At 42.6% G+C, this 72,089-nt stretch overlaps 2 protein-coding genes, 1 long non-coding RNA gene and 1 other non-coding gene across 10 annotated transcripts; 2 read left to right on the top strand and 2 right to left on the bottom strand.

Moving 5' to 3' along the window:
• The first annotated feature begins 32,675 nt into the window (after positions 1-32,675).
• On the top strand, positions 32,676-33,459 carry LOC127334965 (uncharacterized). Its single transcript, XM_051361533.1, has one exon. It carries the CDS (start codon positions 32,743-32,745, stop codon positions 33,217-33,219), a length of 477 nt encoding a protein of 158 aa, XP_051217493.1. The 5' UTR covers positions 32,676-32,742; the 3' UTR covers positions 33,220-33,459.
• Positions 33,460-35,464: 2,005 nt separating this feature from the next.
• On the bottom strand, positions 35,465-35,537 carry TRNAK-UUU (transfer RNA lysine (anticodon UUU)). The gene has a single exon. It is a non-coding gene; the product is annotated as a tRNA-Lys (tRNA).
• Positions 35,538-35,743: 206 nt separating this feature from the next.
• On the bottom strand, positions 35,744-44,131 carry LOC127334963 (protein FAR1-RELATED SEQUENCE 11). Of its 5 annotated transcripts, none has more exons than XM_051361529.1 (5): positions 43,964-44,130; positions 43,621-43,865; positions 37,179-38,132; positions 36,660-37,106; positions 35,744-36,486 (listed from the first exon to the last, which is right to left on the bottom strand). In XM_051361529.1, the coding sequence occupies exons 1-5, from the start codon at positions 43,971-43,973 to the stop codon at positions 35,827-35,829; spliced, it is 2,316 nt and encodes a 771-aa protein (XP_051217489.1). In that variant the 5' UTR covers positions 43,974-44,130; the 3' UTR covers positions 35,744-35,826. The 5 variants fall into 5 exon arrangements, with proteins under 5 accessions (XP_051217489.1, XP_051217492.1, XP_051217488.1 ...); XM_051361532.2 differs by having other exon boundaries at positions 43,969-44,130; XM_051361528.2 differs by having other exon boundaries at positions 43,621-44,131.
• On the top strand, positions 39,866-43,047 carry LOC127334964 (uncharacterized). Of its 3 annotated transcripts, none has more exons than XR_007872550.2 (3): positions 39,866-40,327; positions 40,476-40,833; positions 41,194-43,047. It is a non-coding gene; the product is annotated as an uncharacterized lncRNA (long non-coding RNA). The 3 variants fall into 3 exon arrangements; XR_007872549.2 differs by having other exon boundaries at positions 40,476-41,436; positions 41,523-43,047; XR_007872548.2 differs by having other exon boundaries at positions 40,476-43,047.
• Positions 44,132-72,089: the final 27,958 nt, after the last annotated feature.

Below are 72,089 nucleotides of genomic sequence, written 5' to 3'. Positions count from 1 at the left end.
AACTCTTCTTTGTTGCGTGTAAATGATCCGTAACAAGAAGTATCCAGCAAGGTCTTGTCTTGAAAAGAAAGTCTTGCATAGAAATTATCAATAATAACATTACCAGGAAGCTCATGAATGGGGCATTTGAGCATTAAAGACTTCAATCTCCCCAAGCTTGGGCAATACTCTCTCCATCATGAGGCCAAAAATTATATATGCGATTCCGATCCTTATGAATTTCACTTGGAGGATAGAACTTAGAATAAAACCGGGCACAATATCATTCCATTCAAGAGAATCCCCATTATCCAAGAATTTATACCAATGCGCCGCTTTACCGGACAGCGATAAAGAGAATAGTTTCTTCCTCACTTCATCCATAGCAATACCTGCACATTTGAATAAACCGCATAATTCATGCAAAAACAGTAAATGATCACCGGGTGGACGGTTCCATCCCCTTCATAGCGGTTATCCATAACACGTTCAATAATTTTCATAGGTATTTTATATGGTATTACTTCCTCACTGGCGCTTCATCCACTACCGTTGCAGTAGTAGTAGATTTCCCAAATAAAAATTGAAGAGAAGATCTCTCCATAATGACTTATAGCAAGAAAGTGAAATAAAATCAGCACAAACAAGAAAGGTTTTCCTTACCAATTCCACTTACCAATAGCGCTTCATCCCCAGCAACGGCGCCAGGAAAATAGTCTTGATGACCCACAAGTATAGGGGTGTATCGTAGTATCTTCGATAAGTAAGAATGTCGATCCCAACGAGGAGCGAAGGTGTTGACAAGCGGTTTCGATGAAGGATTCTTGTAAATGCTCACGGACAAGTAGTCGGGGGGTTTGATGTACGTTGAATAATGTACGAGTATGTAAAGTGCGAGAGTAATAATTGCAGCGAGTGGCCCAATCCTTTTTAGCACAAAGGACAAGCCGGTTTGTTTACTTATAATGACCAAACGTTCTTGAGGACACACGGGATCTTAGTCTAGTGCTTTCGCTACATACGGCTAAATAATCTTCATTGTTGTGATAAGTGTTGTGTGGGTGAACCTATGCTAATGTACCGCCCTTCCTAGGACTAATACATACTTGTGATTATACCCCTTGCAAGCATCCGCAACTACAAGAAAGTAATTAAGAAATAAATCTAACCACAGCCTTAAACTCTGAGATCCTGCGATCCCTCCCCGCATCGATATACCAACGGGGGTTTAGGTTTCACACTCCGCAACCCCGCAATTGGCAAACGAATACAAGATGCATTCCCCTAGGCCCATAAATGGTGAAGTGTCATGTAGTCGACGTTCACATGACACCACTAGAAGAATAACACCACAACTTAAATATCACACCATTGAATATTACTCATCCATAGTTCACTACTAACATTTAGACTTCACCCATGTCCTCAAGAACTAAACGAACTACTCACGAGACATCATACGGAACATGATCAGAGGTGATATGATGATGAATAACAATCTGAACATAAACTTGGTTCAATGGTTTCACTCAATAGCATCAACAACAAGTAGAAATCGATACCGGGAGAGTTTCCCCTATCAAACAATCAAGATCAAACCCAAATTGCTACGGCGGTGACGGTGTCTAGCGGTGATGACGGCGGTGATGATGGTGTAGATGATGATGATGGTGATGGCGATGATGTCCAGCTCGATGACGGTGTCGATGGCGTCGATTTCCCCCTCCCGGAGGGAATTTCCCCGGCGGATTCCTGCCCGCCGGAGAGCTCTTTTCTCTCTGGTGTTCTCCGCCCCGCAGAGGCGGCTGTAACTCTTCGCGAGGTACCCTCTGTGGCTTAGGTCTTCGGGACGAAGGGTTTGGCGAAGAAAAGGAGGCGAAAGGGGTCGTGGGCCCTCCACACCACAGGCCGGCGCGGCCAGGGCCTGGGCCGCGCCGCCCTAGGGTGTGGGCCCACCCTGGCTGCTCCTGGCTCCTCCTTCTGGCTTCCTTCGTCATCTTGAAAAATAGGATTTTTGGTATAATTTCCTTCCAGAGTTGATCTTCCGAAATATTGCGTTCTGATGGTGCTTTTTCCAGCAGAATCCTGGCTCCGGTGTTTGATCCTCCAATAACGATGAAACATGCAAAATAGATGAAATAACATAAGTAATGTGTCCCAATATGAAATATATCAATGAATAACAGCAAATTATGATATAAAATAGTGATGCAAATTGGACGTATCACCAACGTGGAACCTGCACAACACAACCAAAGTACTTTGCCCCAACGAAACAGTGAGGTTGTCAATCTCACCGGCTTGCTGTAACAAAGGATTAACCGTATTGTGTGGAAGATGATTGTTTACGTAAGACAAGAAAACAAGTATTGCAAAGAGATTGTATTTCAGTAAAGAGAATTGGACCGGGGTCCACAGTTCACTAGAGGTGTCTCTCCCATAAGATAAACAGCATGTTGGGTGAACAAATTACAGTTGGGCAATTGACAAATAAAGAGAGCATGACCATGCACATACATATCATGATGAGTATAGTGAGATTTAATTGGGCATTACGACAAAGTACATAGACCGCCATCCAACTGCATCTATGCCTAAAAAGTCCACCTTCAGGTTATCATCCGAACCCTCCAAGATATTAAGTTGCAAAGCAACAGACAATTGCATTAAGTATGGTGCGTAATGTAATCAACAACTACATCCTTAGACATAGCATCAATGTTTTATCCCTAGTGGCAACAGCACAACACAACCTTAGAACTTTCTGTCACTGTCCCAGGTGTCAATGCAGGCATGAACCCACTATCGAGCATAAGTACTCCCTCTTGGAGTTACAAGCATCTACTTAGCCAGAGCATCTACTAGTAACGGAAAGCATGCAAGATCATAAACAACACGTAGATATAACTTTGATAATCAACATAACAAGTATTCTCTATTCATCGGATCCCAACAAATGCAACATATAGAATTACAGATAGATGATCTTGATCATGTTAGGCAATTCACAAGATCCGACAATGATAGCACAATGGGGAGAAGACAACCATCTAGCTACTGCTATGGACCCATAGTCCAGGGGTAGACTACTCACACATCACACCGGAGGCGACCATGGCGGCGTAGAGTCCTCCGGGAGATGATTCCCCTCTCCGGCAGGGTGCCGGAGGCGATCTCCTGGATCCCCCGAGATGGGATCGGCGTTGGCGGCGTCTCTGGAAGGTTTTCCGTATCGTGGCTCTCGGTACTGAGGGTTTCGCAACGGAGGCTTTAAGTAGGCGGAAGGGCAAGTCAGGAGGGGGCACATGGGCCCCACACCATAGGCCGGCGCGGCCAGGGGGTGGGCCGCACCGCCCTAGGGTTTGGGCGCCCTGTGGCCCCACTTCGTTTCGTCTTCGGACTTCTGGAAGCTTCGTGGAAAAATAGGCCCCTGGGCGTTGATTTCGTCCAATTCCGAGAATATTTCCTTACTAGGATTTCTGAAACCAAAAACAGCAGAAAATAGCAACTGGCACTTCGGCATCTTGTTAATAGGTTAGTTCCAGAAAATGCACGAATATGACATAAAGTGTGCATAAAACATGTAGATAACATCAATAATGTGGCATGGAACATAAGAAATTATCGATACGTCGGAGACGTATCAGCATCCCCAAGCTTAGTTCTGCTCGTCCCGAGCAGGTAAAACGATAACACAGATAATTTCTGGAGTGACATGCCATCATAATCTTGATCATACTATTTGTAAAGCATATGTAGTGAATGCAGCGATCAAAACAATGTATATGACATGAGTAAACAAGTGAATCATAAAGCAAAGACTTTTCATGAATAGCACTTCAAGACAAGCATCAATAAGTCTTGCATAAGAGTTAACTCATAAAGCAATAATTCAAAGTAAAGACATTGAAGCAACACAAAAGAAGATTAAGTTTCAGCGGTTGCTTTCAACTTGTAACATGTATATCTCATGGATATTGTCAACATAGAGTAATATAATAAGTGCAATAAGCAAGTATGTAGGAATCAATGCACAGTTCACACAAGTGTTTGCTTCTTGAGGTGGAGAGAAATAGGTGAACTGACTCAACATTGAAAGTAAAAGAATGGTCCTCCATAGAGGAAAAGCATCGATTGCTATATTTGTGCTAGAGCTTTGATTTTGAAAACATGAAACAATTTTGTCAACGGTAGTAATAAAGCATATGTATCATGTAAATTATATCTTATAAGTTGCAAGCCTCATGCATAGTGTACTAATAGTGCCCGCACCTTGTCCTAATTAGCTTGGACTACCGGATCATCACAATGCACATGTTTTTACCAAGTGTCACAAAGGGGTACCTCTATGCCGCCTGTACAAAGGTCTAAGGAGAAAGCTCGCATTTGGATTTCTCGCTATTGATTATTCTCAACTTAGACATCCATACCGGGACAACATAGACAACAGATAATGGACTCCTCTTTTACGCATAAGCATGTAACAACAATTAATAATTTTCTCATTTGAGATTGAGGATATATGTCCAAAACTGAAACTTCCACCATGGATCATGGCTTTAGTTAGCGGCCCAATGTTCTTCTCTAACAATATGCATGCTTAACCATAAGGTGGTAGATCTCTCTTACTTCAGACAAGACGGACATGCATAGAAACTCACATGAAATTCAACAAAGAGTAGTTGATGGCGTCCCCAGTGAACATGGTTATCGCACAACAAGCAACTTATTAAGAGATAAAGTGCATAATTACATATTCAATACCACAATAGTTTTTAAGCTATTTGTCCCATGAGCTATATATTGCAAAGGTGAATGATGGAATTTTAAAGGTAGCACTCAAGCAATTTACTTTGGAATGGCGGAAAATACCATGTAGTAGGTAGGTATGGTGGACACAAATGGCATAGTGGTTGGCTCAAGTATTTTGGATGCATGAGAAGTATTCCCTCTCGATACAAGGTTTAGGCTAGCAAGGCTTATTTGAAACAAACACAAGGATGAACCGGTGCAGCAAAACTCACATAAAAGACATATTGAAAACATTATAAGACTCTACACCGTCTTCCTTGTTGTTCAAACTCAATACTAGAAATTATCTAGACCTTAGAGAAACCAAATATGCAAACCAAATTTTAGCATGCTCTATGTATTTCTTCATTAATGGGTGCAAAGCATATGATGCAAGAGCTTAATCATGAGCACAACAATTGCCAAGTATCACATTACCCAAGACATTTATAGCAATTACTACATGTATCATTTTCCAATTCCAACCATATAACAATTTAACGAAGGAGAAAATTCGCCATGAATACTATGAGTAGAAACCAAGGACATACTTGTCCATATGCTACAGCGGAGCGTGTCTCTCTCCCATAAAGTGAATGCTAGGATCCATTTTATTCAAATAAAACAAAAAAACAAAAAACAAACCGACGCTCCAAGAAAAGCACATAAGATGTGATGGAATAAAAATATAGTTTCAGGGGAGGAACCTGATAATGTTGTTGATGAAGAAGGGGATGCCTTGGGCATCCCCAAGCTTAGACGCTTGAGTCTTCTTAGAATATGCAGGGGTGAACCACCGGGGCATCCCCAAGCTTAGAGCTTTCACTCTCCTTGATCATGTTGCATCATACTCCTCTCTTGATCCTTGAAAACTTCCTCCACACCAAACTCGAAACAACTCATTAGAGGGTTAGTGCACAATAAAAATTAACATATTCAGAGGTGACACAATCATTATTAACACTTCTGGACATTGCATAATGCTACTGGACATTAGTGGATCAAAGAAATTCATCCAACATAGCAAAAGAGGCAATGCGAAATAAAAGGCAGAATCTGTCAAAACAGAACAGCTCGTATTGACGAATTTTAAAATGGCACCAGACTTGCTCAAATGAAAATGCTCAAATTGAATGAAAGTTGCGTACATATCTGAGGATCATGCACGTAAATTGGCTTAATTTTCTGAGCTACCTACAGGGAGGTGGACCCAGATTCGTGACAGAAAAGAAATCTGGAACTGCGCAGTAATCCAAATCTAGTACTTACTTTTCTATCAACGGCTTTACTTGGCACAACAAAACACAAAACTAAGATAAGGAGAGGTTGCTACAGTAGTAAACAACTTCCAAGACACAAAATAAAAACAAAGTACTGTAGGTAAAAACAACATGGGTTGTCTCCCATGAAGTTCTTTCTTTATAGCCATTAAGATGGGCTCAGCAGTTTTAATGATGCACTCGCAAGAAATAGTATTTGAAGCAAAAGAGAGCATCAAGAGGCAAATTCAAAACAAATTTAAGCCTAACATGCTTCCTATGAAAAGGAATCTTGTACACAAATAAATTCATGAAAAGCAAAGTGACAAGATCAGGAAGATAAAACAAGTGTAGTTTCAAAAATTTCAGCACATAGAGAGGTGTTTTAGTAACATGAAAATTTCTACAACCATATTTTCCTCTCTCATAATAACTTTCAGTAGCATCATGAGCAAACTCAACAATATAACTATCACATAAAGCATTCTTATCATGAGTCTCATGCATAAAATTATTACTCTCCACATAGGCATAATCAATTTTATTAGTTGTAGTGGGAGCAAATTCAACAAAGTAGCTATCATTATTATTCTCATCATCAAATATAGGAGGCATATTGTAATCATAATCAAATTTATCCTCCATAACAGGTGGTACTAAAAGACCAATATCATTATCATAAATAGGAGGCAAAGTATCATCAAAGTAAATCTTCTCCTCAATGCTTGGGGGAATAAAAAGATCATGAAAACCAGCTTCCCCAAGCTTAGAACTTTCTATATTATTATCAACAATGGTGTTCAAAGCGTTCATACTAATATTACTACCAGCATGCAAATAAGATTCCATAGATTTTTTAATTTTCGCATCAAACAATCCATGTTTTAAATCAGGAAATAGAAATAGAAGCTCATTCTTGTCCATTATGCCAAACTAGTGTAATAAAAACATGCATGATATTAAGTAAAGTAAAACAAGTAACTAATTTTTTTGCGTTTTTGATATAGCAAACAAGATAACAAATAAAGTAAAACTAGCAACTAATTTTTTTGTATTTTGATTTAGTGCAGCAAACAAAGTAGTAAATAAAACTAAGCAAGACAAAAACAAAGTAAAGAGATTGAGAAGTGGAGACTCCCCTTGCAGCGTGTCTTGATCTCACTGCAAGCAACGGCGCCAGAAAAAGAGCTTGATGGCGTGTAACTCACACGTTCGTTGGGAACCCCAAGAGGAAGGTATGATGCGCACAGCAGCAAGTTTTCCCTCAGAAAGAAACCAAGGTTTATCGAACCAGGAGGAGCCAAGAAGCACGTTGAAGGTTGATGGCGGCGGGATGTAGTGCGGCGCAACACCAGGGATTCCGGCGCCAACGTGGAACCTGCACAACACAACCAAAGTACTTTGCCCCAACGAAACAGTGAGGTTGTCAATCTCACCGGCTTGCTGTAACAAAGGATTAACCGTATTGTGTGGAAGATGATTGTTTGCGTAAGACGAAGAAACAAGTATTGCAAAGTAGATTGTATTTCAGTAAAGAGAATTGGACCGGGGTCCACAGTTCACTAGAGGTGTCTCTCCCATAAGATAAACAGCATGTTGGGTGAACAAATTACAGCTGGGCAATTGACAAATAAAGAGAGCATGACCATGCACATACATATCATGATGAGTATAGTGAGATTTAATTGGGCATTACGACAAAGTACATAGACCGCCATCCAACTGCATCTATGCCTAAAAAGTCCACCTTCAGGTTATCATCCGAACCCCCTCCAGTATTAAGTTGCAAAGCAACAGACAATTGCATTAAGTATGGTGCGTAATGTAATCAACAACTACATCCTTAGACATAGCATCAATGTTTTATCCCTAGTGGCAACAAAGCACAACACAACCTTAGAACTTTCTCACACATGTCCTGTGTGTCAATGCAGGCATGAAACCACTATCGAGCATAAGTACTCCCTCTTGGAGTTACAAGCATCTACTTGGCCAGAGCATCTACTAGTAACGGAAAGCATGCAAGATCATAAACAACACGTAGATATAACTTTGATAATCAACATAACAAGTATTCTCTATTCATCGGATCCCAACAAACGCAACATATAGAATTACAGATAGATGATCTTGATCATGTTAGGCAGCTCACAAGATCCGACAATGATAGCACAATGGGGAGAAGACAACCATCTAGCTACTGCTATGGACCCATAGTCCAGGGGTAGACTACTCACACATCACACCGGAGGCGACCATGGCGGCGTAGAGTCCTCCGGGAGATGATTCCCCTCTCCGGCAGGGTGCCGGAGGTGATCTCCTGGATCCCCCGAGATGGGATCGGCGTTGGCGGCGTCTCTGGAAGGTTTTCCATATCGTGGCTCTCGGTACTGGGGGTTTCGCAACGGAGGCTTTAAGTAGGCGGAAGGGCAAGTCAGGAGGGGGCACAGGGGCCCCACACCATAGGCCGGCGCGGCCAGGGGGTGGGCCGCGCCGCCCTAGGGTTTGGGCGCCCTGTGGCCCCACTTCGTTTCGTCTTCGGACTTCTGGAAGCTTCGTGGAAAAATAGGCCCCTGGGCGTTGATTTCGTCCAATTCCGAGAATATTTCCTTACTAGGATTTCTGAAACCAAAAACAGCAGAAAACAGCAACTGGCACTTTGGCATCTTGTTAATAGGTTAGTTCCAGAAAATGCACGAATATGACATAAAGTGTGCATAAAACATGTAGATAACATCAATAATGTGGCATGGTGATGGGGTTCGTAGCATAGAAAACAAAAATTTTCCTACCGCAAGACGAATAAAACCAAGATCTAATCTATGGAACACCCAAGATCCAATCTACAAGATCGAAGCAACGAGATTGATGTGAGACTAACCCTCGAAGATTTCCAAAGCCTACGAGATTAGATCTCGTTGTTGGTGTAGACGATCATCCCTGGCCGCAATCCGCAGCACTTCCGTACTCGGTCGCGCGTACGGTGTCGATGAAGCCCCTTCCTCTCCCCGTTCCAGCGGGCAGCGGAGGTGTGGTAGATCTCCTCCAAGTTCCAGCAGCACGACGGCGTGGTGGTGGTGGTGGAGGAAGAAAAACTGCAGGGCTTCGCCTAAGCCGGAGCAGCATATGGTGGAAGAGAGAGGCGGCCAGAGGAGGGACAATGGGATGGGCTGGCCGGCCACCCCCTCCCCTCTTTATATAGGGGGCCAGTCGGCTGGGGTGGCCCCCTTTCCCATCTAGGGTTAGGGGGGGGCGGCGGCCAAAGGGGGAAGAGGGCTTTCCCCTCCCCCAAGTTGATCCCCCCTAGGGAAACCCTAGGGGGTTGGCCGGCCTGGGCCTTGGGGAACATGTGCCCCTGGCCCATTAGGCCAGGGAGCATCCCCTCGGCCCATGCTAGGCCTCCTAGGTCGTGGGCCCCATGGTGGACCCCTCCGGAACCTTCTAGAACCTTCCAGTCAACCACCGGAAAAATCCCGAACATTTCCGAAACCCAGAAATCAACTTCCCTTATATGAATCTTATTCTCCGGACTATTCCGGACCTCCTCGTGACATCCTGGATCACATCCGAGACTCCGAACAAACTTCGTCTCCATACCATATTCAAATCTACTTATGCGACATCGAACCTTAAGCGCGTCACCCTACGGTTCGCGAACTATGCAGACATGGTCGAGACTCCTCTCCGAGCAATAACCAATAGCGGGATCTGGAGATCCATAATGGCTCCCACATATTCAACGATGACTTAGTGATCGATTGAACCATTTACATACGATGCCAATTCCCTTTGTCACGCGATATTTTACTTGTCCGAGGTTCGATCATCGGTATCTCCATACCTTGTTCAACCTCGTTACTGACAAGTACTCTTTACTCGTACCGTGGTATGTCATCTCTTATGATCCAATCATATGCTTGCAAGCTAATCAGATGACATTCCACCGAGAGGGCCCAGAGTATATCTATCCGTCATCAGGATGGACAAATCCCACTATTGATCCATATGCCTCAACTCACACTTTCCAAATACTTAATCCCATCTTTATAACCACCCATTTACGCAATGGCGTTTGATGTAATCAAAGTACCCTTCCGGTGTAAGTGATTTACATGATCTCATGGTCGAAGGACTTAGGCAACTATGTATTGAAAGCTTATAGCAAATTGAACTTAATGACTTGATCTTATGCTATGCTTATTTGGGTGTGTGTCCATTATATCATTCACCTAATGACATAACCTTGTTATTAATAACATCCAATGTTCATGATCACGAAACCATGATCATCCATTAATCAACAAGCTAGTTATACAAGAGGCTTACTAGGGACTCCTTGTTGTTTACATAACACACATGTATCAATGTTTCGGTTAATACAATTATAGCATGGTATGTAAACATTATCATAAACACAAAGATATATTATAATAACCATTTTATTATTGCCTCTTGGGCATATCTCCAACAGTCTCCCACTTGCACTAGAGTCAATAATCTAGTTTACATTTGTAAAGATATAACACCTTGGCCTTCTGGTGCTTTATCATGTTTTGCTCACGGGAGAGGTTTTAGTCAATGGTTCTGACATACTCAGAAACGTATGTATTTTGCAATTCATTTGCGTCTCAACGCATCACTCATTTTCCAAATGAGTCGGCATTAATTGTATATGCTTAGTCCTCTGGTGGAACCTTAATTCCGCGGTCTGAAATAAGTCACTAATATTGTCATACACAATATAGCTTCAAAATTCTGACACTATCGGAACTACACCAAGTTCTCAAAGAACTCCTTGACTTAACATCCTTAGTCATTGTCAAAACAATGACATAATCTGCCTTCGTTTGTAGAATCCGTCACAATATTTAGAACTCTTCTTAATCTAGCAAAAACTTCTTCTAGCTCATTGCGCTACCTTTTAAACAACACTTATACTAATTGAGATTGAAAAATATTTTTATATGTGATCAAACTAATATCGGTGCAACACTTTACATCGATTTGTTTGTCATTACCCCATACAAAAACTATATATATATCCTTGGTTCTTCTAAAGCACACAGGGATATTCTTACTGTTTGTCCAATGATCATCACATGAATCACTCTGGTATATGCTCCTAACCTTTTAGAGCACAGGACATCTGATTTTGTACATATTATTCGTGATCTAAAATCACTCATGTGTTTTTACTCATCGAGTGTCAAATACACTCAAGTCTTGTTAAACCTTTACATGAAAAAAAACACCTTCTTAATATTGAACCACTTCAATATTCATTCTATGTACTTTGACTTAAACTTATTATGTGTTTCAATCTATCTTCATAGATCTTGACACTAAATATGTTTCAGTCCATATCTTTTCATTGAAGTTAATTGTCAATGAAATCTTTTTAATCAATTATATAATTACATTATTTATAATCAACGATATGTCATCTACATAAAGTATTATAAATATGTCTCAGCGCTCCCACTTAATTTCTTGCAAATGCAAGCATCTTCATTGTTTCTAATGAAATCAAAAACTCTTTTTGACTATTTCATCCGGTGAAGATTCCAACTCCGTGATACTCACTTCATCCAATTGAAGTTTGTATACCTATCTAGTATTCCACAGACCAGCAAAACTCTTGGTTGTATCTAGTATACATCCTTCATACACACTTCTGGTAAGGAATGTATTTCTGCCATCCTACTATCATATCTCATAAAAGAAATATGTAGCGATTACTAGAATAATCCACATAGACTATAAGCATTGCCACGGAAGATCTAATCTTATCGTAGTCAACTCTTTGAACTTTGTCGTAAACAACTTTTCGATAAGTCAAGCTTCTTTAAGGATATTCCATCCAAGTCCATCTATTTTATAGATCCATTTACTTTCAAAAAGTATTCATCTATCTTGGATTTCATGGCGCATAGCCATTTTAACGGAGTCAGGGCCCATCATAACTTCTTTGTATGTAGTTGGTTTATCATTGTTGAAAATCAATCCTTTGTCCACAAATCATTTATTTGATCACAAAGTAAACCATACCTACAAGGTTCAATAAGTACTTTGATTTTCATGACTATAACACTTTGTAGACATGGGAGCCATGATCTTCGTAGCCACTTCCGAAACCATTTCCGATGCTGCGCTACTCTGATCATCATGCTCAGGTTTATAAACCTTATCAAATTCCATTGTCCTCCCACTCAAATACTTCGCTAGAAAACAATTTCTTGGAAATAAGCAAGTAACATTAACAAACACTTTTGTCTTTTACTTCATAGTGGGAAGAATTCCCAATCAATTCTTTGGGATAACCAACAAAGACATTCATCCGATTTTGGTTGTAAACTTATTTACTTATGCTATGCATACCAAAAATAAGAAAGGACTATTAGGGTTCATACCCATGCCATAACTCATATGGTGTCATTTCAACGGATCATGATGACGCTCTATTCAGTGTAAAAGCGGTAGTCTCTAAAGCATAATCCACAAAAAATATAATGGCATCAATATTTTATCTCATCATTAACCCAACAGGTTTGGATACGTCTCTCGGATACTCCATCATCACTTATGATATTCCAGGAAACGTGAGGTTGTAGAACAATTTCATAACTCTCTTAGATGTTCGCTAAAAATCGTAATTCAAATATTTCCACCATGATCCAATCATAGATATTTGACTTTTCTATTACGATGATTTCCACTTCATGCTGAAACTTATTTGAATCCATTCAAATGTTTTCAAACTTCTTCCTTATCGAATATATCCACATATATATATATATACTCAATTCATTGTTGGAAGTTTTCATGAAGTAGAAGAATCTCCCGCACACAACTATGTCCAGTGAACCACATACATCATCATGTATGTTTCCACTAAGTTAGTTGCCCGTTCAACTCTTGGCCTATGAACGGTATTTAAGTCATTTCCTTTTAGAAGAGATTTGCAAGCGCCAAATGATTCTAAAATCATATGACTCCAAAATTCCATTCAAATGGAGTTCCTTCATGCGTTCCTTTCTAACATGACCTAAATGGCGGTTCCACAAATGAGTGGAATTCAAATCATTTGCCTTATGGCATTTTAGCGTCAGTGTTATTTATGTGTGTTTCACCATTAAGATTTATAATAACTTATCCATCGTACATGGAGTAATGTCGTAATTTGAACAACTCATTGTTTTCATTTGACCAGAGCAAAATAACAATTTATTAAGTTCTTTATTATAAATTCTAAGGGCTAGGTAGAATGCCAACGACAAACATAATAACACTTTATTATGTTCCAGACATGCATTATTACCATATTCCTTATCAGTCACTTAGGCCATCGTATTCTTGTATTGCGTTGTATTGTATGACATCTCATACCAACCAATCCGGTACAAATACCCAAGAATTTTATTATGTGACCAAGCAAGGAATACATCCATAACATGTATATCATCTATATACACCTGAGCTAGACTTTCTAGTCTTTTCCTTTCTTTCTGCCAAAATATCTTTGTGATTTCTCTTTTAGCTTTCCCCATTCTCAGAAAACACTTCACCTTCAATAACTTCTAGGTCCATTGGTCAAATACCAATAACTTTGAGGTTCTTACCTTGAAATTGATCATCATATGACAAGTGTTCCAGACTTCACTATTAGTAACTTTGTAATATGATGAACAATTTCACTCATCATTTTATCCATCATATCATGACGACTTTCCGAGACCATGTCTGTACGTGCTAGGCTCGTAAAGTTTAACCTCAGTATTCGCATGTGCAAATCTGGCTTGCACCCGTTGTATGCACACGTAGAATCTATCACAACCGATCATCACGTGATGCTTCGAAACGACGAGTCTTAGCAACGGTGCATACTGAGGACGATCACTTCATGGATATGCGAATATCGTTAGTGCCCAACTTAGTTGGAGGATTGGGACGCCTGGCATCTTCAACCTTCGTACATTCCCATAAAACTTATGAGTTTATGTAGTCTCACTAGATTATATTCTATCATCTTGCAATAAGGTCTTAGATATCACATATATCTCATACCTCGCTTATTTCTGAAAACAAAATTTTCAGCTCCTTACTTTTCAAACGGATTTCAAGTTTCACGGAGACAAGATGATTGGGTACTAATTGAAACCATTGCTCTTTGAATCATCAATGTGAGGTTTACTAAAAGTTTGCATTAGGACTTAATCATATCTTGATTCTTTAACAATACGACACCAGTCCGTAAAGTTACTTGTCAGACTTAACAGTATTTCTATCTCAATTACAAGACTAGCGCATGGTAGAAAACGGATGCCAATTCTACAAACTTTAATTCAAAATACTATTCAGACTATGTTCATGATAATTAGTTCATGTTTTAATCTAATTACTAATGAACTCCCACTTAATACAACATCCCTCATGGTTGTTAAGTGGCACACGATCCATATCCACTACACCAAAACCGATCATCACGTGAGATGATGTAGCTTCAATGGTGAACATCAACATGTTGATCATATCATCCATATGACTCGTGTTCAACCTTTCGGTTTCCTGTGTCCCGAGGCCATGTCTGTACATGCTAGGCTCGCCAAGCAAACCCAAGTATTCCGCGTGTGCAAACATGGCTTACACCCGTTGTATGTGAACGTAGAATCTATCACATCCGATCATCACGAGATGCTTCAAAGCAATGAACTGTAGCAACGGTGCATACGAGGGGAGAACACTTTATTATCTTGATATTAATGTGAGGGATCATCTTATAATGCTACCGTCGCGATCTAAGCAAGATAAGATGCATAAAGGATTAACATCACATGCAATTCATAATATGTGATATGATATGGCCTTTCTTCTTGTGCTTTTGATCTCCATCTCCAAAGCACACGAGCATGATCTCCATCATCACCAGCATTGCACCAGGTTCATGGCACCGCTTCATGGTTGTCCATCACTTATAGCTACTATAACAACTACTTGAAATAAAGCTATTACATGAAGAATAGACACGCAGGTCTTAACAAATTTAAAGACAACCATTAGGCTCCTGCCGGTTGCCATAATACAATAATGAACATCTCATACATCAAATATAATCATCATCACATCATGGCCATATCACATCACCAAACCCTGCAAAAACAAGTTAGACGCCTCTAATTTGGTTTGCATATTTTACGTGGTTTAGGGTTTTCGAGTAAGATCCAATCTACCTACGAACATGAACCACAACGGTGATACTAGTGTTGACAATAGAAAGTGCAAATTGGAATCTTCACTATGGTGGGAGAGACAGACACCCGCAAAGCCACTTATGCAATACAAGTTGCATGTCAAGCGTGGAGCAAGTCTCATGAGACGCGGTCATGTAAAGTTAGCCCGGGCCGCTTCATCCCACCATCCCGCAAGATGCAAAGTACACAAACTAAAGCAACAAAAGCATCAACGCCCACAAAACCATTGTGTTCTACTCGTGCAACAGATCTATGCATAGACATGGCTCTGATACCACTGATGGGGTTCGTAGCATAGAAAACAAAAATTTTCCTACCGCAAGACGAATAAAACCAAGATCTAATCTATGGAACACCCAAGATCCAATCTACAAGATCGAAGCAACGAGATTGATGTGAGACTAACCCTCGAAGATTTCCAAAGCCTACGAGATTAGATCTCGTTGTTGGTGTAGACGATCATCCCAGCCGCAATCCGGCAGCACTTCCGTACTCGGTCGCGCGTACGGTGTCGATGAAGCCCCTTCCTCTCCCCGTTCCAGCGGGAAGCGGAGGTGTGGTAGATCTCCTCCAAGTTCCAGCAGCACGACGGCGTGGTGGTGGTGGTGGAGGAAGAAAAACTGCAGGGCTTCGCCTAAGCCGGAGCAGCATATGGTGGAAGAGAGAGGCGGCCAGAGGAGGGACAATGGGATGGGCTGGCCGGCCACCCCCTCCCCTCTTTATATAGGGGGCCAGTCGGCTGGGGTGGCCCCCTTTCCCATCTAGGGTTAGGGGGGGCGGCGGCCAAAGGGGGAAGAGGGCTTTCCCCTCCCCCAAGTTGATCCCCCCTAGGGAAACCCTAGGGGGTTGGCCGGCCTGGGCCTTGGGGAACATGTGCCCCTGGCCCATTAGGCCAGGGAGCATCCCCTCGGCCCATGCTAGGCCTCCTAGGTCGTGGGCCCCATGGTGGACCCCTCCGGAACCTTCTAGAACCTTCCAGTCAACCACCGGAAAAATCTCGAACATTTCCGAAACCCAGAAATCAACTTCCCTTATATGAATCTTATTCTCGGACTATTCGGACCTCCTCGTGACATACTGGATCACATCCGAGACTCAGAAAAAAATAAGTCTCCATAACATAATCAAATCTACTTATGCGACATCGAACCTTAAGCGCGTCACCCTACGGTTCGCGAACTATGCGGAACATGGTCGAGACTCCTCTCCGAGCAATAACCAATAGCGGGATCTGGAGATCCATAATGGCTCCCACATATTCAACGATGACTTAGTGATCGATTGAACCATTTACATACGATGCCAATTCCCTTTGTCACGCGATATTTTACTTGTCCGAGGTTCGATCATCGGTATCTCCATACCTTGTTCAACCTCAATCGACAAGTACTCTTTACTCGTACCGTGGTATGTCATCTCTTATGATCCAATCATATGCTTGCAAGCTAATCAGATGACATTCCACCGAGAGGGCCCAGAGTATATCTATCCGTCATCAGGATGGACAAATCCCACTATTGATCCATATGCCTCAACTCACACTTTCCAAATACTTAATCCCATCTTTATAACCACCCATTTACGCAATGGCGTTTGATGTAATCAAAGTACCCTTCCGGTGTAAGTGATTTACATGATCTCATGGTCGAAGGACTTAGGCAACTATGTATTGAAAGCTTATAGCAAATTGAACTTAATGACTTGATCTTATGCTATGCTTATTTGGGTGTGTGTCCATTATATCATTCACCTAATGACATAACCTTGTTATTAATAACATCCAATGTTCATGATCACGAAACCATGATCATCCATTAATCAACAAGCTAGTTATACAAGAGGCTTACTAGGGACTCCTTGTTGTTTACATAACACACATGTATCAATGTTTCGGTTAATACAATTATAGCATGGTATTTAAACATTATCATAAACACAAAGATATATTATAATAACCATTTTATTATTGCCTCTTGGGCATATCTCCAACACATGGAACATAAGAAATTATCGATACGTCGGAGACGTATCACCTAGCAAGCTCCAGGATACTTAGCACCCCTCATAACTAGTGGCTAGTGCTCAATATTAAAAGTGACTACACTAGTTGGGAACTTGTGAATTGAAATGACTTTGAAAACCTTGGAATGATGAGTCATTCTATTGAGAGATTTTTGAAGGTGAATATGACTGGTGAATGATTTGGTGAATTTTACAAAAACTGATGGTTGGGTTCGGATGCGATACCATTCCAATTTTACAAGTACCCCCACAATACCTGAATCTGGGTAAGGCTTAGCTGGAAACTTATGTATTTTAGTATGGGTTCCCTCTGAACAAGCGTCATAGGGGTTATGCCGAGGCTGCCTCCGTACTGGTGAAGTGATGTGAAATGACGTGAAATGAGGTGAATGTCCGGCCCAAGCCCTGTGCAGTTCCCAGGATGACCGCGTGTCTTCACTGGGAGGCCAAGCTCATGGGGAGAGGTGCCTATACTAGAATATGTAAATGAAAGGTTAGGATTGGTAGTTCGCGTACTGCGTACGATAAATCAGGGCCGATTACACGACGAACTATTGCAATTGTTGTGGCACAAGTGTACAACCTCTGCAGAGTTAAACCTATTCGAATAGCCGCGTCCGCGGTTATGGACAGTTGGAAAGGCCATACTGTTCCGTCATCAGAACTTTTCTAAAAATATGAATGGTGACTTGTGATTTGAATTGAAAGGTGACTTTGACTTTGAATCACAACTGAGTTGTGGGAATGACACTAATGTTCCCACTTGAGTTAGTTGAGCAAATGAAGGTTTTCGATTATTAAAGTGCTTATGAAATAAAACTGGCTTTATGCAAATAAAACTAGAGCTTAGAACCCCCTTACTATAGTTGATAGTATTTACCTTAGTATTAGTTTGCGAGTACTTTAAAGTACTCATGGCTGTGTCCCTGGCTATTCAAATGGCCAGACTATGAAGACGAGTACCAGAACCCGGAAGAAGGACAGCAGGACGTCTACGACAACTAGGATCACTCCTGACGTCAACAGTTGCCTGTGGAATAGATGGACTACTACTACGCTATTTCGCTTCCGCTATGTGTTTTGTAATTGATCAATAGATCATCTACTATTGTAATGAGGCTGGATCATGTGATCCTTTGTTGTAAGACAATTACGATGTTGTAATGAATGATGTTCTGTGATATCAATCTATTATGTCTCGCAAAAACAATATTCCTGGGATTGCGATGAATGGCATAATAGGCATCTGGACTTAAAAATCCGGGTGTTGACAGTATGCTATGTTAGTACTCGGTTTAAATTGCAAAGATCTATTATGCTCTAAGGTTACTTAAATATGAATGCCGAATGTTGTGGCGCTTGTTAACTCCGGCTTGAGGGAGCTCTTGTAGCCCTACACAACGAATGGTGTTCATTATCAAACAAAAGTATATGTAGCACAAAGGAAAAGAACTTATTTATTTATGTGATCAATGTTGAGAGTGTCCACTAGTGAAAGTATGATCCCTAGGCCTTGTTTCCAAATACTGCAATCATCGCTTGTTTACTGTTTTACTGCATCTTTACTTCCTGCAATATTACTACCATCAACTGCACGCTAGCAAGCACTTTTCTCAAGGCGCATTACTACTGCTCATATTCATTCATACCACTTGTATTTCACTATCTCTTCGCCGAACTAGTGCACCTATACATCTGACAAGTGTATTAGGTGTGTTGGGGACACAAGAGACTTCTTGTATCGTGATTGCAGGGTTGCTTGAGAGGGATATCTTTGACCTCTTCCTCCCTGAGTTTGATAAACCTTGGGTGATCCACTTAAGGGAAACTTGCTGCTGTTCTACAAACCTCTGCTCTTGGAGGCCCAACACTGTCTACAAGAATAGAAGCACCCGTAGACATCGAGCACTTTTCTGGCGCCATTGCCGGGGAGGAAAGGTAAAAGGCACTCATACTCCGGTCCCAGGTAACTAAGTTATTTTCTGTTGCCGTTGTAAGTGCTCGAAGTTATTTCCTTTAGATCCTGCAATTGCATCTTTTTGTTTCTTGTTAAACACTAGTAAGGCATAATGGAAAACATCTGTGAGCTTTTTAAACTATTTCCTGAGTCAAGACATGAATGGTTTAATGCGAAAATTAAAAAACCTATGGAACCTTATTTGCATGCTAGTAGTAATATTAGTATGAACGCTTTGAACACCATTGTTGATAATGATATAGAAAGTTCTAAGCTTGGGGAGGTCGGTTTTGATGAAAATGATCTCTTTAGCCCTCCGGGTATTGAGGAGAAAGTTTATGTTGATTATGATATGCCTCCCATATATGATGATTATAATGATAGTGGTCTTCTGGTGCCGCCTACTATGGAGGATAAAGTTTATTATGATGATATTATACCTCCTATATTTGATGATGAGAATAATAATGATAGCTACTTTGTTGAATTTGCTCCCACTACAACTAATAAAATTGATTATGCTTATGTGGAGAGTGATGATACTTTTATGCATGTGAATAAGAATGCTTTATGTGATACTTATATTGTTGAGTTTGTTCATGATGCTACTGAAAGTTATTATGAGAGAGGGAAACATGGTTGTATGCATCTTAATAATGTTAAGTTTCCCCTCTTTATGTTGAGAATTGTGAAGTTACTCTTGTTTTATCTTGCTATGCTTGTCACTTTGTTCTTCATGAATTTGTTTATTTACAAGATTCCTTTTCATAGGAAGTGGGTTAGGCTTAAATGTGTTTTGAATTTGCTTTTTGATGCTCTCTTTTTGCTTCAACTCTCATCCTTATTTGAGCATCATTAAAATTGCTGAGCCCATCTTAATGGCTATAAAGAAAGAACTTCTTGGGAGATAACCCTTGTGTTTATTTTACTACAGTACTTTTGTTTTATATTTGAGTCTTGGAAGTTGTTACTACTGTAGCAACCTCTCCTTATCTTATTTTATTGCATTGTTGTGCCAAGTAAAGTCTTTGATAGCAAGGTTGATACTAGATTTGGATTACTGCGCAGAAACAGATTTCTGTCTATCACGAATTTGGGCAGGGTTCTCTGTAGGTAACTCAGAAAAATATGCCAATTTACGTGCGTGATCCTCAGATATGTACGCAACTTTCATTCAATTTGAGCTTTTTCATCTGAGCAAGTCCAGTGCCTCTAAAAAATTCGTCTTTACGGACTGTTCTGTTTTGACAGATTCTGCCTTTTATTTCGCATTGCCTCTTTTGCTGTGTTGGATGGATTTCTTTGTTCCATTGACTTCCAGTAGCTTTGGGCAATGTCCAGAAGTGTTAAGAATGATTGTGTCACCTCTGAACATGTGAATTTTAAATTATGCACTAACCCTCTAATGAGTTTGTTTCGAGTTTGGTGTGGAGGAAGTTTTCAAGGGTCAAGAGAGGAGGATGATATACTATGATCAAGAAGAGTGAAAAGTCTAAGCTTGGGGATGCCCCGGTGGTTCATCCCTGCATATTTCAAGAAGACCCAAGCGTCTAAGCTTGGGGATGCCTTGGGCATCCCCTTCTTCATCGACAACTTATCAGGTTTCTTCTCTTGAAACTATATTTTTATTCGGTCACATCTTATGTACTTTACTTGGAGCGTCTGTTTGTTTTTGTTTTGTTTGAATAAATTCATGCTTGTGTGGGAGAGAGACACACTCCGCTGTTGCGTATGAACACATGTGTTCTTAGCTTTACTCTTAATGTTCATGGCGGATTTGAAAACCGTTTCGTTAATTGCTATTTGGTTGGAAACAGAAAATGCTGCATGTGGTAAATGGTATAATGTCTTGAATAATTTGATACTTGGCAATTGTTGTGCTCATATAGATCATGTTTAAGCTCTTGCATCATGTACTTTGTACCCATTAATGAAGAACTACATAGAGCTTGTTAAAATTTGGTTTGCATGATTGGTCTCTAGAGTCTAGATATTTTCTGGTTAAGGTGTTTGAACAACAAGGAAGACGATGTAAAGTCTTATAATGCTTACAATATGTTCATATGTGAGTCTTGCTGCACCGTTTTATACTTGAGTTTGCTTCAAACAACCTTGCTAGCCTAGCCTTGTATTGAGAGGAATTCTTCTCGTGCATCCAAATCCTTGAGCCAAATACTATGCCATTTGTGTCCACCATACCTACCTACCACATGATATTTCTCTGCCATTCCAAAGTACATTACTTGAGTGCTACCTTTAACCTTCTATTCTTTGCCTTTACAATATATAGCTCATGGGAAAATAGCCTTAAAAACTATTGTGGTGAAGAATATGTACTTATGTGTCTTATTTCTTAATAAGTTGCTTGTTGAGCGGTAACTATGTTTCTGGGGACGCCATCAACTTTTACCCTTTGTTGAATATCATGTGAGTTGCTATGCATGTTCGTCTTGTCTGAAGTAAGGGAGATTTTCATGATCAAATGGTTTGAGTATGCATAATGTTAGAGAAGAACATTGGGCCGCTAACTAAAGCCATGATCCATGGTGGAAGTTTCAGTTTGGACAATTAATCCTCAATCTCTTATGAGAATTTTATCTGTTGTTGAATGCTTAAGCATTAAAGAGGAGTCCATTATCTGTTATCTATGTTGTCCCGGTATGGATGTCTAAGTTGAGAATAATCAAAAGCGAGAAATCCAATGCGAACTTTCTCCTTAGACCTTTGTACAGGCGGCATAGAGGTACCCCTTTGTGACACTTGGTTGAAACATATGATATGCAATGATAATCCGTGTTAATCCAAGCTAATTAGGACAAGGTGCGAGCACTATTAGTATACTATGCATGAGGCTTGCAACTTATAAGATGTCTTATACATAACACATATGCTTTATTACTACCGTTGACAAAATTGTTTCTTGTTTTCAAAATGAAAAGCTCTAGCACAAAAATAGTAATCCATGCTTCCCTCTGCGAAGGGCCATTCTTCTACTTTATGATTGAGTCAGTTTACCCACTTCTTTCTATCTTAGAAGCAAACACTTGTGTCAACTGTGCATTGATTCTTACATGTTTACCTATTGCACTTGTTATATTGCTTTATGTTGACAACTATCCATGAGATATACATGTTACAAGTTGAAATCAATTGCTGAAACTTAATCATCCTTTCTGTTGCTTCAATACCTTCTACTTTGAATCTATTGCTTTATGAGTAACTCTTATGCAAGTCCTATTGATGCTTGTCTTGAAAGTATTATTCATGAAAAGTCTTTGCTATATGATTCATTTGTTTACTCATTGTCTTCATCATTACTTCGAATCGCTGCATTCATCTCATATGCTTTACAATAGTATTGATCAAGATTATGTTGGTAGCATGTCACTTAAGAAATTATCATTGTTATTGTTTACCTACTCGAGGGCGAGCAGGAACTAAGCTTGGGGATGCTTGATACGTCCCAAACGTATCTATAATTTCTTATGTTTCATGCTACTTTTATGATGATACTCACATGTTTTATACACATTATATGTCATATTTATGCGTTTTCCGGAACTAACCTATTGACAAGATGCCGAAGTGCCAGTTGCTGTTTTCTGCTGTTTTTGGTTTCAGAAATCCTAGTAAGGAAATATTCTCGGAATCGGACGAAATCAACGCCCAGCATCTTAGAATTCCACGAAGCTTCCAGAACACCCGAGAGCCACCAGGGGAGAGCCACAGGGCCACCAGACAACAGGGAGCCGCGGCCCAGGGGGGGCCCCCTACGGTGTGGGTCCCCCGTAACCCTTCCGACTCCGCCTCTTCGCCTATTTAAAGCTCCCTGACCTAAATCTTCGATACGAAAAAAGCCACGGTACGAGAAACCTTCCAGAGCCGCCGCCACCGTGAAGCCAAGATCTGGGGGACAGGAGTCTCTGTTCCGGCACGCCGCCGGGACGGGGAAGTGCCCCCGGAAGGCTTCTCCATCGACACCACCGCCATCTTCATCAACGCTGCTGTCTCCCATGAGGAGGGAGTAGTTCTCCATCGAGGCTAAGGGCTGTACCGGTAGCTATGTGGTTAATCTCTCTCCTATGTACTTCAATACAATGATCTCATGAGCTGCCTTACATGATTGAGATTCATATGAGCTTTGTATCACTATTAGTCTATGTGCTACTCTTGTGATGTTATTAAAGTAGTCTATTCCTCCTTCACGGTGTAATGGTGACAGTGTGTGCATCGTGTAGTACTTGGCGTAGGTTATGATCATAATCTCTTGTAGGTTATGGAGTTAATTATTACTATGATATTATTGATGTGATTTATTCCCCCTTCATAGTGTAAAGGTGACAGTGTGTATGCTATGTTAGTACTCGGTTTAAATTGCAAAGATCTATTATGCTCTAAGGTTACTTAAATATGAATGCCGAATGTTGTGGCGCTTGTTAACTCCGGCTTGAGGGAGCTCTTGTAGCCCTACACAATGAATGGTGTTCATTATCAAACAAGAGTATATGTAGCACAAAGGAAAAGAACTTATTTATTTATGTGATCAATGTTGAGAGTGTCCACTAGTGAAAGTATGATCCCTAGGCCTTGTTTCCAAATACTGCAATCATCGCTTGTTTACTGTTTTACTGCCTCTTTACTTCCTGCAATATTACTACCATCAACTGCACGCTAGCAAGCACTTTTCTGGCGCCGTTACTACTGCTCATATTCATTCATACCACTTGTATTTCACTATCTCTTCGCCGAACTAGTGCACCTATACATCTGACAAGTGTATTAGGTGTGTTGGGGACACAAGAGACTTCTTGTATCGTGATTGCAGGGTTGCTTGAGAGGGATATCTTTGACCTCTTCCTCCCTGAGTTCGATAAACCTTGGGTGATCCACTTAAGGGAAACTTGCTGCTGTTCTACAAACCTCTGCTCTTGGAGGCCCAACACTGTCTACAAGAATAGAAGCACCCGTAGACATCACATGCTCTCCGTTGCTAGTAGAGGCTCTGGCCAAGTTGATACTTGTAACTCCAAGAGGGAGTATTTATGCTCGATAATGGGTTGATACGTCCCAAACGTATCTATAATTTCTTATGTTCCATGCTACTTTTATGATGATACTCACATGTTTTATACACATTATATGTCATTATTATGCATTTTCCGGCACTAACCTATTGACGAGATGCCGAAGAGCCGATTCTTTGTTTCTGCTGTTTTTGGTTTCAGAAATCCTAGTAAGGGAATATTCTTGGAATTGGACGAAATCAACGCCCAGGGTCCTATTTTTCCACGAAGCTTCCAGAAGTCCGAAGAGGAAACGAAGTGGGGCCACGAGGCGATGCCACACTAGGGCGGCGCGGCCCAAGCCCTGGCCGCGCCGGCCTGTTGTGTGGGGCCCTCGTGTGGCCCCCTGACCTGCCCTTCCGCCTACTTAAAGTCTTCGTCACGAAACCCCCAGTACCGAGAGCGACGATACGGAAAACCTTCCAGAGACGTAGCCGCCACCAATCCCATCTCGGGGGATTCAGGAGATCGCCTCCGGCACCCTGCCGGAGAGGGGAATCATCTCCCGGAGGTCTCTTCATCGCCACGATCGCCTCCGGATCGATGTGTGAGTAGTTCACCCCTGGACCATGGGTCCATAGCAGTAGCTAGATGGTCGTCTTCTCCTCATTGTGCTATCATGTTCGATCTTGTGAGCTGCCTATCATGATCAAGATCGTTTATTTGTAATCCTACATGTTGTGTTTGTTGGGATCCGATGGATATTGAATACTATGTCAAGTTGATTATCAATCTATCATATATGAGTTGTTTATGTTCTTGCATGCTCTCCGTTGCTAGTAGAGGCTCTGGCCAAGTTGATACTTGTGACTCCAAGAGGGAGTATTTATGCTCGATAGTGGGTTCATGCCTCCATTAAATCTGGGACAGTGACAGAAAGTTCTAAGGTTGTGGATGTGCTGTTGCCACTAGGGATAAAACATCGATGCTTTGTCTAAGGATATTTGTGTTGATTACATTACGCACCATAATTAATGCAATTGTCTGTTGCTTGCAACTTAATACCGGAAGGGGTTCGGATGATAACCTGAAAGTGGACTTTTTAGGCATAGATGCATGCTGGATGGCGGTCTATGTATTTTGTCGTAATGCCCTGATTAAATCTCATAGTACTCATCATGATATATGTATGTGCATTGTTATGCCTTCTTTATTTGTCAATTGCCCAACTGTAATTTGTTCACCCAACATCTGTTTATCTTATGGGAGAGACACCACTAGTGAACTGTGGACCCCGGTCCTATTCTTTACATCTGAAATACAATCTACTGCAATACTTGTTCTTTACTGTTCTTCGCAAACAATCATCTTTCACACAATACGGTTAATCCTTTGTTCACAGCAAGCCGGTGAGATTGACAACCTCACTGTTACGTTGGGCAAAGTACTTTGGTTGTGTTGTGCAGGTTCCACGTTGGCGCCGGAATCCCTGGTGTTGCGCCGCACTACACTTCGCCACCAACAACCTTCAACATGCTTCTTGGCTCCTACTGGTTCGATAAACCTTGGTTTCTTTCTGAGGGAAAACTTACTGCTGTGCACATCACACCTTCCTCTTGGGGTTCCCAACGGACGTGTGTCTCACGCGCATCAAGACTATTTTCTGGCGCCGTTGCCGGGGAGATCAAGACACGCTGCAAGGGGAGTCTCCACTTCCAATCTCTTTACTTTGTTTTTGTCTTGCTTTATTTTATTTACTACTTTGTTTGCTGCACTAAAACAAAACACAAAAAATTAGTTGCTAGTTTTACTTTATTTACTGTCTTGTTCTCCATATCAAAAACACAAAAACAATTAGTTACTTGCATTTACTTTATTTACCTTTTGTTTATTTCATCATGTTTCCTCCTAAGTACACTCTAAAAGACATACCGGTAGGCCGAGGGTCTATAATTGGAAGAGATAATATAGAAGATTTCTTCACTCATGTTAGTATAGCTGAAGATTTTGAAGATAGACACTTGGTAGAACTTGCTCCTACTTATGAAATTGCTGCTGCCTCTTTAGTACACATGTTGGAAACTAAATTTGTTAATCTTAATCCTATAGTTAAGCATATGTTTCTTACACTCTCTGATATGGAGGAAGGATAAAAGAAAGATTTTGTCTTAGAAACCCTTCTTAAAGAATTTGGTGGTGTAGCAAGAGAGGCTAGAAAAGTCTTTATTAAATATAAGATGCTTGGCTCTTACACCAACTTTGCTAGTACCCTTGAAAAGATGGACATTGATAGAATAAAGTACACCAATAATGTTAATGATGGAGGGGAAGTTAAAGTACCGATACCTAGCAAGCTCCTAGGAATGCATGAAGCTCTAGAAAATAACTATGGTTGGCTTGTTCCTGAAAATTTGTTTGATGAGAATAGCAAGCCTAAGAATAATGAAAAAGGAGCCTCTGGAACTTACATAGATAAGATAACATGTATAGTTGAGAAAACTCCCAACACCCCTGGTAATAATGTCGATGCTTCATCTCTTGATAATACTTGATTCACACTTTCTGCGCCTAGCTGAAAGGCGTTAAAGAAAAGCGCTTATGGGAGACAACCCATGTTTTTACTACAGTATTTTGTTTTGTATTTGAGTCTTGGAAGTTGTTACTACTGTAGCAACCTCTCCTTATATTTATTTTATTGCATTGTTGTGCCAAGTAAAGTCTTTGATAGTAAAGTCAATACTAGATTTGGATTACTGCGCAGAAACAGATTTCTTGCTGTCACGAATCTGGGCAGAATTCTCTGTAGGTAACTCAAAAAAATCTGCAAATTTACGTGCGTGATCCTCAGATATGTACGCAACTTTCATTCAATTTGAGCATTTTCATCTGAGCAAGTTAAGTGCCCCTGTAAAATTCGTCTTTACGGACTGTTCTGTTTTGACAGATTCTGCCTTTTATTTCGCATTGTCTGTTTTGCTATGTTTGATGGATTTATTTCTTCCATTAACTTTCAGTAGCTTTGTGCAATGTCCAGAAGTGTTAAGAATGATTATGTCACCTCTGAATGTATGAATTTTCAATTATGCACTAACCCTCTAATGAGTTTGTTTCGAGTTTGGTGTGGAGGAAGTTTTCAAGGGTCAAGAGAGGAGGATGATGTACTATGATCAAGAAGAGTGAAAAGTCTAAGCTTGGGGATGCCCCCGTGGTTCATCCCTGCATATTTCAAGAAGACTCAAGCATCTAAGCTTGGGGATGCCCAAGGCATCCCCTTCTTCATCGACAACATTATGAGGTTCCTCTAGTGAAACTATATTTTTATTCAGTCACATCTTATGTGCTTTGCTTGGAGCGTCTGTTTGCTTTAGTTTTTGTTTTTGTTTGAATAAAATCGGATCCTAGCATTCTTTATATTGGAGATATTACGCTCCGCTGTTTCGTATGAACACGTGTGTTCTTAGCTTTATCTTTAATGTTCATTGCGAAGGTTGAACTACCTCGTTCATTGATATATGGTTGGAAACGGAAAATGCCGCATGTGATAAATGGTATAATGTCTTGAATAATTTGATACTTGGCAATTGTTGTGCTCATATAGATCATGTTTAAGCTCTTGCATCATGTACCTTGTACCTATTAATGAATAACTACATAGAGCTTGTTAAAATTTGGTTTGCATGATTGGTCTCTCTAAGTCTAGATATTTTCTGGTTGAGGTGTTTGAACAACAAGGAGACGATGTAAAGTCTTATAATGCTTACAATATGTTTATATGTGAGTCTTGCTGCACCATTTCATACTTGAGTTTGCTTCAAACAACCTTGCTAGCCTAGCCTTGTATTGAGAGGGATTCTTCTCGTGCATCCAAATCCTTGAGCCAAATACTATGCCATTTGTGTCCACCATACCTACCTACCACATGGTATTTCCCCGCCATTCCAAAGTACATTACTTGAGTGCTACCTTTAAACTTCCATTCTTTGCCTTTACAATATATAGCTCATGGGACAAATAGCCTTAAAAACTATTGTGGTGAAGAATATGTACTTATGTGTCTTATTTCTTAATAAGTTGCTTGTTGTGCGGTAACCATGTTTCTGGGGACGCCATCAACTTTTACCTTTGTTGAATATCATGTGAGTTGCTATGCATGTTCGTCTTGTCCGAAGTAAGGGAGATTTTCATGATCAAATGGTTTGAGTATGCATATTGTTAGAGAAGAACATTGGGCCGCTAACTAAAGCCATGAATCATGGTGGAAGTTTCAGTTTGGACACAAATCCTCAATCTCTTATGAGAATATTAACTGTTGTTGAATGCTTATGCATTAAAGAGGAGTCCATTATCTGTTGTCTATGTTGTCCCGGTATGGATGTCTAAGTTGAGAATAATCAAAAGCGAGAAATCCAATGCGAACTTTCTCCTTAGACCTTTGTACAGGCGGCATAGAGGTACCCCTTTGTGACACTTGGTTGAAACATATGATATGCAATGATAATCCGTGTTAATCCAAGCTAATTAGGACAAGGTGCGGGCACTATTGGTATACTATGCATGAGGCTTGCAACTTATAAGATATCTTATACATAACACATATGATTTATTACTACCGTTGACAAAATTGTTTCTTGTTTTCAAAATGAAAAGCTCTAGCACAAAAATAGTAATCCATGCTTCCCTCTGCGAAGGGCCATTCTTCTACTTTATTGTTGAGTCAGTTTACCTATTCTTTCTATCTTAGAAGCAAACACTTGTGTAAACTGTGTGCATTGATTCTTACATGTTTACCTATTGCACTTGCTATATTACTTTGTGTTGACAATTATCCATGAGATATACATTTTGAAGTTGAAAGCAACCGCTGAAACTTATATCTTCCTTTGTGTTGTTTCAAAGCTTTCTACTAAGAATTTATTGCTTATGAGTTAACTGTTATGCAAGTCTTATTGATGCTTGTCTTGAAAGTATTATTCATGAAAAGTCTTTGCTATATGATTCATTTGTTTACTCATTATCTTCATCATTGCTTCGAATCGCTGCATTCATCTCATGTGCTTTACAATAGTATTGATCAAGATTATGATAGCATGTCACTTCAGAAATTATCTTTGTTATCGTTTACCTACTCGAGGGCGAGTAGGAACTAAGCTTGGGGATGCTTGATACGTCCCAAACGTATCTATAATTTCTTATGTTCCATGCTACTTTTATGATGATACTCACATGTTTTATACACATTATATGTCATTATTATGCATTTTCCGGCACTAACCTATTGACGAGATGCCGAAGAGCCGATTCTTTGTTTCTGCTGTTTTTGGTTTCAGAAATCCTAGTAAGGAAATATTCTCGGAATTGGACGAAATCAACGCCCAGGGTCCTATTTTTCCACGAAGCTTCCAGAAGTCCGAAGAGGAAACGAAGTGGGGCCACGAGGCGACGCCACACTAGGGCGGCGCGGCCCAAGCCCTGGCCGCGCCGGCCTGTTGTGTGGGGCCCTCGTGTGGCCCCCTGACCTGCCCTTCCGCCTACTTAAAGTCTTCATCGCGAAACCCCCAGTACCGAGAGCCATGATACGGAAAACCTTCCAGAGACGCAGCCGCCGCCAATCCCATCTCGGGGGATTCAGGAGATCGCCTCCGGTACCCTGCCGGAGAGGGGAATCATCTCCCGGAGGTCTCTTCATCGCCATGATCGCCTCCGGATCGATGTGTGAGTAGTTCACCCCTGTACCATGGGTCCATAGCAGTAGCTAGATGGTCGTCTTCTCCTCATTGTGCTATCATGTTCGATCTTGTGAGCTGCCTATCATGATCAAGATCGTTTATTTGTAATCCTACATGTTGTGTTTGTTGGGATCCGATGGATATTGAATACTATGTCAAGTTGATTATCAATCTATCATATATGAGTTGTTTATGTTCTTGCATGCTCTCCGTTGCTAGTAGAGGCTCTGGCCAAGTTGATACTTGTGACTCCAAGAGGGAGTATTTATGCTCGATAGTGGGTTCATGCCTCCATTAAATGCAGGACGATGACAGAAAGTTCTAAGGTTGTGGATGTGCTGTTGCCACTAGGGATAAAACATCGATGCTTTGTCTAAGGATATTTGTGTTGATTACATTACGCACCATACTTAATGCAATTGTCTGTTGCTTGCAACTTAATACCGGAAGGGGTTCGGATGATAACCTGAAAGTGGACTTTTTAGGCATAGATGCATGCTGGATGGCGGTCTATGTACTTTGTCGTAATGCCCTGATTAAATCTCATAGTACTCATCATGATATATGTATGTGCATTGTTATGCCTTCTTTATTTGTCAATTGCCCAATTGTAATTTGTTCACCCAACATCTGTTTATCTTATGGGAGAGACACCACTAGTGAACTGTGGACCCCGGTCCTATTCTTTACATCTGAAATACAATCTACTGCAATACTTGTTCTTTACTGTTCTTCGCAAACAATCATCTTCCACACAATACGGTTAATCCTTTGTTCACAGCAAGCCGGTGAGATTGACAACCTCACTGTTACGTTGGGGCAAAGTACTTTGGTTATGTTGTGCAGGTTCCACGTTGGCGCCGGAATCCCTGGTGTTGCGCCGCACTACACTTCGCCACCAACAACCTTCAACGTGCTTCTTGGCTCCTACTGGTTCGATAAACCTTGGTTTCTTTCTGAGGGAAAACTTACTGCTGTGCACATCACACCTTCCTCTTGGGGTTCTCAACGGACGTGTGTCTCACGCGCATCATGGGTTCATGCCTCCATTGAATCTGGGACAGTGACAGAAAGTTCTAAGGTTGTGGATGTGCTATTGCCACTAGGGATAAAACATCGATGCTTTATCTAAGGATATTTGTGTTGTTTACATTACGCACCATACTTAATGCAATTGTCTGTTGTTTGCAACTTAATACCGGAAGGGGTTCGGATGATAACCTGAAAGTGGACTTTTTAGGCATAGATGCATGCTGGATAGCGGTCTATGTACTTTGTCGTAATGCCCTGATTAAATCTCATAGTACTCATCATGATATATGTATGTGCATTGTTATGCATTCTTTATTTGTCAATTGCCCAACTGTAATTTGTTCACCCAACATGCTATTTATCTTATGGGAGAGACACCACTAGTGAACTGTGGACCCTGGTCCATTCTTTACATCTGAAATACAATCTACTGCAATTGTTCTTTACTGTTCTTTGCAAACAAACATCATCTTCCACACTATACGGTTAATCCTTTGCTTACAGCAAGCCGGTGAGATTGACAACCTCACTGTTACGTTGGGGCAAAGTACTTTGATTGTGTTGTGCAGGTTCCACGTTGGCGCCGGAATCCCTGGTGTTGCGCCGCACTACACTCCGTCACCAACGACCTTCACGTGATCCTTGACTCCTACTGGTTCGATAAACCTTGGTTTCTTACTGAGGGAAACTTGCTGCTACACGCATCACACCTTCCACTTGGGGTTCCCAACGGGCGTGTGCTTTACGCGTATCAAAGACCATGGGGAACCTGGAGCTCGACATCGCCGGAGCAGGCACACCACCGCCGGGGAGAGGCCCCGCGCACCTGTGCCGCCGGAGCGCCGCCTTTGCCGCGAGATCTCGCAGCACCGCGCCGCCGGATCCGCGAGGCACCACACCGCCACCAGGGGGCAGGGACATCGCCCGTGGGGAGAGACCCCGCCGCCGCCGTCATCGCCCGGGCTTTGCCCGGCGTGACCTCTGGCGGGGCGGGGCGGGGGGAGGACGGGAGGAGGAGGCGCTAGGTCGAGCCGGGCGGCGACGAGAGGGGCTAGACGAGTCAGGCGGCGTAGATCTGCTAGCGGAGGAGCTCGGTAGACCGGGAGGTGGGAGCCGATGGCTGCGGCGGTGGGGGAGAGAGGCGGCGACGGCGGGAGGTGAAACCCTAGGCGGCGGGGCCTGGAGTGTGATTCCCCTCCGGTAAAAAGTTTGTTTTAACCCCTTCAATAGCTACATACGCCCAACTTTCTAGCTAGAAATAGAAAAAAAAAGGTTTGATTTCTCTTAATTAGCTACGGGATCATCTCTTGGTAAGATGAGATAAGACATTTTCGGTATTGTACAATATGCTTTCTCTTGCTCACACTTTTTTTTTGTGAATTACTCTCACAAGCTTCTTCACCTTTGTTTCTGCGTCACGAAATAAATAAAAAGCTTATCAACCAATGTACCTGCCCTTAACCGTAAAGCAAAATCCAAAACTGCTGGTCGGAATTGGCTAACTTGACACCTGAGCACCTCCAGTATATTTTACTGTTCCAGAAGAATTGAACTTTTTCCAAGACTATGGTAATCTTGCATTTCCACCCTTCGCTTAAGCTAAAAGAATAACCCAAGATTCGTCGTTTATTCCATCTTCCCCAAACCCAACTAGAGTAGAAAAGAGTTCCAGTGGCACTTTCCCATCCAAACGCCAAAACCAAGAACAAGAAGAAACCACGCCCAATGGTCAACATGGCGGCTGCATCCCACAGTCTCCTCCTCCTCCCCTTCCTCTGTCTCAGCTTCCTGCTCACCAGCTCCACCTCGACGGCGCCCTACAACCCTCCCACCGTGCCGGAGCTCATGGACCTGTTCGGCCTCCCGCGCGCGCTCCTCCCGACCACCGCCCGGCGGTACCTCCTCCACAACGACGGCTCCTTCGAGCTCTTCCTCGACGACGTCTGCGAGGTCGAGGCCGGGGGCTACCGCGTCCTCTACGACATCCGGCTCGCCGGATCCCTGGCGGCCGGGTCGGTCACGGGGCTCGAGGGCGTCCGCGTGCGCGTGCTGTTCGTCTGGGTCCCCGTCACCGGCGTCGAGGTGGGCGGCGGGGTCGTGACCCTCAGTGTCGGGCCCCTCAAGAAGTCGTTCCCGGCCGTCGGGTTCAAGACCAGTCCCCGGTGCGCCGTCGCCGGCTCGGCCGCCGCCGATGTCGCTTAGTATCCAGAGCAGTTTTTTTTTCGGGTACCAAAGCAGTTAGTTAGGTGCGGTTCTTAGCTAGGCCACTTGTACTCGTATTGCATTGGACGATGAAATACGTGTCTATACATATTATTTGCGGTGAAATACGAGTTTATACGCATACATTATTGTATTTGCACCATTCGATAATGGACCTATGCGGCCCCGTCTCGTATTTGCAGAAACTAGATGAGCTTTATTTGCAGGCAGGCATGTGTTTGTTGTTCATTTGTTCTTAATGCTGGCATTGCTTGCAAACTCTATAAGAGCATGTCTAGCATACCCCTTACTTTTCTGTCCCGTATTTCGCGACTTTTTCGTCTCGTATAAAAAAATGCTCGTAGATACACCGTTCCGTCTAGCAGATCCCGTATTTGACCCTGTAAATTCGTAAATTTAAAACCCTAGGAAACTTGTTCATTCATAGTTCGTCGATCATACATACGAATCAACATATCTACATACAAAATGCGCGATCATGGATCGCGACTTCTAGTCGGAGAGGTCGATGATGTACCCGTCGGCCTCCGCCGCCGCCTCCCGCGCCTCCGCCTCCTTCACGGCGGCGATGGCCGCAGCCCTATCTTCCTCCTCTGCCCTCTTCCTCTCGTCAGCGTCTTTGAGGGACTCTTGAATCGCCTTCAAGAAGGCGGGGTCCTGGTCCTCGTCGTCCTCCTCCTCCTCGCCGGCGAGCGGAGCACCTCCGCTGCTGGTGCTCCCGATGCTCGCGTTCCATGCCTCCTTCACCCGGCGTTGGTGCTCCCACTCGGCGCGCCACTCGTCGAACTTGGGGCCGCTCATCGGCTTGAGCGGCGGGTCCTCGTTGTATCAGCGGCCGCCCCGCGCGAAGTCATGGAGCTTCGGCGGGACGAACACGGCGCCGCCGTACTTGCAGGCCACACGGCGGCTCCCAGCGGCGGATCTCTTGCATTGGAGCCGCCACGCATCCTCCACGTTGTCCGGCGAGCGGGATCGCTTCGATCCGCTCGCCGGCGAGGCGGTACTGCGGCGGCGGGCGTCCATGCTGGAGCTGGGGTGGAATGCGGCGCGGGGGAGTGAGGAATTGCTCGCCGGAGCAGGATGGAGGAGGCGGCGGCGCACAGCGGAGCTAGGGGGCGGGGCGGATTTTCTGGGCCCCGTATTCCGCCGAAACGGACCAGCCCGAATATGGGGCCTGCTAGACGGCCCAAACCGTGCCTGCCCCGTATCTCGCCGGAATTTTACGGGACGGGCGGGTTATAAGGGGCATGTTAGACATGCTCTAAGACACCACTCATCGGTCGGTACGTCGAAAGAGATGTTTGGTCAAACGTATAAAATCCATCGATCTCGAAATACTAAATCATTTGAATCGATGAACCGAAAGTGCAAAAGGTACAAAACTACAACGAACTAGCCTCACTCAAAATAGACGTGTGTTTTGAAATAGCTTTGCTTAATAGCTAACCCTTGTCGCTGCAAACACAATAGATGATCCTTTTTGAAGGGCGTTGAATGAAGCCCTTCTTCCCTGTCCTTGCGCGTACCGGGGGAAACCCTAGAACTACTCCGGGCAGTAGTGACGTTGTCGTCGTACCTCTTCTTGAACGTGTTGCTTGGTACGCGGAGCTTCAGAGTGCTAGAGGAGCGTGGTGGGAATTATTCGGCGGGCGCAGCGGTTGCGAGACAACTCTATTTTCGTTGATCCGACCCTTTCAACATTAGTTTCTCTTTTCTTTCTTTTGTATTTTTTTGGGCTTGTTGTGATGTTTGCCCCAGCAATGAATCATATATTGTATCGATGGTGTGCTCTATTAATATAGCGGGACGAAAGCCTATTTCGAAGAGGAAATAGCTTTGCTTAATGGCTAACCCTTGTCGCTGCAAACACAATAGATGTCACTGTTAAGATCCCCCAAAGGCCCAAACATAGACGCCCACGTTTGCTAACTTTTATTTGATAGTTTTAAGAAAGTTACGGCAATACGCTTGCATCATCATAGTTTACCAGAAAATGTCTTCAAAAATATATCCTCTTCATTTTAAAATAAGCATCGCAGCTTATCTACTAAAATACGAAAAGATATGTGCGAGAATTATTTTGGAACGAATGTAGGGACGATGCAAGATTCTAATACTATGGTTAATCACATACTCATCTCGCGAGAGTAACAAATAAAAAGAGAACCAGAAAGCGGGACCAACGAAATCAGTCCGCCTTCGTCCCTCTCAAAACGAGGATTTACGCCGTCTGTGGGAATCGAACCCACGACCACGTGGTTAAAAGCCACGCGCTCTACCAGCTGAGCTAAGACGGCTTGGACGAATGATAGTCAGTCATTATCTAATTTAAACAGACTTCACAAGCTGTGAATAAATTTTCCACTTGTGCGATCGTTACGGAAGCAGTCCGGACAAGAGATTGCAGCTGCAATACTGTGCAAGTTTCCCGGATAGAAGTTATCTATGGTTTCGAAACCAGCACCGTGTGATTTCCCAAGGAAAGAATAGACAGGACATTACATTTCAGAACGGTTGCCCTTGGAATGCCAAGGATATACTCCGGAAATAAAGCCGCTTAAACTCGTATTGTATGCTTGTAGCTTTCTACTTGCTAATGTTTACATTCTCTGAAGAAATGAAATGCTTAGCCACTGCTGCCAGTGAAGAGTGAGCACTGTCACCTGATACATTCACCGAAACAGGTTGCTGCCTAATCCGGGACAAGAGGACTGAAACCTCGTGTGTCGCAAGATCCATCCGTTCGTCCGATTTAGCTGCTTCGCTAACCAGAGCTGAGACAGTACATTGAAGTGCTTTCACCCTCTCTGATGCTCCGCCATGATTAGGAGCGCCATTCAAGGACTTGGAAGGTGGCGGCAAGTTTCTGTGCCATCGGACAGGAAGGTAATGGTCTGGGATCTGTAAGTAGTTTAGCGTTGTGAGGACGCGCAGGGTATGCCTGCAGAGGATCCCTGATGACTCAAACATTTGGCAGCTGCAAGAAATTAGCTCCTCCATTTGGTTCCATGTGACTATGCACCCGCCTTCTGTCTTGGTATGGTGCCGGACAAGAAAAACATCCCCTTCCAAGTTGAAGGATGCGTAATGGGCAGACGCAACAAGCTCATCCTGTAGATTAGAGAATGCATATGGTGTGAGAATAGCCGCGGCATGGCCTTCCATTGGAGTTGCTGTCTTGAAGCTTATGTTCTGCAAATTTTGTTGCTCCCCAGCTTGGTCTTTGTAGTCAACTACTAGCGCAACCTATGTAAAACATGAAGAAAGATATAATGCCCCTTTTACATTGCACAAAGTTAGCATGCATCAAAGTACAGTGAACTCATCTGAAGCAGCATTGACTAATGAAAAGGGTTTCTTAGAGAGAGATATAATCAGCATAAGAAAAAACTTGGCATTGGCCAAAGATAAGATCTCACCTGCTCAATAAAACGGGATGGGTATCTTTGAGCACTCAAGAGCCGCTGAATGAAATCATTTATTGACTTTGATACTCCTGGAGAATCAGTCAGCCCTGCCGAAAAATGCCCTCTCAAATATGGCGATGCCCAGCTACTCCGTGATGCAAACAGACTAGAAATATCCCTATTTCCATGTAGTCCATAGCAGTCCACCATGCCACTCCACCCAAGATCAAAGTCTATTGTGCTTTCCATGTTGTACAGCCTATAGAACTCCTTTTCCCAGTCATTGTAGTGTTCCCCAAGAACCCCACTGAACCAAGATGGAAACCGGGCTGCAATAAGCCAGATGGAGAACGCATGCTTTGTGTTTGGCAGCTCCTTTTCAACTGCTTCTTTGAGATATACATTTTGATCAGTCAATATTGTCCGAGGGGCTTTTCTGTTCATGAAGTTGAGAAACACCTGTCAATAACAAAGACTTCCTAAGAGAACAGTTGCAAAGAGGACCATGAGTTTTCACCCTCAGTAGTTTACCTGTAATGCCCAAGTGAAGGATTGCAGATTCTCCTCCCTTAGAAGGGCGCCGCCGAAGAAGCACGGCATGCCATGGTTGTTCATTCCAATCCAAATACCTAGTGCCATGTCCACCGCAGTTAACCGATGAGAGGTGTCATACACAAGAGCATCACCAAATAACTCGTAAGACTGAATCGACGATGCATACGACCAGGCGATATTCTCAAGGCGGTTGTGCGCGTCTCTGGTGAAGTCATACTTGAAATTGGGATCCTTCTCCTTGAAAATTCTGCACATTTTAAGCAGGTCCGCATTCTCTTCCTCCTGGTCGAACCTCCTGAAGGAATGAATGAGGTTCCTCACATCCTTCTCGGCGAACGGGAGGCTCCCCGGCTCAACGCACTTCTCCAGCTCCAGTATCCTCACCATCTGCTGCACAGAGATCCCAGACTTCGCAAGCATTAAGATCCGGTCTCTGTCCGAGCCCGCGATGACGCGGCACGCCGGCGGGAGAGCCCGCGCCTGGTCCTGCCGGAGGAGCTCGTGGTTGTGGTGGTCGGAGAACCCCGTGACCCGCCACTCCAGACCCGCCGCGCCGGCGTCCCTGCCGATGCGTAGGAGCGCTCGGCACCCGCAGCGGGAGGACCTCCTGTTCCGCTGCGGCGTGGCGCCGTCGCCGAAGGGCTTCGCCGGCGCGTTCCCGGCGCGGTGGCACACGAAGTACCGCCGGGTGAGCCCCTTTCCCACGCCGTCCTTGCCCTCCGTCCGGTGGCGCCGGATCGAGAACCCGCGCCGCTTCGCGAACCCGCCGTAGAACTCGTACGCCGCGTCGTGGGTCGGAAACCGCTGCCCAATGTACGGGGCGGAGTCGTCCTCCGCCTCCGCCTCATCCTCCCCGCTGCTGGTTCCTTCCATGGAGGACGCGTCGTGCGGCTCTAGAAGGTCGCCGCGAGATGCGGATTCAGCGGGCATCTGGCCGGCGGAGGCGAATCAGGACGGGAGGGGAAGAGGAAGGCGTAGTTTGAAGGGTAGGTGGATTTCTGAGACGAAGACGGTGGCCCGGCTTACCGGCGGTGTCCCTGGGTTAGGGTCTTCGATGGAGAATCCGGCGACGGTGGCCGGAGGAATAGCCGGAGGAAATCTATCACGTTCACCGACGAACTATCGCGAAATGTAATGATGAATGGGCCTTCGTCAAAAGGATAAGAGGGCCTTGGGCTGTAGTCTAGTAGCTTGCGGGCTGATTAAGAGCTCAAACTTTCTCCTTCTAAAAAAAAAGGAGCTTAACTTTCTATAGAAAATCTTACTCCATCCGAGTCAAATGAATTGTCGCAGATTTAGAAATTTTTTTTGTCAGAAATCTATCTAAGTTCATTGAACATGCGATAACTAATTTGGATCAGAGCTACTACGACTTTCTTTCTAACACCAATAATCCGGCAAGTGAACGCACGTCATGATCCAACTTTTAGGTGTCCAATGCAAAAAAAAAAAAAATGTTGGAGATGTTTTCTACTTATTTCGGTGGACACATGTTTGCCTTCAATTATTCTGGTAGATTCTATATGTGTTTGTTGTAGTTTGACTCAGTGGCGGGTCTAGGGGCGAGCACCAAAACTTGATTGACGAAGCAAGCCAACCGATAACGAAATTTGATTTCGCTAGGGGGTGGGCGGTATCAACGAACATTAGCTGTGGAAATTGATTATGCAGTATCTGATTACGGCCCATCCGAAACAGACACGATTAAGGTGCCGAGATGGTATGGGATAACAGGCTGAAAACTCCGAAAACTTCGAACCGAACACTCCCTAAGTAGTACACACCCAATTTTTTTAAAAGAACTAATGATGATGTATTGTTTGTGCCAAATCGTGATGTATTTTTCTATCATTCCTATGTATGTTGGTATATGAGACACGTGCGCTACGTGCTTACCACCACCACACCTGAGAAACTTTAGCTTATCCGATACAAGTTTTAGCTTATCAGATCAAAGCCCCGCGTTAAGAGCATTAAAAAAATCATGTAATACGTCAGTCTTTGGTGATTGTTTTGCTTTGCATGGGATTGAAGATTTCAAAAGATTCATCTGGAAATTAAATTTAACTAGACTAAGGATTCAACATAATCTTATTCGTCGTTTTACCCACCGGTGTTATATTAAATATTCACGATGTAAAATAAGTAGTGGATGGACGTTTTGTTTGTGCAATGAACTCCATTCATAACTGGACGAAGGAGTATTTTTCTACTCCATACCTAGCATCCTATCTTGGTATATGAGCCACGTGTGCTACGTGCTTAGCAGGACCACACCGAGAAACTTTTAGATTATCCGGTGAAAAAATTAGCTTATTATTATAACCTATATAAAAGCTAAACCCATTTGCTGGAAGGAGAAAGATTTGGGCACTGTTCCCTCCACTAATTCCTCCAATCATGCTTAGCCACGTAATTCCTTTTTACTGTACACTGCCGTTTGGTGCGGTAGATGCATGCTGGTTGGTTTTGGCCCTCCCTTTATTTTCGTCTGTACAATCTTTGGTTACCGGCTCTATTCCGGTCAACAATCCAATCTTTAATATTTGCTTCCGGTTTCTATGGGATAGTTGCCTTTTATAGTTTCGGTGACTCCCGGTTTTCCGGTTCCATCTGATCTGGCCAAAGCGGCGGACAAAGCGGTGCCTCAACTCCCAAACGAAAGAAACTATCCATTTTCCCCACGTCTCTCTTTTCTCATCTTCACCTCTTCCTTTTTTTTTCGGACCGACCTACAGCCGCCACCGGCGAAGACCATATGCCAGGCCGCCGTTTGCTTCACCGGCCGCCTGCACCTCTCCGCTCGGCCGAGCCGCAGCCGATGAAGGCTCTACGGCATGCCGTTCTTGGCTCCACCGGGCGTTGCCGATCTTCGCTCCACCGGGCGTTGCCGATCTTCGCTCCACCAGGGGCTGCCGCTTCTCCAACTCCATCTCCGCGTCCGACCAGTACGGCCATACGGCAGGCCATCCTTCTATCCATACGCAGGCAGTGCGTCTCCGCCTTCCTGCAACTATGGTCAAGCGGCGGTACGGCGCACGTGTAAAGGCCGACCCCTTCTGCGTCGCCTTCTCCCCTTCCATGTAGTCGTCCGTGCCCGCCCAGGGGCGCGCGTTCAAGGCAGGGTAAGTGCATTGGTTCCGCTTGCTCTTTCTGTTCTGGGCAAGCTGCTGCAGTTGATTTTGCGATGTGGTTCGAGGTTGATCAATAGTTACTGTTGGCTGTTCTTGCTACTTTTTACCCTTCTTTGATAATTTCGTGGGTATTTCTTAGGTTGTTCTGTGTGGTTTGTGCTTTGTCTGATGTCAAAGCTTGGAGACCATGAATCTAGCAAGGCAAGCAGCCGGAATCGGCAAGACGTCCTTCCGTGGGATCCCCTCCTTCCGTAGTTCCAAGAATGTCTGAATCGGTAAGGTGAATTCTTGCTGACTCTAATTGTGTATCCTTTTCAACCTCTATATCTTTTTCCCTTTATCTTTTTATTTCTGATCTCCTCACCGTATTATGCAACGGCCACTCTCTATTTGCATTACTACATGTTCTTAAAACCAATGATTGCAGGCAGATTGGAATAGTAAGGAAGCACACGGTAGCACTTATACAAGCTTGATTTTATTGATGTCGACGCGAGGTACACCCTCGAAAATTCAAACAATTTGTTTGCTCTCGCCCCCTGTTATAAACCACTTGAATTGTTGGAACCAATATGTAGCCTCCTTTTTTCAAACAAATATATTATTATCTGAGTATCTCCATTGGTGTAATTAAACTTCACAGATGTCAGACTTCTTTTCACTACTATAATGCTACACTTCTATACTTATCCTAATCTCATTCATCTATGAATAGATCAACATTTACTTGCTCCATCTTTCTAAGATACGGGAAATTAGACATGGTAATAATCTGGTAAAGGATTAATGATAAATGGTTGGTCGATCTGATTTGTGGATTGTATCTGTCCTGATTTGTTTTTCTTTTCATATTTCAGTTAGCAGACTACAGTCCCAATGGTTGCATTTAGTGCTTCAAGATTGTTTCGGATAAAGTGCTGCTGAGTGTAGGTTGGCAGAGAACCCCGAATCAAGACAAAATGTTTTATACACTATTTTCAAATATTGTTTCGATAGAATGGGCTTCAGCACTTGATTTTGGAAGCACTGAGGACAATATCTGCCAGTGATGTTTCCTTGAAATGTCAAATGAACTTGATCAATCGAGACCTATGTTACAGGTTGGTCTGCATAATTTTGTTCAGCTTTGTATATATAGATTGGGTGTTTCTTTTCAACTAATGTGCAATATATTTGGTGCTTTCAGCTGTGGAAAGTAGGAAAGGTTGTATCGCTCCTTCCACTCAGGTGGTTGGGTCTGGGTAGGCTGCTGTCAACGTTTGGTTCATACTAATGAACGATAGCGATGAGTCAGGTTTTGGGTGCTCTGTGCTGTTGAGTACTCCGAGATGACCATCCTGGCATTGATAACAAGAGAATGTGCTTGCAAATATTTCTGTTTGCTGTTACCGCAAGAGAAGGTTAATACTACATAATCGATTTAGATTTGTTACTTTGCCCTGCAGTCTCGAATGCTCCTGCCAATATTTTTCTCATAGCCAGTTGAAGGAGTTTCCTTGATAACTGTGTTTTTATCTAACGATATGGTGGCCTAATCGGATCAATGACAGCAAGAGTTGCACAGGTAACACAACATCCACACACACACTGAAATGGATATTAGTTAGTCGGCGTTGTCATGTACAAATCAATACTTCCCACTTTACTGGCATATAGAATTATATGTATTTGTTAGAGTGGTGTCTTCCTTAAACAAAAAATACATGTGAAATGGGGTATTATAATTCTATGTTGTGATATATCGATCTAGAAATGTAGGTTTATTTTTCCCTTTCTAATTTAGTATAGAGCTATAGATGAAGGTTCTCCTATCAAGTCAATATTTCTGTAGCCTACCCGCATGCTACCCTCAGGACAATCCCAATAGGAAATTTCCATAATAGGTACCTTTTCATCGTCAGTTCAGTATCGTTGCCACTAGGCGTATGACGTAGAAGAAGGTTCAGGTCGGTGACATTCAACGCATTAGCAAAACCTTATAAGAAACAACTTACTGTTTTGAGGATTATCTGTTCTGGTGTTTCTGCACAGGTTTGGTTGGTCTGATGGTCAGCTTATACTAAAAACATAATTAGAAGTGCTTTAGTCGTCATTGAAAATAATATTTTTTCTTCTAAATCTAAAAGCTATAAAATTTTGTCTCACGTTGAATGTAAGTTTTGCCACAGTATCTACTGCTATTAGATGTTTTCAATGCATAGGACTCCAGACTTTTTGCTGGACATTATCTTGTGTGGCCCAAGGCGAAAACGAGGAAGTTTATCTGTGGCTCTTCTGCTTCATTTTTCTTCCTACTGATCTATTATCCTTGGGTGCAGACGTGCAGTGTCGCGGATTTAATTTATAGAAATCGCAGGCCAATTGCTTTTGTTTTGCTGATCATATTCTTCTACTGAAAGTGCAGTACCTCATATTAGTCGCAATCGAATTGAGTATGTTCTGGTTGCAGGTCACATTCTTTTATTGAAAGTGGAGCAGCTAATATAAGTCGCAACATGTTGGGACTTAGGAGTAATCAGTGATCAAGTTTCTTATGATCTTATTCTAATGTAGATGACAATTTATGTTCTGCCTGCTGCTACAAGGGGATTTTACACATACGAAGTTTTTGGCCTGCGCATATGATGTAGCAGTCCTCCAGTTTTGAATTTTTGCAGCTATATGTGTATGCTTATGGACTGATTTTATTCTCAGTTAATGTTGATGATCCATGCCTTTTGTTTACTCGGTTGATGCAGAATGGAAGGGTAGGGTTGAGATCACAATCCAGCCAGTTAGTGAATCAAACATAAATCAAAGTCTAACAAGAATTTGCATCAATCGGTGAACAGTTAGATAACCATTGGATAGCACATTCAGTGTTTTCTTTTATGTTGTCTGTGTTGTTCAGTGCGGAAGACTATTTCTATTACCTAAGTTTGTTCTATTGGTTTACCCACCATCAATCTACAGCTCCATGCGATGGTATCTTTTCTTACTGCTGGCCAGTCTCCAATATTCTGCCAAATCCTTGGCACAGCAACATCTTCAAATTGTCTATATTTGCTTCTATCGATTTACTTAGTATCAGTATACAGTTTCTCTCAGTTATTGGTCTACCAATGACTCATTGGAGGTGGGCATCAAGGTGGAGATAACTGAATAGGAAACTAACTCAATATCAAAGCAACGGCAGAACAGCATAAAAAAACTTTATTTTCTCTTTTTCCAAAATTTGTTTCCCCTAAAGAGAGGAATGGACAGTATGTTGGCTTAGAGAAAATATTCAGCAAGAAGAAGCTTACCAGGCCCTCGGTCTGATTCCATCCTTGGAGCTCCGCTTTGACTGAGCATTGCTCGAGCAGAGTACGGAAGACACTCACACCCAGTCGACGCCTTCCTTTCCACAGGTAAGGCACCATTTTGCTAGGGCAGCCGGGCAGGAGATGGTGTGGCCGTGGCAAGGCCCAGCATGGCCAGCACCGCATCTCCAGTAGAACGCTCCCGATCTCCACCCTCCTTGCAGCCCCGATTATTTCTCCTCCGCCATCTTCGATGACAACGAACAAGTTATCGCCAAGCGCCCCCGCCATAGATCCAGTGCCCAGCGAAGGAAGAAAAAAAGGAATAGGTGATGGCGCTAGGTACCAAACCGCATGCCCTTGCAGCTTCTGTGCCCGGAGTTTCTCTTGCTCCGCTCCGGCCACAGCTTCTCTCTTCAGCTCCGGCGCGGCCGCAGCTACTCTGTTGCCCTGGGTCGCTTGCCTCACTCTGCTTTGTCCTATTGCTTCTTTTTGTTGCTTCTGCCTCTAGAAGGTTCAGAAGGAAAAGAAATGGTAGACGGTATTGTCAGAAAAAGGTGTGGACCAAATTCACTAACGTAGCCTATCTGTGCAAGTGCAACCCACCAGTACTGCTAGCAAACCGGTCTATACTACTACTATTAGCTTACTGATAAAAATATAAATGGGACAAAGTTACGAGAGCATCCCGTTTAAAAATACTCTTTCACATCGGGTTTAATCGCTTGATTGGATTTTATCTGTCCTGCTTGGCTTCCCCACGCCTTCCACATGAGCCAAGAACAAGAACGTGGTCAGGACAATGCTCGCCCTCACCACGCGGAAGAAGGAGGCGATTATCAGCTGCTTCAGGATGCCATCAACTATGTATCTTAGCAGTAATCTAGATTATAACAAGTAATCACTCTATTCAACCGCACTCGCCACGGTACCCGGTAGGAATATTTACCATCGCCGGTAGCCAGAACCAATGTAAAATAGGACGAACACTTTAGCTTCATCTACTAACTCTGTATGCCAACTAATGCGAGCATGGCTTTACCTTCATCCACTATGTAACTTTTATGCCAACTAATGCGAGCATAGCTGACTAATGTATATCGCCACTTCTATATAAGTTCTTTCCTCTCTACTCCAACACTAACATAGATTTCTTCTCTCTCTACGGAAAAAATATAGTAGTCTATAAAAATGCCAAACCATCGACGTTCCAGTCCATATCAAAGCTACTATATCGACCATAGCTAATCAAGTAACATCCTTACAATGCACCATTTTCTAAATAATTAAATATCCACTCATAGTCAACTAAAACTGAATATATGTACGCGACTTGACCTAAAACTATATTCAGAATGAGTTCAATCCTGCCACGTAGATATGGCAATCGTCAATATTACCTCACGGGCGCGGCGTGCCGCCGCGCTAAAACTTCCTAGTACTATATATAAAAGCTAACCCACTTTGCTTGCACCACAGCTACTGGAGCACTGTTCATGGTGCACATAAACAGTGCCCACTTTTTATTTTTCCCTTCATTTTAAAAAGTTGACAGTAGTTTTTTGAGATTTTCGAACATAGTTTTTCTTAATTTTTCAAGTGTGATTCTAATTTTCTGCGTTAACTAGTTATCTATAGTTTTGCCAAAAATAATTTTTACCTAGAAATCTTAAATATCAAATATACATTATACAACTATACATTAAACATGAACGGGTTTGTCGGCTTCACATTGCGCTTGCTCACTGCCTATGTACATGAATATCACCACTGCTGTAGTAACCAAATTAGCATTAATTTTGAAATTTTATATACTATATATAAAAGCCAACCCACTTTGCTTGCACCACAGCCACTGGAGCACTGTTCATGGTGCACATAAACAGTGCCGACTTTTTATTTTTCCCTTCATTTTAAAAAAGTTGACAGTAGTTTTTTGAGATTTTCGAACATAGTTTTTCTTAATTCTTCAAGTGTGATTCTAATTTTCTGCGTTAACTAGATATCTATAGTTTTGCCAAAAATAATTTCTACCTAGAAATCTTAAATATCAAATATACATTATACAACTATACATTAAACATGAACGGGTTTGTCGGCTTCACATTGCGCTTGCTCACTGCCTATGTACATGAATAGCACCACTGCTGTAGTAACCAAATTAGCATTAATTTTGAAATTTGCAAATAAGCATTACCAGCTGCAAAATAAATAATACCATGTAAGGAATTTTGGGAAAAATTCCAAATCCATAGTTCATCAACAATATGTTTTGCGATAACTTCGGAGAAAATGCCTCTTTCATTTGGGAACAAACTACTGTCTTATTTTGCGTTAACTTCCTAAAAACATTTCCATTATTTGTCACATCTTTTATTCGTGAAAATATTACTACCTTCTTATGTTGGTTGTCTCACGATCCTGTTACTACTTCTTATGTTGATCTTCTCATGACCTCCTTATGTCTACCATGGCGTTCCTTTCGCAGCAATTTCGGAAAGGAAATTGTTGCATTGTTGGTCGCCTATTTTATTTGGAAAAGGTACTACTGCCTTCTTTTACGGTGACTTTAGAAAAAAGATCTTCAATTTTTCCGCCTCTTTTATATGAGAAAATATTGCTCGATTTTCTTATTGATCGCCTAACGATAACCGTAAGTCACGGTGTGTCGCTGCACTATAACTATCTTCTTTTCTTAGTCGCATCACGATCGCCCCCCATGCCTACATAGCTTCTAGAAACAAACACTCCATTATTCCTCACCTCTCTTATTCGCTAAAATATTATCATCTTCTTTTCTTGATTGCCTCACTATCAGGGCAACGCTGTTTTGATTCAGTGCTTCGGGACTACACTGCTTTGATGCGGTGTGGCTTCAATACTTCGATCGAGAAAAAAAATGTTGAACAGTCACCAACAGTGCCTTTTTCATTACTTCGGAAAAGAAGTTGTTGGATGGTTCATCTCATGTTTTACTTGATAAAAATTCTACTACCTACTTCTAAGAAATAGTTCCTCATTGATCGTCTCTCGCACTCAGAAAAATATTGCTACATTATTACATTGATCGGCTAACATATCCCTACGGGCGCGGCGTGTCGCCGCGGCACAACTTCCTAGTCAGATCAAAGCCCCACGATAAGACCATAAACAACATGATCTGGCGCTATCTTGTTCATATACTGTAGCTTTTATTAGGAATGTGATACTTTTTGTACTCACAACATTCAGGCACCAAAATCAATACATTTTTTTGCGAAAAGGACCACAATCGATTAATCATCATCAACAATAGTATTGTACAAAGAATACCAAAGGTAATAATAACTATAAATAGATATTTAGACCACCTACCAAAGACTACGAGCACTACCAAAGGCTACGAGCACTGGAGCTAGCCGAAGGCGCGCCGTCGTCCTCGCTCCTCCATCACCGGAGTCAAACAAAGCTTGTTGAAATAGAGCTTGTTATAGTAGACGGACTGGAAATCGTCGATCCCAAAAGATCAACCGCAAGAGAGTAGTAACCATCACCAATGATGAGAGACGTGGATCGGAAGACCAAACCTGTAACCACACCAAAGAACACGAAGATGGACCGCATCTCAGAAAATCCTTGGATGAAAAACCCGCCAGCACAAGGCGCACCACCGGAGAAATGATATGATGTAAAGGACCTTATTCTGCCATCAGGATTTAGCTCCCATCTCATCACCTCCAAGAAGACAAAAACAATCTGAAAAAGAACGGGAATCAAGAACCAAAAAGAAGAAGAAGAATGGGTAGTGTTGATGATCCTAACATGTCCTATTAGAACTAGCTACTATGCATTTTAGTTTTTTCGTTTCCAGAGTTGTATTTCGAATTTAGATTTAAATCTTTGTGCCATGCTTAGTGAACTATAATGTATGTTTGCCTGACGAGTGACCAGGTAACACGTGCACGCAACCAGACACTATTTTTCTTCACCTCCGGAAGTCTCGTTGGGGCAACTACACATGGAGTTGATCGATCATCGGGAGCTTGTAGAAGGGTACCATGTCACATGGACGCGCAACCATGTCCATGTGGCATGTTCTGAGGAACTCATACGTACACCGGTGATATGGTATAGTAGCCCCTCGGGACGAGCAGGAACTAAGCTTGGGGATGCTGATACGTCTCCGACGTATCGATAATTTCTTATGTTCCATGCCACATTATTGATGATATCTACATGTTTTATGCACACTTTATGTCATATTCGTGCATTTTCTGGAACTAACCTATTAACAAGATACCGAAGTGCCGATTCTTTGTTTCTGCTGTTTTTGGTTTCAGAAATCCTAGTAAGGAAATATTCTCGGAATTGGACGAAATCAACGCCCAGGGTCCTATTTTGCCACGAAGCTTCCAGAAGACCGAAGAGTCAACGAAGTGGGGCCACGAGGTGGCCAGGAGGGCAGGCGGCGCGGCCCCACCCTTGGCCGTGCCGCCCTGTCTCCTGGGCCCCTCGCGACGCCCCCTGACCTACCCTTCCGCCTACTTAAAGCCTTCGTCGCGAAACCCCCAGTACCGAGAGCCACGATACGGAAAACCTTCCAGAGACGCCGCCGCCGCCAATCCCATCTCGGGGGATTCAGGAGATCGCCTCCGGCACTGCCGAGAGGGGAATCATCTCCGGAGGACTCTACGCCGCCATGGTCGCCTCCGGAGTGATGTGTGAGTAGTTCACCCCTGGACTATGGGTCCATAGCAGTAGCTAGATGGTTGTCTTCTCCTCATTGTGCTTAATTGTCGGGTCTTGTGAGCTGCCGAACATGATCAAGACCCGACAATTAAGCACAATGAGGAGAAGACAACCATCTAGCTACTGCTATGGACCCATAGTCCAGGGGTAGACTACTCACACATCACTCCGGAGGCGACCATGGCGGCGTAGAGTCCTCCGGGAGATGATTCCCCTCTCCGGCAGGGTGCCGGAGGCGATCTCCTGAATCCCCCGAGATGGGATTGGCGGCGGCGGCGTCTCTCGGAAGGTTTTTCGTATCGTGGCTCTCTGCATCGGGGTTTCGCGACGAAGGCTATTTGTAGGCGGAAGGGTAGGTCAGGGGGCGTCGCGAGGGGCCCAGGAGACAGGCTGGCGCGGCCAAGGGTGGGGCCGCGCCGCCTGCCCTCCTGGCCACCTCGTGGCCCCACTTCGTTGACTCTTTGGTCTTCTGGAAGCTTCGTGGCAAAATAGGACCATGGGCGTTGATTTCGTCCAATTCCGAGAATATTTCCTTACTAGGATTTCTGAAACCAAAAACAGCAGAAAACAGCAACTGGCACTTTGGCATCTTGTTAATAGGTTAGTTCCAGAAAATGCACGAATATGACATAAAGTGTGCATAAAACATGTAGATATCATCAATAATGTGGCATGGAACATAAGAAATTATCGATACGTCGGAGACGTATCAGCACCCTCTTTCAGAAGAGTGTACCACTGCGTGGGAGTGGGACCATTTCTTCCTGACCACATTTCATCATGGAATTCGCTGAAAGGAGGAAATACGTATTATACCAAAACCAAGTTACTGGTTGCAAAGTAATTGGTTCATCATTTTACCTCATGAAATCGACCACTTCCTCCATGTTCATAAGCACGTAAAGCATTATGCAATCCTTCTCTTCTGGCGAAATGTTCTCCACTTTTGAGGCACCGGCCTTGCCACTGGGATATTGGAAGAGCAAGAGCTTTGGGTCACGCTTGGGCTCGTCAGAATTGTACCGAGCGACCGGGTTATGCTTAGTGGGCACATCATTGGCATAGTACATTGTCGTGGCGTTTGCCATCTCATGGAGGAGAGTTGCCTCAGCTATGCATGCTTCAATCTTATTTTTGTTTCCACATTTGTACCGAATATATTTGAACTCCCTCTCAATACAAAACTGCCAACGATACTGCACCGGTCCCCCCAAGAGTGCCTCGTTGGCGAGATGCACGATGAGATGTAACATCGGAGTGAAGAAGCCTGGGGGGAATATCATCTCTAACTTGCATAGCATGTCCGGCACTTGCTCCTGCAGCTTCTCAATCACCTCGGTACATATCTTCTTAGCACAGACCGTGCGGAAAAAATGGCTCACCTCCGCAAGCACTCGCCAGACATGATCGGGGAGATACCCTCGAAGCATCACCGGCATCAGCCGCTCAATCCATATATGATAGTCGTGACTCTTGAGCCCGTTTATTTTTCCTGTAGCAAGATTGACTCCCTTACTCATATTCGAACAATAACCATCAGGGAACATCAAGTCATATTTGAGCCACGTAAATGCCTCCTTCTTGTCGGCGCTATCAAGACAGTACTTGGCATGCGGCTTTAACCAACCTTTTCGATTGCCCTCAGGAGGCTGCATGTGTAGAGCCACCCTGTCACATATCTCCTCAATATCGACTCTAGCTGAAACATTATCCCTTGACTTGCCTGGTATGTTGCAGCAGGTGTTAAGGAATGCCTCCCCGCAATTCTTTTCGGTGTGCATCATATCGATATTATGGGGAAGTTCAAGGTCCTTGTAATACTCGAGCTCTGTTATGCCTGCTATGTGAGTCCAGTTGTGCGTTTTACCATATCCCTCAAATTGGTGGCCGGGTTCCTTACTAGGCTGGAGAGCACGTAGCTCAGCATCACTTGATTGCACCATTGAACTTTGGTATTTCTTTATGTTCAAGCACAACTACGCCTTTCGTGAAGTTTTTCTTATCAGATCTGAACCGATGCCCTGGACTGAGGAACTTGCGGTGTTTGTCAAAGGCAACATATTTGTGTCCAGCTTTTAGGTGCCTGAATTCTAGTTCGTTCCTGCACACTAGGCATGGAAACTTACCAGCTGTACTATGCCCACATAATAGGGCGTACCCGGGTAGGTCATGCATCGAATAGTGGAACCAAACTTTCATGATGAAGTTTCTCTTTGATGCTCGGTCGTATGTCAATGTACCGTGATGCCACGAGTGGTGCAAATCATCCACAAGTGGTTGCATTAAGACACTCAATTTCTTCCCTGGATATTCAGGCCCTGGAAGGATCATCGACAAGAATATGTTCTTCCTTTGCATTACGACTCCAGGAGGGAGATTGAGCGGAATAACAAACACGGGCCAGCAGCTGTACGCGTGACGGTCGACATACCATATGGGTTGAATCCATCGGTTGCTATCGCAATTCTAACATTCCGAGCCTCACTTGCCTCATTTGGGTGCTTTTCATCGAAGTGCTTCCATGATTGACCATCAGATGGATGTACCATGGGTACCCGTTTCTTCTCGTCCTGCAATCTTATCCCGGTCTTATGCCATGTCATCTGCTTGGCAGTCTCCTCGAACATGTAAAGCCGCTGGATTCTTTTGATGAATGAGAGATAACGAAGAGTCTTTATGGCTACTTTTGTTTGCCTCTTCTGACCATCGCCTACATCTACCTCATGATACCTAGAGTGACCACACTTGGCACAGTACTTGTCATCCGCATAGTCTTTCCAAAACAAAAGGCAAAGTTTTGGACAGACATCATATGTTACATAATCCATTTTCAATGCTTTCAAGATTTTCTTCGTTTCGTACATGGTCTTGGGCAAGCAATGACCTTCAGGCAACATGTTACCTACTGTGTTCAGAGTCTTTTCAAAGGATGCTCGAGTACTCTCAAACATGCACTTGTCGGCTAGCAACTGCGTGATGCCATCAAGTTGAGACATTTTTGCACCCGGGTATAGAGGCCTCCTAGCTGAGGCCATCATATCAATGAAGGACCTCGCGGTTGGCTCAGGTTCCTCCTCTGGAAGTTCCTCCGGTTGTGGCGGTCCCTCCGGTTCAGGCGGTTCCTCCAGTTCAGACTGTTCGTCCCATGGTAACTCTGGCATGTCAGCATCCCGAAGATCATCTAGCAAGTTTAAGATGCCATCGTTCTCATTGCCATCGATCCGCTACCGCATCACCTCACCTCTATCACGTTCGTGCCGAGAAAAGTCGACCGGCGGGTCGTAGTCACGCATATACCCATTCCACCAAAGGTGTTTAGTCATCTCTAGAATATCCTTAGGATGACGCCTCCTGCAGACACTGCAAGGGCAACGGGGACGAACAATCCCCTTCGAACCACGAGCTAACTCCTTCACTAACAAATCGGTCTTCCATTTCCATTCATCTGTCACTTGAGTCGAACTAACACGGCCAATGTACATCCACTCATTATCAGCCATCCTGCTTTATTGCGTGACAAACAACAAATAGTAGCATGAAATTGAATGCATCATATTTTTATTTTTCTACCGGCGGAAACGCGTGCATCAACCTACATCTCTACTAGGTGGGCTCCTAGCAGCCCCCGGACCCGTAGTTGGGTACGTTCTCCACGTTCTGCTCGGGTGCGAGACAGAATTTCGGCAGCACCTCCCCGCTGCTCTCCCGATACACGTCTCGACAAAAAGCCGAGAGGATGTGCATCCGGAGAACAACAGGGAGGCGCTGACGAAATCCTGTCTCGCACCCGAGCAGAACATGGAAAACGTACCCAACTACGGGTCCGGCGACTGTCCCGTAAATGCCACAAGCGTTACGGTTCAAAATATGCTGACCACTAATGCATATTTATCCGCGTAACGCTTGCGGATGGGAATTGACACCTAGGTTACGCGACTTGACGGAGAAATTAAATCTAGTGACATAAAAAATGCGTAGGGGGAGTCGGCAATTCAGCTCACCCTCGGCTGTAGAGGAAGTAGTCGAACAACCGGCGATGTCGACGGCCGTAGAGATGCGCCGCAAGATCCGGGATCGTCAAGCGTGATGCTCCTAGGTAAAATAATAAAAAATTGTCAATGCAAATTCATCGCTAAATAGATTTCAATTTCAATTTCAATTAGCATTTCAATTAGCATTTCAATTTCAGTTCATTTAGCATTTCAATTTTATTTTCAATTAGGATTTCAATTTCATTTTCATTTTCAATTAGCATTTCAATTTCAATTAGCATTTCAATTAGCATTTCAATTTCATTTTCCATTTCAATTTACCCTAACTAGCTAACTAGCTATTAACTACTCAATAACTAACTACTAAATAGATACAAAAATAAAAAGCAAAAAAGAAAAATTAGCATCAAGCTGGAGGCGAGGGGGCCGGGGCGAGGCAGGGGCAGCGGAGGCAAGGGGTGATGACCCACAAGTATAGGGGCTGTATCGTAGTATCTTCGATAAATAAGAGTGTCGAACCCAACGAGGAGCAGAAGGTGTTGACAAGCAGTTTCGATGAAGGATTCACTGTAAATGCTCACAGACAAGTATTCAGGGGGTTTTGATGTAACAGATGAATAAAGTACGAGTAAGTAAAGTGCGAGAGTAACAATTGCAGCGAGTGGCCCAATCCTTTTTAGCACAAAGGACAAGCCGGTTTGTTTACTTATAATGACCAAATGTTCTCGAGAACACACGGGATTTTAGTCTAGTGCTTTCGCTACATATGATGACAAATAACAATCTGAACATAAACCTTGGTTCAACGGTTTCACTCAATAGCATCAATAACAAGTAGAAATCAATACTGGGAGAGTTTCCCCTATCAAACAATCAAGATCAAACCCAAATTGCTACGGCGGTGACGATGTCCAGCGGTGGAGACGGCGGTGATGATGGTGGAGATGATGGTGATGGTGATGGAGATGATGTCCAGCTCGATGACGGTGACGATGGCATCGATTTCCCCCTCCTGGAGGGAATTTCCCCGGCGGATCTCAGCCCGCCGGAGAGCTCTTTTCTCTCTGGTGTTCTCCGCCCCGCAGAGGCGGCTGTAACTCTTCGCGAGGTACCCTCTGTGGCTTAGGTCTTCGGGACGAAGGATTTCGCGAAGAAAAGGAGGCGAGAGGGGCTGTGGGCCCCCCTCCTCGCTGGGCGGCGCGGCCAGGCCTTGGGCCGCGCCGGCCCATGGTGTGGGCCCACCTCGGGTCCCCTCGGCTCCCCCTTCTGGCTTCCTTCGTCATCTGGAAAAATAGGATTTTTGGTATAATTTCCTTCAACAGTTGATCTTCCGAAATATTGCGTTCTGACGGTGCTTTTTCCAGCAGAATCCTGGCTCCGGTGCTCGATCCTCCAATAATCATGAAACATGCAAAATAGATGAAATAACATAAGTATTATGTCCAAATATGAAATATATCAATGAATAACAGCAAATTATGATACAAAATAGTGATGCAAATTGGACGTATCAACCCCCCCAAGCTTAGACTTTGCTTGTCCCCAAGCGAAACTGAACTCAGTAAACAGGACCACATGTTTATGGAGTGAAGAGTCGATCAATAAAATACGGACAAGAAGCATCATATTCATTCACACAAGACATTCTAGTAAACAACTTCCTCATATAACTCAACTTGAAACAAGTGTAAGGTAATCACAAATAAAGGTGCATAAGAAATCATAGTTGGTGATGGCAAACTTCGTTCTTGGTCAGAGAACAATTAACAGATTATACTTATCTCATTGAGCAGCGTTCTCATGTTAAAGTTTATATGGCACAACTTGCATACTCAATCATAATAGTCTCCTCATGATCATTGATAACTTGCAAAGCTATATTCATTCAGATAAAACTTGTACTGAACAAGGAAGAATAAAAGACATGATTAAGCAAATCACAATATAATGGTTTGATCACAACTACTCAAATGCTTGCTTGAGATGGAGGGAAATAGGTTTACTGACTCAACATAAAGTAAAAGACAGGCCCTTCGCAGAGGGAAGTGATACGTCTCCGACGTATCGATAATTTCTTATGTTCCATGCCACATTATTGATGATATCTATATGTTTTATGCACACTTTATGTCATATTCGTGCATTTTCTGGAACTAACCTATTAACAAGATGCCGAAGTGCCGATTCTTTGTTCTGCTGTTTTTGGTTTCAGAAATCCTAGTAAGGAAATATTCTCGGAAATGGACGAAATCAATGCCCAGGGTCCTATTTTGCCACGAAGCTTCCAGAAGACCGAAGAGTCAATGAAGTAGGGCCACGAGGTGGCCAGGAGGGTAGGCGGCGCGGCCCCACCCTTGGCCGCGCCGACCTGTCTCCTGGGCCCCTCGCGACGCCCCCTGACCTACCCTTCCGCCTACAAATCGCCTTCGTCGCGAAACCCCCAGTACCGAGAGCCACGATACGGAAAACCTTCCAGAGATGCCGCCGCCGCCAATCCCATCTCGGGGGATTCAGGAGGTCGCCTTCGGCACCCTGCCGGAGAGGGGAATCATCTCCCGGAGGACTCTACGCCGCCATGGTCGCCTCCGGAGTGATGTGTGAGTAGTCTACCCCTGGACTATGGGTCCATAGCAGTAGCTAGATGGTTGTCTTCTCCTCATTGTGCTTAATTGTCGGGTCTTGTGAGCTGCCGAACATGATCAAGATCATCTATCTGTAATTCTATATGTTGTGTTTGTTGGGATCCGATGAATAGAGAATACCATGTTATGTTGATTATCAATTTATATCTATGTGTTGTTTATGATCTTGCATGCTCTCCGTTATTAGTAGAGGCTCTGGCCAAGTTTTTACTCTTAACTCCAAGAGGGGGTATTTATGCTCGATAGTGGGTTCATGTCTCCGTGAATCTGGGGAAGTGACAGAAATCTCTAAGATTATGGATGTGCTGTTGCCACTAGGGATAAAACATTGATGCTATATCCGAGGATGTAGTTATTGATTACATTACGCGCAATACTTAATGCAATTGTCTGTTGTTAGCAACTTAATACTGGAAGGGGTTCGGACGATAACCTGAAGGTGGACTTTTTAGGCATAGATGCATGCTGGATAGCGGCCTATGTACTTTGTCGTAATGCCCAATTAAATCTCACTATACTCATCATAATATGTATGTGCATGGTCATGCCCTCTTTATTTGTCAATTGCCCAACTGTAATTTGTTCACCCAACATGCTGTTTATCTTATGGGAGAGACACCTCTAGTGAACTGTGGACCCCGGTCCAATTCTCTTTACTGAAATACAATCTACTGCAATACTTGTTCTACTGTTCTCTGCAAACAATCATCATCCACACTATACATCTAATCCTTTGTTACAGCAAGCCGGTGAGATTGACAACCTCGCTGTTTCGTTGGGGCAAAGTACTTGGTTTGTGTTGTGCAGGTTCCACGTTGGCGCCGGAATCCCTGGTGTTGCGCCGCACTACATCTCGCCGCCATCAACCTTCAACGTGCTTCTTAACTCCTACTGGTTCGATAAACCTTGGTTTCTAACTGAGGGAAACTTACTGCTGTACGCATCACACCTTCCACTTGGGGTTCCCAACGGTCGCGTGTTGTACGCGTGTCAAGCTAAATTTCTGGCGCCGTTGCCGGGGAGATCAAGACACGCTGCAAGGGGAGTCTTCACATCCCAATCTCTTTACTTTGTTTTTGTCTTGCTTAGTTTTATTTACTACTTTGTTTGCTGCACTAAATTAAAATACAAAAAAATTAGTTGCTAGTTTTACTTTATTTACTATCTTGTTTGCTATATCAAAAACACAAAAAAATTAGTTACTTGCATTTACTTTATCTAGTTTGCTTTATTTACTACTGCTAAAATGGGTACTGCTGAAAATACTAAGTTGTGTGACTTCACAACCACAAATAATAATGATTTCTTATGCACACCTATTGCTCCACCTGCTACTACAGCAGAATTCTTTGAAATTAAACCTGCTTTACTGAATCTTGTTATGCGAGAGCAATTTTCTGGTGTTAGTTCTGATGATGCTGCTGCCCATCTCAATAATTTTGTTGAACTATGTGAAATGCAAAAGTATAAACATGTAGATGGTGACATTATAAAATTAAAATTGTTCCCTTTCTCATTAAGAGGAAGAGCTAAAGACTGGTCGTTATCTCTGCCTAAGAATAGTATTGATTCATGGACTAAATGCAAGGATGCTTTTATTGGTAGATATTATCCCCCTGCTAAAATTATATCTTTGAGGAGTAGCATAATGAATTTTAAACAATTGTATACTGAGCATGTTGCACAAGCATGGGAAAGAATGAAATCTTTTGTTAAAAATTGCCCAACCCATGGACTGACTACTTGGATGATCATCCAAACCTTTTATGCAGGACTGAATTTTTCTTCGCGGAACCTATTGGATTCAGCTGCTTGAGGTACCTTTATGTCCATCACTCTTGGTGAAGCAACAAAGCTTCTTGATAATATGATGATCAATTACTCTGAATGGCACACGGAAAGAGCTCCACAAGGTAAGAAGGTAAATTCTGTCGAAGAAACCTCTTCCTTGAGTGATAAGATTGATGCTATTATGTCTATGCTTGTGAATGATAGGACTAATGTTGATCCTAATAATGTTCCGTTAGCTTCATTGGTTGCTCAAGAAGAACATGTTGATGTAAACTTCATTAAAAATAATAATTTCAACAACAATGCTTACCGGAACAATTCTAGTAACAACTATAGGCCATATCCTTATAATAATGGCAACGGCTATGGTAATTCTTATGGGAATTCTTACAACAATAATAGGAACACACCCCCTGGACTTGAAGCCATGCTTAAAGAATTTATTAGTACACAAACTGCTTTTAACAAATCTGTTGAAGAAAAGCTTGGGAAAATTGATATACTTGCTTCTAAAGTCGATAGTCTTGCTGCTGATGTTGATCTTTTGAAATCGAAAGTTATGCCTAATGAAAATCATCATAATAAAATTGTTACTACAGCAAATGCCATCCAAGTTAGAATTAATGAGAATATAAGATTGATGGCCGAATTGCGTGCTAGGTGGGAAAAAGAAGAAAATGAAAAAGAAGATAATATAGCTAAAGTTTGGACTATTACCACCACTAGTAATGCTAATGCTACACAAGTTTCTGCACCTCCTACTATTAATGGTAAAATAATTGGTGTTAGCAACGTTTCCACTTCTAATGCAAAGCGCGAAAAACTGCCTGAATCTGCTAAAACTGCTGAAACTGCCTGTGATAAAACTGCTGAAATTTTTTTCAACATTGGGGATGATGATCCCATTGCTTTAGATTATAATGGTTTGAATTTTGATGATTGCCACATCTCTGAAGTTATAAAGTTCTTACAAAAACTTGCTAAAAGTCCTAATGCTAGTGCTATAAATTTGGCTTTCACGAAACATATTACAAATGCTCTCATAAAAGCTAGAGAAGAGAAATTAGAACGCGAAGCTTCTATTCCTAGGAAGCTAGAGGATGGTTGGGAGCCCATCATTAAGATGAAGGTCAATGACTTTGATTGTAATGCTTTATGTGATCTTGGTGCAAGTATTTCTGTTATGCTTAAGAAAATTTATAATATGCTTGACTTGCCACCATTGAAAAATTGTTATTTGGATGTTAATCTTGCTGATCATTCTACAAAGAAACCTTTGGGGAGAGTTGATAATGTTCGCATTACCGTTAACAATAACCTTGTCCCCGTTGATTTTGTTGTCTTGGATATTGAATGCAATGCATCTTGTCCCATTATATTGGGAAGACCTTTTCTTCGAACTGTTGGTGCTATCATTGATATGAAGGAAGATAATATTAAATATCAATTTCCTCTCAAGAAAGGTATGGAACACTTCCCTAGAAAGAGAATGAAGTTACCTTTTGATTCTATTATTAGAACAAATTATGATGTTGACACTTCGTCTCTTGACAATACTTGATACACACTTTCTGCGCCTAGCTGAAAGGCGTTAAAGAAAAGCGCGTATGGGAGACAACCCATGTTTTTTTTACTACAGTACTTTGTTTTTATTTTGTGTCTTGGAAGTTGTTTACTACTGTAGCAACCTCTCCTTATCTTAGTTTTGTGTTTTGTTGTGCCAAGTAAAGTCGTTGATAGTAAGGTTCATACTAGATTTGGATTACTGCGCAGAAACAGATTTCTTTGCTGTCACGAATCTGGGCAAAATTCTCTGTAGGTAACTCAGAAAATTATACCAATTTACGTGAGTGATCCTCAGATATGTACGCAACTGTAATTCAATCTGAGCATTTTCATTTGAGCAAGTCTGGTGCCTCAATAAAATTCGTCATTACGAACTGTTCTGTTTTTGACAGATTCTGTCTTTTATTTCGCATTGCCTGTTTTGTTATGTTCGATGGATATTTCGATTCCATTGACTTTCAGTAGCTTTGTGCAATGTCCAGAAGTGTTAAGAAAGATTATGTCACCTCTGAACATGTATATTTTGATTGTGCACTAAACTCTAATGAGTTGTTTTGAGTTTGGTGTGGAGGAAGTTTTCAAGGATCAAGAGAGGGAGATGATACAACATGATCAAGGAGAGTGAAAGCTCTAAGCCTGGGGATGCCCCGGTGGTTCACCCCTGCATATATCAAGAAGACTCAAGCGTCTAAGCTTGGGGATGCCCAAGGCATCCCCTTCTTCATCGACAACATTATCAGGTTCCTCCCCTGAAACTATATTTTTATTCCGTCACATCTTATGTGCTTTGCTTGGAGCGTCGGTTTGTTTTTGTTTTTGTTTTGTTTGAATAAAATGGATCCTAGCATTTTTTGTGTGGGAGAGAGACACGCTCCACTGTAGCATATGGACAAATATGTCCTTAGGCTCTACTCATAATATTCATGGCGAAGTTTCTTCTTCGTTAAATTGTTATATGGTTGGAATTGGAAAATGATACATGTAGTAATTGCTAAAATGTCTTGGATAATGTGATGCTTGGCAATTGTTGTGCTCATGTTTAAGCTCTTGCATCATATACTTTGCACCCATTAATGAAGAAATACATAGAGCATGCTAAAATTTTGTTTGCATATTTGGTCTCTCTAAGGTCTAGATAATTTCTAGTATTGAGTTTGAACAACAAGGAAGACGGTGTAGAGTCTTATAATGTTTACAATATGTCTTTTATGTGAGTTTTGCTGCACCGCTTCATCCTTGTGTTTGTTTCAAATAACCTTGCTAGCCTAAACCTTGTATCGAGAGGGAATACTTCTCATGCATCCAAAATCCTTGAGCCAACCACTATGCCATTTGTGTCCACCATACCTACCTACTACATGGTATTTCTCTGCCATTCCAAAGTAAATTGCTTGAGTGCTACCTTTAAAATTTCTATCCTCTACCTTTACAATATATAGCTCATGGGACAAATAGCTTAAAAACTATTGTGGTATTGAATATGTACTTATGCACTTTATCTCTTATTAAGTTGCTTGTTGTGCGATAACCATGATCCTGGGGACGCCATCAACTACTCTTTGTTGAATATCATGTGAGTTGCTATGCATGTTCGTCTTGTCTGAAGTAAGGGAGATTTACCACCTTATGGTTAGAGCGTGTATATTGTTAGAGAAGAACATTGGGCCGCTAACTAAAGCCATGATCCATGGTGGAAGTTTCAGTTTTGGACATATATCCTCAATCTCATATGAGAAAATTAATTGTTGCTACATGCTTATGCATAAAAGAGGAGTCCATTATCTGTTGTCTATGTTGTCCCGGTATGGATGTCTAAGTTGAGAATAATCAATAGCGAGAAATCCAATGCGAGCTTTCTCCTTAGACCTTTGTACAGGCGGCATAGAGGTACCCCTTTGTGACACTTGGTTAAAACATGTGCATTGCGATAATCCCGGTAATCCGAGCTAATTAGGACAAGGTGCGGGCACTATTAGTATACTATGCATGAGGCTTGCAACTTGTAAGATATAATTTACATAACACATATGCTTTATTACTACTGTTGACAAAATTGTTTCTTGTTTACAAAATCAAAGCTCTAGCACAAATATAGCAATCGATGTTTTCCTCTTTGAAGGACCATTCTTTTACTTTTATTGTTGAGTCAGTTCACCTATTTCTCTCCACCTCAAGAAGCAAACACTTGTGTGAACTGTGCATTGATACCTACATACTTGCATATTGCACTTGTTATATTACTTTGCATTGACAATTATCCATGAGATATACATGTTACAAGTTGAAAGCAACCACTGAAACTTAATCTTCCTTTGTGTTGCTTCAATGCCTTTACTTTGAATTATTGCTTTATGAGTTAACTCTTATGCAAGACTTATTGATGCTTGTCTTGAAGTACTATTCATGAAAAGTCTTTGCTATATGATTCAGTTGTTTACTCATGTCATTTACATTGTTTGGATCGCTGCATTCATTACATATGCTTACAATAGTATGATCAAGGTTATGATGGCATGTCACTCCAGAAATTATCTTTGTTTATCGTTTACCTGCTCGGGACGAGCAGAAACTAAGCTTGGGGATGCTGATACGTCTCCGACGTATCGATAATTTCTTATGTTCCATGCCACATTATTGATGATATCTACATGTTTTATGCACACTTTATGTCATATTCTTGCATTTTCTGGAACTAACCTATTAACAAGATGCCGAAGTGCCAGCTGCTGTTTTCTGCTGTTTTTGGTTTCAGAAATCCTAGTAAGGAAATATTCTCGGAATTGGACGAAATCAACGCCCAGGGTCCTATTTTGCCACGAAGCTTCCAGAAGACCGAAGAGTCAACAAAGTGGGGCCACGAGGTGGCCAGGAGGGTAGGCGGCGCGGCCCCACCCTTGGCCGCGCCGACCTGTCTCCTGGGCCCTCGCGACGCCCCCTGACCTACCCTTCCGCCTACAAATAGCCTTCGTCGCGAAACCCCCAGTAGCGAGAGCCACGATACGGAAAACCTTCCAGAGACGCCGCCGCCGCCAATCCCATCTCGGGGGATTCAGGAGATCGCCTCCGGCACCCTGCCGGAGAGGGGAATCATCTCCCGGAGGACTCTACGCCGCCATGGTCGCCTCCGGAGTGATGTGTGAGTAGTCTACCCCTGGACTATGGGTCCATAGCAGTAGCTAGATGGTTGTCTTCTCCTCATTGTGCTTAATTGTCGGGTCTTGTGAGCTGCCGAACATGATCAAGATCATCTATCTGTAATTCTATATGTTGTGTTTGTTGGGATCCGATGAATAGAGAATACCATGTTATGTTGATTATCAATTTATATCTATGTGTTGTTTATGATCTTGCATGCTCTCCGTTATTAGTAGAGGCTCTGGCCAAGTTTTTACTCTTAACTCCAAGAGGGGGTATTTATGCTCGATAGTGGGTTCATGTCTCCGTGAATCTGGGGAAGTGACAGAAATCTCTAAGATTATGGATGTGCTGTTGCCACTAGGGATAAAACATTGATGCTATGTCCGAGGATGTAGTTATTGATTACATTACGCGCAATACTTAATGCAATTGTCTGTTGTTAGCAACTTAATACTGGAAGGGGTTCGGACGATAACCTGAAGGTGGACTTTTTAGGCATAGATGCATGCTGGATAGCGGTCTATGTACTTTGTCGTAATGCCCAATTAAATCTCACTATACTCATCATAATATGTATGTGCATGGTCATGCCCTCTTTATTTGTCAATTGCCCAACTGTAATTTGTTCACCCAACATGCTGTTTATCTTATGGGAGAGACACCTCTAGTGAACTGTGGACCCCGGTCCAATTATCTTTACTGAAATACAATCTACTGCAATACTTGTTCTACTGTTCTCTGCAAACAATCATCATCCACACTATACATCTAATCCTTTGTTAAAGAAAGCCGGTGAGATTGACAACCTTGTTGTTTCGTTGGGGCAAAGTACTTGGTTTGTGTTGTGCAGGTTCCACGTTGGCGCCGGAATCCCTGGTGTTGCGCCGCACTACATCTCGCCGCCATCAACCTTCAACGTGCTTCTTGACTCCTACTGGTTCGATAAACCTTGGTTTCTAACTGAGGGAAACTTACTGCTGTACGCATCACACCTTCCACTTGGGGTTCCCAACGGTCGCGTGCTGTACGCGTGTCAGGAAGCAGGGATTAAATCATGTGCTAGAGCTTTTTCAGTTTGAAATCATATAAAGAGAATGAAAGTAACATTTTGAGAGGTGTTTGTTGTTGTCAACGACTGGTAGCGGGTACTCTAACCCCCTTGCCAGACAACCTTCAAAGAGCGGCTCCCATTTTATTTTTATTTTGTGTGGCACTCCTTCCAACCTTTCTTTCACAAACCATGGCTAACAGAATCTTCGGGTGCCTGCCAACAATCTCATACCATGAAGGAGTGCCTTTTTATTTTAGTTTTATTATGATGACACTCCCCCCAACCTTTGCTTACACAAGCCATGGCTAACCGAATCCTTCGGGTGCCGTCCATCAATCACATACCATGGAGGAGTGTCTATTTAGGTTAATTAATTTGGGACTGGGAATCCCATTGCCAGCTCTTTTTGCAAAATTATTTGATAAGCGGATGAAGCCACTAGTCCATTGGTGAAAGTTGCCCAACAAGATTGAAAGATAAAACACCACATACTTCCTCATGAGCTATAAAACATTGACACAAATAAGAGATAGTAAATTTTGAATTATTTAAAGGTAGCACACAAAGTATTTACTTGGAATGGCAGAAAATACCATGTAGTAGGTAGATATGGTGGACACAAATGGCATAGGTTTGGGTTAAGGTTTGGATGCACGAGAAGTATTCCCTCTCAGTACAGGTCTTTGGCTAGCAAGGTTACTTAGCAAGCATAAGAGTCGAGGGAAACAAACAAATATACATATGATAGAAATAATCATGCATCTTCCTTGTAAGCACAAACAATTTTAACTTCAAAATAATAAGCTATGAGCTAACAAGAAAGAAAGACAATGAAACAACTACATGTATTTCTCTTTTCTATTTAAACCTCAAAGTGTTGTTGCTATTGACCAATGCTAAGTTTGCCAAAACCAAATAGATTTATTCAATGCTCCCAAAGTGATACCAGTACTAAAATCAAGATCAATCATATAATAGAGATTGCAAACTAAAATAAGATGTGCAATATGTAAATGATAAGACTTCTCATTAATATTCCATAACGATAACTCACACCAAGAGATACATAGACGACTAACTAAAGGAGAGATACTTCCAAACTGCAACCCATCTTATATGATAACTTCCCTACTCATGATATGACACTACTTGACAGTAAAAAGTAAAAGGTAGTGATAATGTGATACCGCGGCACTCCCCCAAGCTTGGAACAAACCAAGGGGATGCCAATACCGATGATGAATTACTCCTTCGGCGATGGTGGTGATGAACTCCTCCCGCGCTTCTTACAGATCTCCTTCAGCTTCAGTTTCTCAGCTTGGCAATTCTGCACTAAGACTCGAAGAGATTCATTGTTATCTGAAGTGGGTGATGATGACCTTGTGATGGGAATCGAGTAGTATTCCAGCATTCTATGGAGACGATAATTCTCCTCCTGGAGTATCTCCACTTCCCTTCTTAGAGCCCGATATTGATCACAAAACTCATCAGTAGTCCGTAGAGCTTCTTCCAACACGGGGAAGGAGTCGAGGCTAAAAGAGGGTGGTAAGGGTCCCTGCAAGTTATGAGAAAAAGAACGTCGAGTGTCAACAGATCCCACCAAGATTTGCTTGCTCCCAACGGCTTGCTGCTCTTGTTTTGATGGCACCCTCTTCACTTCTTCCTCCGAAAACCCCTTGCCCTTGTTGTTGGAGGCCATGGTGCTTCTAGACCGGAAACAGATCCTGGCAGAAACAGCTCGAAACAAAACACGTTGAGAAAACGATATACGGACCTCCAGGGGTCCGGGGGATTATATAGCAAAAATTTTCACGACAAAAGGAAAGTACCAGGTCGAACCAGAGTCGGAAAGGGGCGACGAGGCGGCCAGCTCATAGGGCGGTGCGGCCTGGCTGGGGCCCGCGCCGGCCTATGGCGGCACGCCCTCGTGCGTCTCCTCCACTCCGTTTCGATCTCGTAATTTTTCATATTTTCCAAAAACAGCAAAAATATTGTTCGGAAAGTAAATTGCGAACTTTTCATTACCAGTACTGTTACCTATTCAAAGTCGAGTTCTGGCGGACTGTCCATTTGACCTTTGATGAAGGCCTCCGGCGTTTCCACTCGAATAATATCAACATCTACATTGTAAGAATCACCTGAGATATAATGTTTGAGTCTTTGTCCATTCACCACTTGTGTGGCATTGCCTTGGAGAGAGCTAATTTTAATTGCTCCTGAACGATACACCTCCACAACAACATATGGTCCTTCCCATTTCGAGAGTAATTTCCCTGCAAAGAATCTGAGACGAGACCGATACAATAGGACTTTATCCCCAATATTAAATTCTCTTTTGATAATCCTTCTATCATGCCATTTTTTAACTTTCTCTTTAAAGAGTTTAGCATTTTCATAAGCTTCACTTCTCCATTCATCTAGAGAACTCAATTGCAGCAATCTCTTATTACCGGCAAGTTTAGGATCTTTATTTAATTCCCTAACTGCCCAATAAGCTTTGTGCTCTAGTTCTAAAGGTAAATGACAAGCTTTTCCATAAACCATTTTATAAGGTGACATTCCCATGGGATTTTTATAAGCAGTTCTATAAGCCCATAGTGCATCCTTCAATTTACTAGCCCAATTCTTTCTAGTTTTATTAACAGTCTTTTGCAAGATAGATTTAATTTCTCTATTTGATAATTCTACTTGCCCACTAGTTTGAGGATGATAAGCGGAAGCAATTCTATGATTAATACCATATTTAGTAAGAGTTTTTCTAAAACCACCATGAATAAAATGAGAACCTCCATCAGTCATAATATATCTAGGAACTCCAAATCTAGGAAAAATAATATCTAAAAGCATTCTTAAAGAGGTCTCACCATCAGCACTTTTTGTAGGTATGGTTTCCACCCATTTAGTAACATAATCAACAGCAACAAGTATATGAGTGTTACCTTCTGAAGAGGGAAAAGGTCCCATGAAGTCAAATCCCCAACAATCGAACGGTTCAATAACAAGAGTATAATTCATAGGCATTTCATTGCGTCTGGAGATATTACCAACCCTTTGGCATTCATCACAAGATAAAATAAACTTTCTTGCATCTTTGAAGAGAGTCGGCCAATAAAAACCTGATTGTAGAACCTTTTGCGCGGTTCTTTCTCCGGCGTGATGTCCTCCATAAGCACTACCATGACATTTACTCAATATCTCTTGTTGTTCATATTCGGGAACACATCTTCGCAGAATACCATCCACTCCTTCTTTATATAAGTGTGGGTCATCCCAAAAATAATGCCTCAAGTCATAAAAGAATTTCCTCCTTTGCTGAGCTGAAAAGGTTGGAGGCAAATACTTGGAAACAATAAAGTTAGCATAATCAGCATACCAAGGACTATCTCGTGAGCTCACCTTTATTGCAGCCAATTGTTCATTTGGAAAACTATCATTAACAAGAACAGGATCATAAGCAATATTTTCCAATCTAGACAAATTATCAGCAACAGGATTATCAGCACCTTTCCTATCTACAATATGTAAATCAAATTCTTGCAACAGAAGTACCCATCTAATAAGCCTTGGCTTAGCATCTTTCTTTTGCATAAGGTATCTAATTGCAGCATGATCAGTATGTATAGTAACTTTTGAATCAACAATATAAGATCTAAACTTATCACAAGCAAAGACTACAGCTAACAATTCTTTTTCAGTAGTAGCATAATTTCTTTGAGCAGCATCAAGAGTTTTACTAGCATAATGAATAACATTCAATTTTTTGTTTACCCGCTGTCCAAGAACAGCGCCTACATCAAAATCACTAGCATCACACATAATTTCAAATGGTAAGTTCCAATCAGGGGGTTCAACTATAGGAGCAGTTGTTAAGGCTTTCTTTAGAATTTCAAAAGCTTCCTTACAATCATCATCAAAAACAAAAGGTACATCTTTTTGAAGAAGATTAGTAAGAGGCTTTGAAATCTTAGAGAAGTCTTTAATAAACCTCCTATAAAACCCAGCATGACCAAGAACACTACGAATACCTTTAACATCCCTAGGATAGGGCATCTTCTCAATTGCTTCAACTTTAGCTCTATCAACTTCAATACCTCTCTCGGAAATTTTATGTCCCAATACAATTCCTTCATTAACCATAAAGTGGCATTTCTCCCAATTAAGAACAAGGTTAGTTTCTTCACATCTCTGCAAAACTTTATCAAGGTTCCGCAAGCAATTATCAAAAGAATTCCCATAAACAGAAAAATCATCCATGAATACCTCTACAATACTCTCGCAAAAGCCATGAAAAATAGCAGACATGCATCTTTGAAAAGTAGCAGGAGCATTACATAAACCAAAAGGCATACGTCTATAAGCATAAGTTCCATAGGGACAAGTGAAAGTGGTTTTCTCTTGATCCTTAGTTTTAACAGCAATTTGCGAAAACCCAGAATAACCATCAAGAAAACAAAAATGAGTATTTTTAGATAACCTTTCTAACATTTGATCGATAAAAGGCAAAGGGTAATGATCTTTTTTAGTTACCTTATTAACTTTCCGATAATCAATGCACATTCTATATCCTACAACTACTCTTTGAGGTATGAGCTCATCATTATCATTAGGCACAACAGTCATTCCTCCTTTCTTAGGAACACAATGCACATGACTAACCCATCTACTATCAGCAATAGGATATATAATACCAGCTTCAAGAAGTCTTAATACCTCATTTCTTACCACATCCTTCATCTTAGGAATTAGACGACGCTGAGGTTCAACAACAGGCTTCGCATCATCTTCCATATTAATGGCGTGTTGGCAAATAGAGGGAGAAATCCCCTTCAAGTCATCAAGAGTGTAGCCAATAGCTCCTCGGTGTTTCTTCAATATTTCCAATAACCTTTCTTCTTCAAACTCTGTAAGCTTAGAACTAATAATAACAGGATATATTTTCTTATCATCAATATGAGCATATTTAAGATTATCAGGCAAAGGTTTTAAATCAAAGACAGGATCTTCCTTCGGTGGCGGTGTCGTACCCAGATCTTCCACCGGTAAATCATGCTTAAGAATAGGTTGGCGAAGAAAAATTTCCTCAAGCTCATCTCTTTCTTTCCTAAAAACTTCACTCTCGCTATTCTCCAAATGTTGCTGCAAAGGATTATTAGGAACAAGAACAATAGATGCACACTGTTCCATTTTAAAATCATTATTAGGCAAATCAGCTTTATAAGGAGTTTTGGTAAATTTAGAGAAGTTAAACTCATAAGATTCACCAGAAAATTTAGTCAAAATTTTCTCTTTCTTGCAATCTATAATAGCTCCACAAGTATTTAGAAAAGGTCTACCAAAAATGATAGGACAATATTCACTAGCAGCAGAACCAAGTATCAAAAAGTCAGCGGGATATTTAATCTTACCACATAGAACTTCCACATCTCGAACAATACCAATTGGAGAAATAGTTTTTCTATTAGCCAGCTGAATAACCACATCAATATCTTCAAGTTCACATGAACCAATTTCGTGCATAATCTCCGTGTAAAGCTCATAAGGAATAGCACTAATACTTGCACCAATATCACATAAACCATAATAGCAATGATCACCAATTCTAACAGATAGCATAGGAACACTAGCTTGCTTGGGTTTATTAGGATGTGAAACAATATTAGAAGCATCTTCACAGAAAATAATATGCCCATCCTCCAAATTTTCAGTCACAAGATCTTTAACTATTGCAACAGCAGGTTCAACTTTTATTTGTTCTTCAGGTTCTATAGGTTTCTTTTCACTTTTATGAACCGCACTATTTATAACAGAGTACTCCTTCATTTTAGCAGGGAAAGGAGTTTTTTCAATATAAGCTTCAGGAATAACATGATCAATAGTTTCAACTACAATGCATTTATTAATAGATGAATCAATTTTATCTTTATACGGTTCATGATACTTATCAAAATTCTTCTTAGGCAATTCATAATGAGAGGCAAAAGCTTTATAAAGATTTGCAGCAACTTGAGAATCAAGACCATAAGTAGCACTCATATTACGAAATTTATCAGTATCCATAAAAGCTTCAATGCATTTATAATCATAATTTATACCTGATTCTCTATCTTTGTCGTTCTCCCATCCTTCGGTATTTTCCTGGATCCGATTGAGAAGGTCCCTTTTAAACTCTTCCTTGTTGCGCGTGAATGATCCAGAACAAGAAGTATCCAGCAAGGTCTTGTCTTCAAAAGAAAGTCTTGCATAGAAATTATCAATAATAACATTACCAGGAAGCTCATGAATGGGGCATTTGAGCATTAAAGACTTCAATCTCCCCCAAGCTTGGGCAATACTCTCCCCATCATGAGGCCAAAAATTATATATGCGATTCCGATCCTTGTGAATTTCACTTGGAGGATAGAACTTAGAATAAAACCGGGGCACAATATCATTCCATTCAAGAGAATCCCCATTATCCAGTAATTTATACCAATGCGCCGCTTTACCAGACAGCGATATAGAGAATAGTTTCTTCCTCACTTCATCCATAGCAATACCTGCACACTTGAATAAACCGCATAATTCATGCAAGAACAGTAAATGATCTCCAGGGTGGACAGTTCCATCCCCTGTATAACGGTTACCCACTACGCGTTCAATAATTTTCATAGGTATTTTGTATGGTATCTCTTCCTTACCTGGCGCCTCATCCACTACCTTTGCAGTAGTAGTAGATTTCCCAAATAAACATTCAAAAGGAGATCTCTCCATAATGAATTATGGCAGCAGGTAGAAATAAAATCAGCACAAATAGTAGAAGTTTCCCTTACCAATTCCACTTACCAATAGCGCTTCACTCCCCGGCAACGGCGCCATAAAATAGTCTTGATGACAAGCAACGAGGAGCAGAAGGTGTTGACAAGCAGTTTCGATGAAGGATTCACTGTAAATGCTCACAGACAAGTATTCAGGGGGTTTTGATGTAACAGATAAATAAAGTACGAGTAAGTAAAGTGCGAGAGTAACAATTGCAGCGAGTGGCCCAATCCTTTTTAGCACAAAGGACAAGCCAGTTTGTTTACTTATAATGACCAAATGTTCTCGAGGACACACGGGATTTTAGTCTAGTGCTTTCGCTACATACGACTAATTAATCTTCATTGTTTTGATAAGTGTTGTGTGGGTGAACCTGTGCTAATGTACCGCCCTTCCCAGGACTAATACATACTTGTGATTATACCCCTTGCAAGCATCCGCAACTACAAGAAAGTAATTAAGAATAAATCTAACCACAGCCTTAAACTCTGAGATCCTGCTATCCCTCCTGCATCGATATACCAACGGGGGCTTAGGTTTCTGTCACTCCGGCAACCCCGCAATTGGCAAACGAGTACAAGATGCATTCCCCTAGGCCCATAAAGGTGAAGTGTCGTGTAGTCGATGTTCACACGACACCACTAGAAGAATAACACCACAACTTAAATATCATAACATTGAATATTACTCAACCATACTTCACTACTAACATTTAGACTTCACCCATGTCCTCAAGAACTAAACGAACTACTCACGAGACATCATATGGAACATGATCAGAGGTGATATGATGACAAATAACAATCTGAACATAAACCTTGGTTCAACGGTTTCACTCAATAGCATCAATAACAAGTAGAAATCAATACTGGGAGAGTTTCCCCTATCAAACAATCAAGATCAAACCCAAATTGCTACGGCGGTGACGATGTCCAGCGGTGGAGACGGCGGTGATGATGGTGGAGATGATGGTGATGGTGATGGAGATGATGTCCAGCTCGATGACGGTGACGATGGCGTCGATTTCCCCCTCCTGGAGGGAATTTCCCCGGGAGATCTCAGCCCGCCGGAGAGCTCTTTTCTCTCTGGTGTTCTCCGCCCCGCAGAGGTGGCTGTAACTCTTCGCGAGGTACCCTCTGTGGCTTAGGTCTTCGGGACGAAGGATTTCGCGAAGAAAAGGAGGCGAGAGGGGCTGTGGGCCCGGCGCGGCCAGGCCTTGGGCCGCGCCGGCCCATGGTGTGGGCCCACCTCGGGTCCCCTCGGCTCCCCCTTCTGGCTTCCTTCGTCATCTGGAAAAATAGGATTTTTGGTATAATTTCCTTCAACAGTTGATCTTCCGAAATATTGCATTCTGACGGTGCTTTTTCCAGCAGAATCCTGGCTCCGGTACTCGATCCTCCAATAATGATGAAACATGCAAAATAGATGAAATAACATAAGTATTATGTCCAAATATGAAATATATCAATGAATAACAGCAAATTATGATACAAAATAGTGATGCAAATTGGACGTATCAAGGGGACCGGGGCAAGAGGAGGGCGTGGCAGTGGGCTACGGCGGGCAGGGGCGGCGGAGGCGAGGGGGCCGGGGCGAGGCAGCTGCAGAGGCGAGGGGGCCGGGCGAGGCAGGGGCGGCGGAGGCGAGGGGGCCGGGGCGAGGGGCCGGGAGGGACGGCGGGTGGTGGCGGCGGCGGGTGGCGGCCGGTAGCGGCGGCGCGGTGGCAGCGGCGGGTGGTGGTCGATCCGAGGGGGCCGGGCGAGGCAGGGGCGGCGGAGGCGAGGGGGCCGGGAGGGACGGCGGCGGGTGGCGGCGGCGCGGGGCACAGGGCGTGTGCGGGGCGTGGGCGCGGGCGTGGATGAGATGGGGCTCGGTGGCCCGCTGTGTCGAGGCATAGTTAAGTGGCCTGGCTCTGCCGACGGCCCGGTTGTGCCGACGGTGACTGTCGGCACAATTTTTTTAATTTTTTTAAATAAACATTGTAACTATTTATTCCAAATAATAAGAACAAAATAGATCATCTCAAATACTAACACTAACACTAATCTTAACCCTAACCCTAAACCCTATTACTCCCTAAGTGTAGGACCCCCTGTCCGAGAAGCCGGACACACCCGGGTGGGGGTAGCATTGGATATAGAACCATCTCAAATCACTTTTGTGCATGCCATGTGGACACACACAAGTTTTGGGGCAATTCCCTAGATCCGATGCTCGATTTCTGACGAAACCCTAGTTCTGTTGACCGCGCCGTCTACCCCTTTGACTGCATCCCATCGGGGTTCCCCCGGTGGGCGTATGCCTACGTTTGAGCTTGGTTAGGTCATAGGTACATGTGGAAACAAGGATCATCCCATATGATCCCAAGGTTCTCTCCGGTTCACCTCCGAGGGAGTTCCCCCCTATACATGCAGAATCTGCCTAAGTGTAGGAACCCCCTGTCCGAGAAGCCGGGCACACCCGGAGGGGGTACCATTGGATATAGAACCATCTCAAATCACTTTTGTGCATGCCATGTGGACACACACAAGTTTTGGGGCCATTCCCTAGGTCCGATGCTCGATTTCCCGACCGAAACCCTAGTTACGTTGACCGCGCCGTCTACCCCTTTGATCGCATCCTATCGGGGTTCCCCGGTGGGCGTATGCCTACGTTTGAGCTTGGTTAGGTCATAGGTACATGTGGAAACAAGGATCATCCCATATGATCCCAAGGTTCTCTCGGTTCACCTCCGAGGAGTTCCCCTATAGATGCGAGACCGCCTAAGTG

Source organism: Lolium perenne, chromosome 2, assembly GCF_019359855.2.
Source record: "Lolium perenne isolate Kyuss_39 chromosome 2, Kyuss_2.0, whole genome shotgun sequence".
NCBI lineage: Eukaryota > Viridiplantae > Streptophyta > Magnoliopsida > Poales > Poaceae > Lolium > Lolium perenne.
The sequence above is the reverse complement of the archived record's forward strand: the minus strand, read 5'-3'. Positions and strand labels throughout refer to the sequence as shown.

Excerpts from the sequence above, each read along its gene's own strand:
- LOC127334965 (XM_051361533.1), top strand. The coding sequence starts at position 32,743 with ATGGTCAACATGGCGGCTGCATCCCACAGTCTCCTCCTCCTCCCCTTC.
- LOC127334963 (XM_051361528.2), bottom strand. The coding sequence starts at position 43,908 with ATGGCGGGGGCGCTTGGCGATAACTTGTTCGTTGTCATCGAAGATGGC. Across the intron at positions 37,107-37,178 it reads CCTTCACTTGGGCATTACAG|GTGTTTCTCAACTTCATGAA; the intron begins GTAAACTACTGA and ends TGTTATTGACAG. Across the intron at positions 36,487-36,659 it reads CATCCCGTTTTATTGAGCAG|GTTGCGCTAGTAGTTGACTA; the intron begins GTGAGATCTTAT and ends TGTTTTACATAG.